General features: G+C 35.3%; 6 protein-coding genes across 8 annotated transcripts in view; 3 read left to right on the top strand and 3 right to left on the bottom strand.

Moving 5' to 3' along the window:
* LOC115703149 (protein EARLY FLOWERING 3) overlaps positions 1 to 2,532 on the top strand; it is a 4,883-nt gene extending 2,351 nt beyond the window's left edge. The window contains exons 3-4 of the mRNA XM_030630649.2: positions 1,010 to 1,061; positions 1,179 to 2,532. Of these exons, the coding sequence (XP_030486509.2) occupies positions 1,010 to 1,061; positions 1,179 to 2,219 (1,093 nt within the window). The 3' untranslated portion in view covers positions 2,220 to 2,532. The remainder of the gene's footprint in view (positions 1 to 1,009; positions 1,062 to 1,178) is intronic.
* A 1,575-nt stretch (positions 2,533 to 4,107) lies between these two features.
* Positions 4,108 to 5,849, bottom strand: LOC115715030 (protein neprosin-like). The gene is made up of 5 exons (XM_061106385.1): positions 5,641 to 5,849; positions 5,192 to 5,542; positions 4,902 to 5,114; positions 4,662 to 4,808; positions 4,108 to 4,590 (listed from the first exon to the last, which is right to left on the bottom strand). Exons 1-5 carry the CDS (start codon positions 5,815 to 5,817, stop codon positions 4,210 to 4,212), a joined length of 1,269 nt encoding a protein of 422 aa, XP_060962368.1. The 5' UTR covers positions 5,818 to 5,849; the 3' UTR covers positions 4,108 to 4,209.
* A 24,393-nt stretch (positions 5,850 to 30,242) lies between these two features.
* LOC115703145 (glycosyltransferase BC10) lies at positions 30,243 to 33,578 on the top strand. Its single transcript, XM_030630644.2, has 3 exons — positions 30,243 to 30,698; positions 30,908 to 31,542; positions 32,728 to 33,578. Exons 2-3 carry the CDS (start codon positions 31,006 to 31,008, stop codon positions 33,364 to 33,366), a joined length of 1,176 nt encoding a protein of 391 aa, XP_030486504.2. The 5' UTR covers positions 30,243 to 30,698; positions 30,908 to 31,005; the 3' UTR covers positions 33,367 to 33,578.
* A 6,895-nt stretch (positions 33,579 to 40,473) lies between these two features.
* LOC115703146 (uncharacterized) lies at positions 40,474 to 47,020 on the bottom strand. Of its 3 annotated transcripts, XM_030630646.2 has the most exons (9): positions 46,822 to 47,020; positions 46,662 to 46,706; positions 46,332 to 46,515; positions 46,131 to 46,207; positions 45,622 to 45,725; positions 44,942 to 45,341; positions 42,445 to 42,889; positions 41,058 to 41,135; positions 40,474 to 40,978 (listed from the first exon to the last, which is right to left on the bottom strand). In XM_030630646.2, the coding sequence occupies exons 5-9, from the start codon at positions 45,638 to 45,640 to the stop codon at positions 40,928 to 40,930; spliced, it is 993 nt and encodes a 330-aa protein (XP_030486506.2). In that variant the 5' UTR covers positions 45,641 to 45,725; positions 46,131 to 46,207; positions 46,332 to 46,515; positions 46,662 to 46,706; positions 46,822 to 47,020; the 3' UTR covers positions 40,474 to 40,927. The 3 variants fall into 3 exon arrangements, with proteins under 3 accessions (XP_030486506.2, XP_030486505.2, XP_030486507.2); XM_030630645.2 differs by lacking the exon at positions 46,662 to 46,706; XM_030630647.2 differs by lacking the exons at positions 45,622 to 45,725; positions 46,662 to 46,706.
* Positions 47,021 to 49,433: 2,413 nt separating this feature from the next.
* On the bottom strand, positions 49,434 to 52,695 carry LOC115703144 (vacuolar-processing enzyme). Its single transcript, XM_030630643.2, has 9 exons — positions 52,209 to 52,695; positions 51,721 to 51,885; positions 51,471 to 51,627; positions 51,071 to 51,156; positions 50,786 to 50,985; positions 50,601 to 50,649; positions 50,251 to 50,460; positions 49,944 to 50,150; positions 49,434 to 49,858 (listed from the first exon to the last, which is right to left on the bottom strand). Exons 1-9 carry the CDS (start codon positions 52,443 to 52,445, stop codon positions 49,676 to 49,678), a joined length of 1,494 nt encoding a protein of 497 aa, XP_030486503.2. The 5' UTR covers positions 52,446 to 52,695; the 3' UTR covers positions 49,434 to 49,675.
* An 11,479-nt stretch (positions 52,696 to 64,174) lies between these two features.
* Positions 64,175 to 67,357, top strand: LOC115707318 (uncharacterized). Its single transcript, XM_030635237.2, has 5 exons — positions 64,175 to 64,329; positions 64,718 to 64,979; positions 65,061 to 65,166; positions 66,284 to 66,427; positions 66,808 to 67,357. Exons 2-5 carry the CDS (start codon positions 64,732 to 64,734, stop codon positions 67,075 to 67,077), a joined length of 768 nt encoding a protein of 255 aa, XP_030491097.2. The 5' UTR covers positions 64,175 to 64,329; positions 64,718 to 64,731; the 3' UTR covers positions 67,078 to 67,357.
* Positions 67,358 to 71,688: the final 4,331 nt, after the last annotated feature.

The raw sequence follows: 71,688 nt of genomic DNA, 5'->3' as shown, positions 1-71,688 counted from the left end.
AGGAAAGTATCAAACGTCTTGTGACTAGCTTTAGCTTTTTCTATTATGTCAAGTTATATTTTAGATTGTTGTATTTTCTATGGAATTATAACTATTAAGGAGTACAAATTAACTGCTAATATCAAGATGGCTTGGAGGATGGTGAAACATTTACCTTGGGAATTCTGAGATCCGTTTTAAAGTTGAAGTTTTTTGTGCTGAAAGGCCCTCGATAACATTTTAACTGTGGATACTGAATCATCTTACAACAGGGAGACGTCAAGGCGACCCCGAGACAGTTTATCATCTCATTATTTTGCCCTATGGCATCTGGTTTTGGGTGTAATCCTGTCTCGGTTTGGTAGTGCTTGGTTTTCCCTTTGACTTCTGGAGGTTTCTTTTTTTTTTTCATGGAACTCAAGGGCCTGGAGCCGTGAGGAAAACAACTGGAGGAATGTAATTTTGGCGGGGTGGATATCTCAAACTACCAGTTTTGTTAATTAGTGGTGGCTTTGTGTCGAGGAAGATAGTCTCTCGTATAAATATCTGACTCTGCTCATTTGACATTGTTAACTTTGTGATGTATTTTCGTTTTTTAACTATTATAAGAAACGTATTCTTTTTGGGGTTGCTTGTTATGATTGAGTTCATCTGTGTTTGTTGCTATAATGTATATGCAGAATTCAAATAACAAGATCTGCCTTGCATTTCTCTTCTGACTTGGGTTTAATTTTATTTAGTTAATAGAATGAAAAGGCACATGTAATTGCTTTTATTTGCATCAAGATTTCCATTTTATGTGTTGCTTTGAATTGTTCCATATGTATTTTGGTCAAATAAGTGAGCAAATTAAGAAATCAGTTACTAGTGAGTACCTAGGCTAGGTGGGTTTGGCATAAGATAGATATCGAAAATGCAGTAGTCTATACTTGTGTTACCTTGTGTTGGTTTTAATCTTTGCCAATGTTCATTTGTGGTAACAACACTATGGAAATATGTTCTTGATTCAAACTCATGTTACTCTCTACAGTCAGCAAAGAGTATTTGCAGTTCAAGTATTTGAGTTGCATAGATTGATAAAGGTATGCCTCTCTATATAATTCTTCTATCGAAAGGTAGTATTATTGCAATTGCAGTTGCTGCACAAAGTCTTTTATATTGCTTAGAAATAACTTATCTTTTTATTTCCCAATTAATAGGTCCAACGGTTGATCGCTGGATCACCAAATCTCATGGTTGAAAATGGAGACATCTTAGAGAAATCGCCTTTAAAGGGCTGTTATCCAGCGAAGAAACTTCAACAAGAGTACGTTGTTGTAAAGCCGCTACCTGTTATTGCTTGTTCCAAAGATGATTCAGACAAGCCAAACCGAAAAAGGGAGTTCTCCGCAGAAAATGCAGTTGGGAAAGAATCATTTTTCTCTGTCGAAACAACTAGTCATTTTATGAACTACGGACCCTACTTAGGATATCCGCAGCCAGTGGCGAACATGACTGATAATGGAATGGGTCCTTGGGGTTTCCATCAATCAGCAGGCCCTCAGTGGTTGGTTCCCGTAATGTCTCCTTCCGAAGGCCTTGTATACAAGCCATATACTGGACCTGGAATGATGGGAGCAGGTTTTGGAGGGCACGGACCTCCTTTTGGCCCATGTCCTGTTCCAACCAATTTCGCAAACTCAGCCTACGGAATTCAACATCATCAAGGAGTCGGGGTTTTCCCCGGTAACTATCCAGTTGGTCATCCGTACTATCCCCCATATGGCATGCCAATCTCTAATTCAGGGAAGTCAGGTTCGGCAGTTGAAGAAGGGAGCCAGTTATCCGAACCTGGTTCGAACGGTGAAACTGGTCAGGTACCTAGAGCGGAAGTCCATTCAAACACCGAACAACAGGGGTCCTGTAATCTGCCAACCAAGAAAAATGTATCCATTCCCAAACCCAGAAACAGTAATGATTTTCAAGGAAGTACAGCTAGTAGTCCTAGAGGAGGAAGAGGTGGGAGAACACAAGAAAACGGGTCGAGTCACAATGCTCCTCGTCCGCCTCCTCCTATAGCTCCCGTCGTTCCAGAGGTTGCTTCTTTTCAGCCTCGTCTTCATCATCACCATCACCATGATACCAACCAGCCAATCCGAGTGATCAAAGTCGTGCCACACAACGCTCGGACGGCAACTGAATCAGCTGCTCGGATATTCCGATTTATACAACAAGAGAGAGAACAATTTGAATCAATCTAGATAGATAGACAGATGAGTTGTATCCTATTTGTTGTGTTTGTATTCACCTTCCCTATCTTTGTTTTTGACCTAGTTGTACTACTATAGCATAGCTGTAAAAGATGAGTAGTGTAATACTGTTAGTTGAGTGAGTGTAATATGATGAATACATGTATAAATTTGGTCTCTCTTACAAGTATCCTAAGCTTCTAGAGACATTGAGTTTTGGAATGAGAGAACTAAACTATTACTTTTACTTGGCTTGCTTCAAAGTTGATTTGAAACTTGCCAACCATTCTATTATTATTTCTTTAGATATTAATTTGTACAACAACAAGAACTTCTATGTCCTTGTGGTGGATTATTGAGTAACTCCATTGATTCCATTTTGCAACAGATAGTAAATATGAGTGGTAATTATGCAACAATAATAGAATAATTCTTTATCACTCATCAGATTCTTTGAAAAAGATTTGCTTGCTGAGAGTTGGAGTAAGAAAAGAAGTTCATTATCTCCATGATCAATTTAGGCCTAAGAATTTAGGAAATATTTGTATTCAAAGTTTGATGCCTTACACTTTATCCATCAAACTCTTATATAGCATCTCTATTAGGAAATTACTTTTAAAACTTTTTTATAAAAATATGTCACTTTTAGGTTTGGCCACTTTTTATGACATATTTTAGTGTTTGAATTATTTTATGATATTTTCTATACATATATGTGTAAACTTAATTTTTAAAGTACATATTTGATTTAAGATAAATTATTTCAAAAAAAAAAAAAATCAAAGTTATTTCTTCTCCTCCCATTTAAGTATCCTACATGTCTCACCCCCTCAACAATCTACCTGCTGACTTTTGTTCACCAGCGACCAACGGCTCAAACGGACCTTAGATATGAGATCTCCACCACCAAAACTTCAAAGAATCGAATGGATTCTGCCGCAATTAGAGATCTAGAAACTAATTTCTCAATAAACAAATCTTATATGAGTTTTGTTATTCGTAACTGGTTTCTTCATTAAAAAATTAGATTTGACTACATAAAAGTAATTGATTTCTTAATTCATTATCTTAAAAAAATTATTTTTAACTAGCTTCTTTTCTTCATCAAGAAATAGGAAACTGATGTTAATTATATAGAAGTAAAATTTATATAAGTTTTTAAGTTTTTTTTTATTCCTTTTTATCTATGATGATTTATTTTATATTTATTTTTTTTATAAAAAATATATTATATTTAGTGCAATTAAATTTACATGTCATATATATTAATATTTTTTTCTCATATTTTTATAAATAGCCTATTTCAATTGAGGGAATCTTCAACCATTTTTCATGTGGAATTTATATAGAAGCTAAACTAACTTTTACATGTTAGTCTTTTATATAAAATTGTTCATCTAATTCAATTTTCACATAATATTAAATAATTTATGTTATTAATATATATATATATTCATATCGGTTAAATATTAAATATACAATATTTTTTTTAAAAAAATTCTCAATCAATAAAATAAAGCAAATTATTTTGATATCTACAACAATAAATTAAAATAATAAAACAAATTTTTATACAAAAGAAAAAAATTATATGTAGAAAATAAATTGGATTAGTTTTAGATTATAATTTTTTGTATATATATTAAGTTTTAAAAAATATATGCAGAATGTATTTATTTTTTTTTTAAAATTATTGATTCGTTTAACTTTAAAATATTAAATATGTAAATTTGATTCAATGGTTATTTTTATATGTAAATTAATATGGAGTTTATAGTTTTTCAATTCAATTTGCACAAGTAATTAGATTAGATTAGATTATTTGTTTTAATATTGCAAATATATTTATATTTTATTTGTTATTATACAGTATCCACAATCACATTGGAGAGTATAGGCATTGAAGTTTAAGAATAAGAGGATATAGGTGGAGCCATGAGTTTCATTATGAAAGGGATTAAGTTGTTACACCATTCATACACATAGTCAATAAAGTAAGAAACTAAGGACAAAGTGGATTTTGGCCTGGGCCACCAAAATAAAAGGTGGGCTCAAGCCCATACTTAACCTCATTGAAGGCAGAGTAGCAGTATTCCTCATCGGCCCAAGTACCAACCCACTGAGGGTACTTGAATGACATTGAATAGTCCATAATCCTTACATTTTTGACATAAGAAGCAAAGCCATGGCCAGCAGAGGCTGCCTCACCACTCCCCATGGCAGTGGTCGTGTGAGGCTTTTTCCTTACGTTTGGGCTGTACACTTCCCCACCCCATTGAACCATTATTGCACTTTGTTTCAAATACCTGAACAGACTTCCTGGCCAATACCCTACTGCCACGTTCTGACCCAATTTAAGCCACCAATTCCCTGTGTTCTCATCCTAAGTATAAACATAATAATAATTAATCAATCATTAATACCAAATAATTGAATCTAAATTATATATATTACCTGTGTAATGGTAATTGGGAGTTCGTATTGGGGTCCTCTTTCTTTGGACCAAGGCTCAAGGGTTCCACCCAACACTACTTTTGGATTGGTTTGAATAAAACCTGAGCAAGTCAGGTCAAAGCAACCTGTTGATTCGTACTGATCCTTCTAATATTTATAATAATAATTAATAATTAATTAGCTACACCAATATATTTATATTGAAAATTAATGAGAGGGGTCGAGTTTAGTAGTAGTTACAGTCCAATATACGAAAAGTCGTGTGGCTTTATCACCATATAACTTTGGGTTTACGACCCACCCAGCTTCAATGCTTTCAAAGAGATCTGAAACCCCAGCTTTAAGCCATATTTGACCACTTGAGTATTCATCTTCTAAAACAAAAGGGTTCCAAAGATTCAAATTTGCTTGAGCCCCCATATAATTGTATCCAAGTGTCACCAGCATAGCCACCTGTTATATTATATATATAATTTAAAAAAATAACTTTTAAAGAATATCGCTAATTAATAGTATTCAAATTTACTTACAGAACGATTGACTATAGGTTCTTGATTGAAAGTGGTGTTGTTTGGGAAAACAACATTTGGTTTTGGTGTAGTGGTAGTGATGGAGTGATGATGATAAGGATTCTTTTGGCCAAAACGTTGGAGATTATTATTGTTTAATAATAAGTGTTTTCTTTGGATTCTTCGAATGGGAATGGTTCCTTGTGGGCAGAAACTTCCGTTTCTTTGCCATATTTGAGAAACAACGACACTTTTAAAAGTGTCGTTGTTTTGTTGTTCAGCCATCTGAATAGTATGGTTGACCAACGCTGAATGATCAAAAGCTGGTTGTTTGTATATGTCAATACAATCTATAATATCTCCATCACTACTCTGCAAAACAATAATAATATTATTTATATTATTGATTTTTCAACTCAACATGAAAAAATAATATTTATATATATAGTAATTGATTGATGCATGTATACCTTGATAGTCTTAAGAGGAGGTTTATTGAGAAGCTTCAACTTCAAATCAACTTCATCCTCATAATCCACATGACTATGAGTAGTGTTGAATGGTACTACTCTACCTGTGTTTGCATGTTCAACCAAATTCAATAATATTATTGCAAATGACAAAATCATTATAATATTCATCTTCATTTCTAAATTATCCAATTAAATTAATTATATATAAGAACCCACAACAAACATTACTTATATATATAGCTAAAGAGAAATTATTAAGATATATAAAAGGAATATTCTTTGTAATTAATATAATGAGCTGTGGCTGTAAAGGATGAATATGAATCATCCTAATTAACATATTAAACACTTATTGTTAACAACACTCAAATTTTAATTATTATGAATATGATTATGGAATCTTAAATTATAACAAATTAAATTTCTTCCTCTCTGTTATATATAATTAATTTATATCCAAAATTTTGTCAAAAAAATAAAAATAAAATTTATATCCAAAATAGGAAAAGTATTTTGAATAACGTACGGACACATGAAAATTACATATTAATACATAATAGTATTCTAGTCAAAGTCAAATAATTCTTATTTTGATCAGGTATTTATTATTTCAAATTAAAATATTATCATATACAATACAGCAAGAAGTTAATTTCTGTGAAATGTACAGTTTTCCTTTCCTAATTCAGAAATATTTGAACCTTAATTTTATGTAATTAAATATATATTATTTCCATTACATAAACATATGCACAGTACTACAGCTATACATGATGCATGCATATATATTCCTATAATAATTAGGTTTCATGGTTTGCACAATAATAATGACCTTAACATAGATATGTGAGAAGTTTCAGAGGCATACTATATGCTCAGTAGCTTTACTTCATAACCGATGCTAATGCTTCGACATTTATCGAATAGAATCAGATAGAACTGACGCTATATAAGAGTCGGTTTAAAATGATACTAAATGTGGGTGTCGTAGTAGTGGATTGACATAATTTACATATTGGATGAAAGTATAGTGTAATTATAGTATAGTTTTTCTAAATGAAAAAGTTTTCAGAAGTTATTATTTTCCTTAGAAAGTTGTTAACTCGCGGAAGCAGCACCTGGAAGGCTTTCTTGGAAAACTAGTCCTCTTCCGGAAAAGAGTTTCGAATGGCTAGCTGTTCCTCCTAATTAATGTAGTCTTGAATAGGCCACTCCAGCTTACTCTTTCCTATCCGGAAAGGCCTGTAGCGAGTGCCTTCAACCGTGACTCCAGAAGCCCTCTTACTTGTTCTCCGATACACTCTTACTTAGGCTGACATATGGAGACATCGCTCATAGGAGAATTGGTTAAGTTAGGTGTTGCCCCTGATTTTGCCCAATATACGTGGACCAACCGGATGGTGACACGTGGATGGAAAGAGTTTAGCATTTGAATAAAATAGCTAAGTCTTCCTAGAGCGCATGATTACCTTAGACATGCCTCCTAGAGAAGGCATGTAAATCTCGCATGCTCCCGGAGAGCAAGATGGCAACCAAGCATCTCTGGGAGGTGTCAGGTTTCATCTGAACAGTCATTTCACAATTAATGCCGCATGGGAGGAGGCGTATTGAAACTGCCATACGCAGTAAAGTCTGACGAGACAACCCCCAATCTGTACCTACAAGGCTATGATCAATAAAGTCTAGTGACGGCTACTCTGTGAGGAATCACATCAGTCAAAAGGGATTAAGGACTGTCCTCATAAAATCCCTATTGAACCTAGGGATTAGACCATGCATTACCTATGATAAATTCATTGGGAATGTGTGGCTTTACTGATAGTTACAGAAATGCATGTACCTTAATTCTAGGGATCACCCCACAAAAACACTATAAATACCCCCCAAAGCTCATTAAAGAGGGGTCGAGAATTCTGGGTTTCATAAGAACTAGAAAAGTAAAAACTCACAAAGAACATTCTCTGTATTAAATACTATCATAAATATACAGACTCGTGGACTAAGGCTCATTAACGCTCCAACCACGTAAAAATCTCTCTCTTAATTTCTTACAGCTCTCTAAATTATTATTATTTTATTAGTTGCCGAAAACCTCGGTCAACATTTTGGTGCTTTCATTGAGAGCTGAAGAAAGCGTCTGTAAGTAGACACTGCATTACAACAAAACAACAATGGTGGAGATTCGAAGCAAACGTTAACCTCGCCCTCTTCAAGATGCTCAAGATCCAAATGACGAGGACGTGGCCTCAAGAGCAACCGTGGGTTCCGAAGAAGAAGAAGGAATCCCTGATGACGACTACGAAGGAAACTTCGATGAGTACGCCTACGACGAAGGCAGCTACTCAGAAATGGTACTCTTAAGGCAAAAGGCTGTCGATCATGAAGCTGAAATCGCAGCCCAAAAAGAGCAAAATCAAAAGATGCAAGAGGTGATGCTGGCCATGAAAAAAGCTATGGAGGCAGCAGGAATCCATGTGCATCCTAAAGCCATCCCTACTAGACTTGGAAAGGAACCAGAGGAATCCTCGCCAAGTACCCAAAAGCAGAAATCTAGGGAACCAAGCCCTATAAGGTATCCCGCTGAAGGGAACCAAAAGAAAAACCCCACTTCCACACCCGGGAAAAAGAAAAAGGTGCAGGATCCGCGAAAGGTCCGCTCGGATTTCCCGAAAGGGAAAGGTCCGCAGAGGGGCAAACTCCAAAAAGGGAGTCTTGGCCCTCAAGATCAAGAGGACCGAAAAAGCGTTTCCGTGCACCAAGAGCCCTGAGGGAGAGGAAGAAGGGGACAGAAATGTCTTCCCATTGATCTGAGGAATCAGATTAACAGGAACCAAGGTGACCTCCGGGATCACCTTGAGCAAAAGAAATACGGACCCGCGATCTCCACGGGAACGTTAAACGAAGGAATCATGGCGGAACTCGCCATACTTCGAAAAGACATCGCCCGAGTCTCACAAAGACAGAAAGGCGACGACTCCGACTCAGACTGTGAGGACCGGGAGCCATGCGCCAAACATATCCTGGAAGCAGAGCTCCCTAAAAGCTTTAAGATGCCTGAAATGGCAGCTTATACCGGGAACTCTGACCCGAGTGATCACCTGTCACGATTCAACCGAGTCATGACGGTCATGAGAGTCAGCAATGACGTTAAGTGTTTGTGCTTCCCGCTTACTCTAAGCGGGTCCGCGGAAGAGTGGTTCAAGAAATTGGAGCCAGGATCCGTGGATTGCTGGAATAAGCTGCAAACTAGCTTCCGGAGACAGTTTGTCGCCGCGAGGAAAGTCAACCTGGAGGTCAGCGCCTTGACTTACATCAAGCAGTTGCCTACGAAGACGCTAAAGAATTTCATAAAGAGGTTCCGGGAAGAAGCCTCTAAAACCAAGAAAGTAGATGAGGGACAACAGCTTGCCCTTCTCCAAGCAGGCATCCGTACGGGACCCCATTCTGGAACGAGCTACAACAAGAAGGAGCTTCAAACCTCTAAGACTTCCAGAAGAGAGTCCAGAAATACATTAATCTTGAAGAGGCCCAAATAGTGGCCTATGGAGGATACTATCCCACAGGGGTAGCAGGATATGTGCTCGGAGCCCAGCTCTCAGGCACTGTACCAGCAGCAGCTCCACCGATGAGCGACATACAGTTTTCTGCCACTCCCGGATATAGCCAAGGCCACGCCCTGGTCCCCACATCGTCCCATTTTGGAAATCCCTCAGGGATAAAAGGATAGGCCCCCTCGCATTCCGCTCTGACAGCCAATCTAGCCGGTCCTTCCCAGGGCTCGAGGAGTAAAAGGTCCTCCAAAGGCAACACTTGGACGGAGGATAAACGACAAAAAAGGGGGTATACTCCCCAATATATCCAGTACACGGAGTTAACGGACTCCCAAGAATGTGTGTATTTTGCTACTAGGCAAAATACGCACTACTGGAGACCGCCTCCCCTGTACAAGGACAGCTCCCGGAGGGATCCCAATAAGAGATGCGAGTACCATAACGACATTGGGCACAACACCAATGAATGCAAAAATCTCAAGGACAAGATTGAAAACTTGATCCGATTGGGACACCTCTACAAGTGGATCAAAAACCGGTTGCCCCATCTCAACCCAGGTCAGGCGGCTGGAGCTTTGCCACAAGGAGCACCAAGGGGTGCAGCAGGAGTATTGGCTCCAGTTGTTCCCACGGAGAGGCCCAGCATATTCCCGGCGTGCCACCTAGACCCAACGGGAGAGTGGCTATGATTTGAGGAGGACCCCACATCGGAGGAACTACCCGCATGGAGCTGAAGCGGTACGCAGGGGCCGTGAAACATGATGAGGTTTGGGAAGTTACTCAACTCCCAGCTCAAAGGCCCCGGCTAATGGATCAACCCATTACATTCATGGAAGAAGACACTAAAATAGTGTGTTTTCCTCACCATGAACCGTTGGTCATAGAGACCCCCATTGCCAATAAGATCGTGGCCAAAGTCCTGATCGACAATGGGAGTTCCGTGAATCTGCTGTTCAAAGAGGCCTTCACTACAATAGGCCTAACGACCGAGACCTTTCACCAAGTGGTTCCCAACTCACAGGGTTCAATGGGACAACACTTATCCCTATGGGAAAAGTGAGGCTTCCTGTCACCTTGTGCCCGGACACACCCCAAAGCACCTTCAAGTACTGCACGTTTGTGGTGGTGGAGTGCCCAACAGCCTATAACGCAATCCTCGGCCGACCGGCCTTGGTGGACTTTGGTGCAGTCACGTCAATACGGCACTTATGCCTGAAATTCCCAATCCAGGAGGCTGGGATAGGGACTGTGAGGGGAAATCAAGGGGAGGCCAGACAGTGCTATAACGTTGCTGCCCACCTACCCGTGCTAATGGTCCGAGAAATCATTGAGCCAGAGATGGCTGAAGAAGATGAGTTGGATCCCCGTGTGGGATCCGAAAAAATTGTAGAACCAATGGAGGACGTCGAGGAAGTGTCAGTGTGGGACCTCGACTCCACCAAAGTACTCCAGCTAGGAAAGAGCCTAGAACCGGAAGAAAAAGAAAAAATAATAAAGACATTGAGGGGTGCCATAGACGTTTTCGCATGGTGCCAAGAAGACATGACCGACATAAGTCCCCACGTCATCACCCATGTCCTCAATGTCAATCTGGACATGCCGCCGGTCCAGCAGAAGCGACGTCCCCTCGACTCAGTGAAGCCCGAAGCCTTAGAGAAAGAGGTGGACAAACTATTAACGAGTGGCATGATTCGAGATGTCTACTACCTGGAATGTCTAGCCAATCCGGTCCTGGTGCCAAAGCCTAATGGGACCTAGCGAGTTTGTATAGACTTCACCGATCTAAACAAAGCTTGCCCAAAGGACTGTTTCTCTCTGCCCAGGATCGACCAGATGGTAGACGCCACCTCCGGATTCAAACTACTGTCCTTCATGGACGCATACGCCGGTTACAACCAAATAAAAATGCACGTAGCAGATCAAGAGTGCACTAGCTTCAAGACCGATAAGGGGGTATACTGCTACCTAGTCATGCCTTTCGAACTGAAAAATGCTGGCGCAACTTATCAAAGGATGGTTAACCGGATGTTCAAAGGCCTCCTGGGGCGGAATATGGAGGTATACGTGGAAGACATGCTAGTCAAGTTAAAGGCATGCACTAGCCACGTGGACGACTTAGAAGAATGTTTTGAAGTGGTCCGGAGATACGGAATGAAGCTCAACCTGAAGAAGTGCACTTTTGGGGTTAAGTCAGGAAAGTTCCTGGGCTTCATTGTCAGTCAGAGAGGGATTGAGGCAAATCCTAAAAAAATTCAAGCTCTCCTGAGCATGCCATCCCCAAAGAAACACAAAGATGTGTAGAGCCTAACTGGAAAGGTTGCTGCCCTGAGCCGTTTTATCTCCAGGTCCACAGAGAAGTGCAATCCCTTCTTCAACATCTTGAAGAAGTGTCAGAAATTTGAATGGGGTGACGAGTGCGAGGAGGCATTCAAAAAACTAAAAGAGCACATGGCTAAGCCTCCAATCCTGTCGAAGCCCGTTCTCGAAGAGGACCTGTTTCTATACTTGGCCGTCTCCGAGCACGCGGTTAGCGCAGCCTTAGTCCGGGTTGAGGAGAAAACCCAACATCCCGTGTACTATGTCAGCAAGCGCATGATAGGGGCGGAGACGCGATACCCAGTCATCGAAAAGCTAGTTTTTTGCCTCCTAATGGCCTCGAGAAAGTTGAGACCCTACTTCCAAGCTCACCCAATCAAGGTGTTGACCAACCACCCACTCCGGCAAGTCCTGCAAAAGCCAGAGGAGTCCGGAAGGCTCCTTAAATGGGCAATGGAGTTAAGTCAATTTGACTTGCACCACATTCCCCGCATTTCCATAAAGGGACAAGCGCTAGCAGACTTCATCACCGAGTGTAATGAAGCTGAAGCAACCGCGAATATACCGACACCATCGGTCCCGGCATGGAAGGTATTTGTAGACAGAGCCTCCAACAAGAATGGATCCGGGGCAGAGGTTGCAATGATATCTCCAAGTGGACTTCGAGGAGTCTACAGTGACTCCCAACTGGTAGTGAACCAGGTGTCAAGAGAGTATCAGATGCGCGGAGAAAGAATGGCCGCGTATGTAGCAATAGTCTGGGAACTACTATTGGAAATTATTTTACCAGGATCTTAGATCTACTCACAAGTATGTTGATTAACACCCTAAATATGAACTTCTAAAACGATTATAAATTAAACACATATAAAGTATGAGAAACCTTACATTGGGTGCAGCGGAATAATATGTCTCCTTCCGTTCAGATCTCTAACCCTTGTATCCTTTCTGTCGCAGAGTATTATCAAGATCTAAACATGGATCTCTTTCTCTCCTTCCTTTAGTGTTGAATCTCCTTCTTGTTGAAAGTCTTTCTTCACGATCTTCTTCACTATGATTGAGGTATCACTTGCTGCGTGTGGGCACTACTCTATCACTAAGAGGTTCGAAATTATTCAAGGAAGAAGAAGAGGGTGAAGGTGGCGGCTAGGTTTAGAGAGAGAAGGCTCAGGTTTTTCTCTGAAGGAAACAAGATGTGAAGTTGTTTATTTCCTGAAGCCTTCACTACCTATTTATAGCATACCACATAGGGTTAGGTTTGAATTATTTGGCATTAAAATAATGAAAATATCAGATGATAATTCCTATAAAAGTGGCCGGCCAAGGTTATATGGATTTGGGCCTCACTTTTGCAAATTTTGCAGTTTTATCAATTCTGCATCTCATTTTCTCAAAAATGTCAATTTTCAAATTCAACCATTTAAATGTCAATTATAACTATTAAATAACTATAAATAATTATTAAATAATATTGTCATTTATCATATTTATTAATTGAACCATACAAAGTATCTTAATTAACAAATATGCCCTAAAAACTCTTTCTTTACAATTTCGCCTTTAGTGAAAAATTCACAAATAGACATAGTCTAATTTGAGAATTATAATTGATTAATCAAAACCAATTAAATGAGTCTTACAAGTAATATTGTCTCAACTAGTGGGGGGACCATGGGTCTATATAACCGAGCTTCCAATAAGCAGATCAAAACTTTATAACTTAAATTCACTGACTTATTAATTCTTCGTTGAATCCACGCATAGAACTTAGAATTGCACTCTCATTATATAGAACACTATATATGTTCCACCATATAGACACGTCATTAGTTATCCATTGTTATAATCCTAATTTGATCAATGATCATCTATATGAATGATCTACACTGTAAAGGGATTAGATTACCGTATTACCCGACAATGTATTTTATCCTTAAAACACTTAACCCCGTATAAATGATATTTCAGCTATGTCAAATGCATACTCCACCATTTATTTTGGTTTGGTCAAGCTCGAAGGAAGTCATCCTTTACTTTCTATTCGCCAGATAGAAGCTATAGATTCCATATTTATGTTAGCGCTCTCACTCAATTGCACTACCGTGTTCCCAAAATGTACATATCACCCTGACCCAAAAGTAGGCTTAACTAACAAATCAAAGAACACGAATAACACTCTTGAGATTGAGCCTAATCATATCAGGATTAAGATCATTTGATCTAGGATCAACTAGGCGATATTGACTTGAATAGATATTACGGTAAGTTTAATAAATCTATGTCAAAGTTCAATATCGGTCCCTTCCGATACATACTCTATGCACCCAACCTGAGCTTTACTTTAACCAATGCTCTTCCGATACATAGCATTATACCAAATGCAAGTAAACTCTATTGTATATTATCATATCAGTAAAACCCTGTGTCTGATAAATCTAGGAATCTTTATTCACATAGTCATGTTTACTTTCCAATGTGTTGAAAACACAATAAACAGGATCAAGTATGTGAAAAGGGTTTCAGATGAATTTATAAATCAAATAGACAAGCAATTGATAAGATGAACCAAAACATACACAAATGAATGAAAAATACTTCTGTTTCTTTATTGATGTTGAATAAAATGGATTACATTGAATTGAAGTTTTATTTAGGGCATAAAACCCAACAAACTCCCACTTGCACTAATATAAAACTAATCAGTACATATAAGGGGTGTTCATAAAATAACCGATCCAATCTAATCCGCACGATCCAATCCAATCCAATCCGCAAAGTGCAGATATCCGCACTTGTGCGGATTGGATTGGATTGGAAAATTCAAAATCCGCACTTGTGCGGATTGGATGTTGATTGACATGTAAAAGTAACCAATCCAATCCAATCCACACATATTTATAACAAAATAAAAAAAATTATATATACAAATAACATTTTAATGTAAAGAAAATAGTAATTTAAAAATCTAATACATATAATACAATCATATTGCAAAACTTAATAGATAAAATGTATATTCTATTTTTATATATATATTTTAACATACAATTTAAAATAAAATTAAATATTTTTTTGTATATACAATTTTTTTCTTCCTTTGAATTTGTTATTTGTTATTTTATTTATTTAATGTGTTGTTGGAGACATAAAATAACTATAATTTGTCTTATTTTGTTGCTAGTTATGTAAATTTTTTTTTCATAAATATTAAATAATTTAATATTAAAAAGTAACCAATCCAAAGTAACCGATCCAATCCGCACTTTTGCGGATTGGATTGGATTTGAGCTATTGTGCGAATTGGATTGGATCTAAAAAATGAAATCCGCACTTAGTGTAGATTGGATGTTGTTTGACCAAAAAAGTGCGTATTGGATCGGATGAACATCCCTAGTACATATCAATTAATCCTAAATTCTGACAGTGCTTTTCAAATGCAGTTACTGCCAAGACTTTGGTGAATGGATCAGCTAAGTTGTCTTCTGTGTCCACTTTCTCAACCAGTACATTCCCTCTTGCCACATATTCTCTGATGATATGATACTTCCTTTCTATGTGTTTGCTTCTCTTGTGGCTTCGAGGTTCCTTACTGTTGGCTATTGCTCCATTATTATCACAAAGTAGGACCAGAGGCTTTTCCATTCCAGGCACGACACTGATACTGGTGAAGAACTTTCTTAGCCAGACAAGCTCTTTAGCAGCTTCTGCTGCAGCTATGTATTCTGCTTCCATCGTCGAGTCCGATATCGCAGTTTGTTTAGCACTTCTCCAAACCACTGCTCCACCCCCAAGAGTAAACACCATCCCAGATGTAGATTTACTGTCTTGAAGACATGCCTAGAAATCTGAATCGGTATAGCCTATGGGATTTAAAGCACCATCCTTGTAGACTAACACAAGATTCCTTGTACTCTTTAAGTATTTCAGAATATACTTAACTGCATTGCAATGTTCTTGTCCTGGATTTGACTGATACCTGCTCACGATTCTAACTGCATAGCAGATGTCAGGTCTAGTGCATAACATTACATACATTAGACTTCCAACTGCAGAAGCATAAGGAATTTTCGCCATGTCCTCTATCTCTTGAGGATCAGTAGGAGACTGTTCCTTAGATAGACGAATACCATATCTAGAAGGCATGTTCGCCCCATTGGTGTTGTTCATGGAGAATCTCTCTAAAACTTTGTCAATATAGGTTGTTTGAGAGAGAGCAAGAGATCTGTTTGTTGCGATATTTTGCACACGCAAGTGTACGTATCGTTTCAACTAGTAAAACTCACCGGGAGTGAGGTCGATCCCACAGGGAGTGTAGTTAAGTACGTTAAAATTAAACTTTTACTTCTATTTGGTTAAATAAAAGAATAGAAAAGAATGAAAAATAAGAAAACTAGTAAGAAGCAATGATTAAAGAAAATTGAAAGTTAATAAAAACTAGGGCTTCGATTTCAATTGTTTCTATTGAATATGGCCTAATATGATTATTTTCCTAATATTAATTTCTATGCAATAGCAGGTTTACTAAGGTAATTTATAGTCTTCTTAGATATATAAATCTCAATTACCTGCAAACTTTCTACTCTCGTGATAAATTTAACATGCAACAGGCATTAAACACAGAAACCCTATAAGCTATCTAAACCATATAGGTACTCTCGTCCTATATCGAAATTCAGTTCTATTTTACTATAACATATTTGACACTCACTTCTCAGATCTCGCATCAAACTCATAGACAGATAATTGGTGATCATGCAATTAAAAGTAATTAAGCACAAATAAAATAGAATACATGGAAATTAGGGGGAAAATAAATCATATTAAACCATAAACAATGTTAAACAATATCCATCTAACCCTAATTAAAGTGTTTAGCTACACATGTTCATTGAAGCACAATTACACATATTAACTTAAAGAAAAGAGATGAAAATAGAGAAGAGAAGAAGAGAAGAATACTGAAAACCCTGAGAAGTATGCCTCCAATATTGCAGTTGATCTCTCCACTCTGTATCTGAATTCTCTCTTTTTTTCTCTCTCTGAAATTGCTTGCTGAAATCAACTCTCTTAAGCTCTTTATATAGGCATTCAGGGCCTAAAAAGATGGAAAAACGCACATGTTAAATGCCTATTCGAACTAGGAAACCCCCAACACCCACGTGAGAGAAAAATACGATTTTTGTGCTGTTTAGGGAGGCGGGCCGCGGCATGCTAAAGCCATGCCGCGGCCCGTGTTGGAAGTGATTTTTCTGCTGTGTCGACTGATAGTATTTTAGTCATAACTCTCTCAATATTGCTCGGAATTGGACGATTCAAGATGTTCCTGAAAGATAAAAGAGAGATCTAGAACTTTATGCTTTGACTTTTTCCAAAATCTAATTAGAAAATAGTCGAATAGATCTTCCTCACTATGATTGAGGTATCACTTGCTGTGTGTGGGCACTACTCTATCACTAAGAGGTTCGAAATTATTCAAGGAAGAAGAAGAGGGTGAAGGTGGCGGCTAGGTTTAGAGAGAGAAGGCTCAGGTTTTTCTCTGAAGGAAACAAGATGTGAAGTTGTTTATTTCCTGAAGCCTTCACTACCTATTTATAGCATACCACATAGGGTTAGGTTTGAATTATTTGGCATTAAAATAATGAAAATATCAGATGATATTTCCTATAAAAGTGGCCGGCCAAGGGTATATGGATTTGGGCCTCACTTTTGCAAATTTTGCAGTTTTATCAATTCTGCATCTCATTTTCTCCAAAATGTTAATTTTTAAATTCAACCATTTAAATGCCAATTCTAACTATTTAGTAACTATAAATAATTATTAAATAATATTGTCATTTATCATATTTATTAATTGAACCATACAAAGTATCTTAATTAACAAATATGCCCTAAAAACTCTTTCTTTACAATTTCGCCCTTACTTAGTGAAAAATTCACAAATAGACATAGTCTAATTTGAGAATTATAATTGATTAATAAAAATCAATTAAATGAGTCTTACAAGTAATATTGTCTCAACTAGTGGGGGGACCATGGGTCTATATAACCGAGCTTCCAATAAGCAGATCAAGAATTTATAACTTAAATTCACTGACTTATTAATTCTTCGTTGAATCCACGCATAGAACTTAGAATTACTGTAACACCCGACAATGTATTTTATCCTTAAAACACTTAACCCCGTATAAATGATATTTCAGCTATGTGAAATGAGTACTCCACCATTTATTTTCGTTTAGTCAAGCTCGAAGGAAATCATCCTTTACTTTCTATTCGCCAGATAGAAGCTATAGATTCCATATTTATGTTAGCTCTCCCACTCAATTGCACGACCGTGTTCCCAAAATGTACGTATCACCCTGACCCAAAAGTAGGCTTAACTAACAAATCAAAGAACACGAATAACACTCTTGAGATTGAGCCTAATCATATCAGGATTAAGATCATTTGATCTAGGATCAACTAGGCGATATTGACTTGAATAGATATTACGGTAAGTTTAATAAATCTATGTCAAAGTTGAATATCGGTCCCTTCCAATACATACTCCATGCACCCAACCTGAGCTTTACTTTAACCAATGCTCTGGAAAGAACATAACATTATACCAAATGCAAGTAAACTCTGTTGTAGATTATCATATCAGTAAAACCCTGTGTCTGATAAATCTAGGAATCTTTATTCACATAGTCATGTTTACTTTTCAATGTGTTGACAACACAATAAACAGAATCAAGTATGTGAAAAGGGTTTCAGATGAATTTATAAATCAAATAGACAAGCAATTGATAAGATGAACCAAAACGTACACAAATGAATGAAAAATACTTCTGTTTCTTTATTGATGTTGAATAAAATGGATTACATTGAATTTGAGTTTTATTTAGGACATAAAACCCAACAACTACTCCACGAGTTCACGGACTGCAAAGTAGAAAGGATCCCCAAAGAAAAGAACGCTCACGCAGACTGTCTTGCTAAGTTAGCTTCAGACAGTGAGATTGAGAAACTGGGGGTGGTACCCGTGGAACGCTTGGCAGAGCCAAGCATCAAAGTAAAAGAGGCCATAACAACGGTTGGGCATGAACCCAGCTGGATGGTCCCCATCATTGAATACATAACAAAAGGTGAGTTGCCCCAAGAAAGGGCATTGTCCAGAAAGATTCAGTATCAGGCTCACCGTTATGTGATGATGGACAAAATTCTTTGCCAAAGAGGACTCAGCATGCCTTATTTAAGGTGTGTATCGAACCTGAAGCTAGGCAAATTATGCTAGAGGTCCATGAAGGGTTCTGTGGAGATCATACAGGAGGACAAAGAGTCTCAAAGAAAATATTGAGACAAGGGTACTTCTGGCCAACAATGAAAAAAGATTGCATAGACTACGTCCAAAAATGTGATTCGTGCCAAAAATTCGTGAACATACCGAGAGCTCCTCCCAATGAGATTACCCTAATGACTAGTCCCTGGCCCTTCGCGGTCTGAGGGATAGATCTTATTGGGTCCCTGCCAACAGGAAAGGGAGGAGTAAAGTATGCAATAGTAGCAGTAGACTACTTTACCAAATGGACGGAGGCTGAGCCAATGAAGACTATAACTGCTAAAAGAACACTAGACTTTTTTATTAAAAACATAGTGTGTCGATATGGCCTGCCTCACAAAATAGTCTCTGACAACGGAAAGCAATTTGATTGCGAAGAGTTCACTGACTTCTGCAACCAACACGGAGTCGTTAAAAGCTTCTTCGCGGTGGCAAGACCGCAAACAAACGGACAAGCAGAAGCAGTCAACAAAATCCTAAAGGTCACCCTAAAGAAAAAGCTGCTGGCCTGCAAAAACAACTGGCCTGAAGAATTGCCAAGAGTGTTATGGGCCTACCGGACGACCCCAAGAACTACGACCGGCCACTCGCCTTTCTCAATGGCGTACGGTTGTGAAGCAATGGTCCCGGTGGAAACGTTATTCCCATCCCACAGGAGAACGACTTATGATCCAGCTACAAACCAAGCTTTGTTACAGGAAGCGCTGGATCAGGTTGAAGAGCTTCGGGACAAGTCTCAAATACGAATGGAAGCTTATCAAAAGAAGGTGACTAAATATTTTAACTCCAAAGTTAAAAACAAAAATTCACTATTGGAGATATGGTCTTAAGAAGAGTCTTCCCAGCCACTCAAGAACCCGGAGTGGGGGTACTTGGGCCAAATTGGGAAGTGCCATATGAAATCGAGGATGAAATCGACTCCGAAAACTATAAGCTAAAAATGATGGATGGAACCATTGAGCCAAGGGCCTGGAACGCTGATCACCTCCGGAAGTATTACCAATAGTCCAAATAGGTTGACTTAGGCTTTGTTTAAAGAATTTGTACCGTCGAAATGTATGCAACATCTAAATTTTAAAATAAAACTGAGTGCCTTAAAAACAAAGTTTTCATGTCACTCAAGGGGGTACTAAGGCATAACGCACAGACAGATGTAAAACAGGCCCAAAATAAAAATAAAGTAAAAAAGAATATGCATCAATATGATCATATGTATATAAAATATCCTGACCCAAAGGGCAGGTCTAAAAGAAAAATATGCATCAAAAGGATCATTATATAAAATATCCTGGCCCTAAAGGCAGGTAAAAAAAAATATATATAATACAAAGGGCCCGGGAACAAGCCATAAGCAATTGTCTCCCCTTAATAAAACAGCTACATACTTAAGATTGTCTTGAATAAAAGAAAAATAGCTGTAAAAAAGAAAAAAAAAGAGATATAATCTTGGTAAAATGAGCTGGACTTAATCAGCCTAGTCAATACGAGGAGGAAGGCGAGGCCCCAGACGCGCCTCAAGCATGGCATCAAGTTTCTTCTTCTTCTCCCGAAATTTGGCAATAGCCTCCTCAGGCTTAGGATAGAAGTCGAGCTTGATGCTTTGGCCATTTGTCTGCCAGGCCATATAGACGTCGTCGTCGAAGCGCTTGACGCAGCGCTTGCAGGAGACAAGGGACAGGAGCTCATTTTTTTTAGCCTTCTTCAAGGCCTGGTCTCTAAAGTCCTTGAGCTCCTTCAACTCGACGGCCAGGTTGGCCTTGGACTGCAAGTCCGCCTGGTGCAACTCCTCTAGGGACTTCACCTTGGCAGCCATTTCGTCCATGGCCTCCTTAGCCTCCCGAAGCTCGCGCCTCGCCCTGGCGACGGCCTCACCCTCCGCCTTCAGCGCCTCCCGATGCCTCGCCTCCAACTCAGCCTCCCTCCGTTGGACCTCCTCTCGGAGCTTCGCCTTAGCAAGGGCCTCCCTTCGCTCAGCCTCTTCCTGGATCGTCCGCCTTTCGGCAGACAAGTCCCGCAGGATCCTCAGGGCCTCGTCTATGCCCCCGAATTTGGACATAACGAAGCCATGATTGACTATGGTCTTGGAAAGGCGGCTGGTCTCCGCAGTAATTTGAAAAGGGAGATAAGAGTGAGATCAAATGCCTTAGACAAAATATCGAGGAAAGAAATAACCACAAGTACTTACCGCATCCATGGCGTTGCTGATAGAGTTCAAGGAGGCACAAGCGGCGTACCGTTTGGGCGAGAATTGAGTCAGATGGGAGACATACTCGCTGGTCATCTCCGAGGCAAAAGCGGCCAAGGTGGGCCCAAGGAAATGGTTGAACCAGTCCGTCAGCGGATCCATGTTCAGATCCCACGGATTCCGGAAAGCCTCCTCGTTGAGAGTGTTTTGCTGCTCCTCTCGTAAGACCCTCTTCAAGGCCTCCACCTCAGCATGCCCCCGGCTGTACTCGTCAAGGGCGTAGTTGTATTTGGCTATCCGAAGATTCTGCCTCTCCTCGTCTCCAGGGATTGGAGTCAACACTATGCCGTGAGGCACTGTGTATTCCTCCGCCTCGGAGGGAATCCCAGAGTCATGGCTCAGGGCCAGAGTGTCCACCCTCCGGGGGCGCTTAGAAGGCTCCTCCTCCACTATCTTTCCCTTGCGCTTGCGCACAAGGGCGGCCTCTTGCTCTTCTTCACCTTCTTCAGCTTCCTCAAGAACCTCCTCCTTCTCGTCCACCAAGACAATAATGCTCGAAGGGGCACTGTAGGAAGACCTCCCGGGGGTGACCAACTGAGAAGAAGCAGGAGGTGGGGAAGCATCAGGACTATGGGCTCCAGCAAGAGTGGTCAAGATTTCGTCCATGGGTCTGGCTGCTGCAACAAGAAAGTAGGTCAAGTGTTAGAACATCCGTGAAAGCAACGTACACTTAACAAAAAAGCAATCAAGCTAGTCCTACCCTGACTCCATAATTTGGCCCTAACAAAGTCCCAGATCATAGCACTGGCTTCATCATCCCTGCGATAGCTATCCGAGGGATGGAACCAACTAGAAGACAAATAGGCTGAATGGTCCAAGGGAATGGGCACCGGAGGTCCAGAACCCATCCGAGATCGACCTAAATAATTGTTGGGTTTTATGCCCTAAATAAAACTCATTTCATATAATCAGATTTACTTATTAATAAAGATCAGAAATAACATTTTATGTTGCATGGTTCACATGATTTATTTCATGATTATAGGTATATAATGTATGAATTCTTTTTAAGTCCAGAACATATGAGTTGGTTAAAGATTATAGTGTTGTCAGCACAGTGGAATATAATCTTAATCATATGTTCAAAAGTTTATTCCCTGATTTGTCAGAACACTGGATTTAGACTGACATGGTATAATCAGCGATAGGTATTCTTACACCTTTGAAAAGTGTTATGTCCTTTCCAGGACATTGGCAAAGTTTACCAGTATCGGATGTATGGAGTATACATCGGAAGGGACCGATATTGAACTTTGATTAGATATGTTAAAACTTACCGTAATATCTATTCAATTCAATATCACCTGTTGATCCTAGATCAAATGATCGAAATCCTGATATGGTTAGGCTCAATCTCAAGAGTGTTATTCGTGTTCTTTGATTTGTTAAGTTAAGCCTACTTTTGGGTTAGGGTGATACTTACATTTTGGGAACACGGTAGTGCAATTGAGTGGGAGCGCTAACATAAATATGGAATCTATAGCTTCTATTTGGCAAATAGAAGTAAAGGATGATTTCCTTCGAGCTTAACCAAACGAAGATAAATGGTGGAGATCTCATTTCACTTAGGTGAAATATCATTTATACAGGGTTAAGTGTTTTAAGGATAAAATACATTGTAGGGTGTTACGGTAATTTAATCCCTTTACAGTGTAAATCATCTATATAGAGGATCATTGATCACATTAGGGTTATAACAATGGATAACTAATGACGTGTCTATATCGTGGAACATATAGAGCGTTTCTATATGACTGAGAGTGCAATTCCAAGTTCTAAGTGTGGATTCAATGAGGAATTAATAAGTTAGGGAATTTACTTGGTAAATTCGGTTCGACTTATTGGAAGCTCGGTTATATAGACCCATGGTCCCCATACTAGTTGAGACCATACTGCTTGTAAGACTCAGTTAATTGATTTTAATTAATCAATTATAATTCTAAAAGTTAGACTATGTCTACTTTATGAATTCTCACAGTTTAAGGGTGAAATTGTAAAGAAAAGGGTTTCTAGGTTTAATTATTAATTAAGAGACTTTGTATGTCTAATTAATAATTATTTTAAATGACAATATTATTTAATAATCTATTTTAGTTATTAAATAATTAGTTTTGGCATTTAAATGATTAGAATTGGAAAAATGGCATTTTTGGAGAAATTGAAATAAAATTGAGAAAACTGCAAAATCCAAGTGAGGCCCATATCACCCTATGGCCGGCACCTCTTTGTGTGTTTCCCAATTATTATTTTCAATTTTAATGCCATGTAATTGCTAATCAAAGCCTAGCAAAAATAGGAAAGTGGTTGATCACACTAAATAAGGCAGTTAATTGATTACAAAGTAATTAAGGAAACTATTTTATTTGGAAAGTTGTGCTCTCCCTTCTCCCTATATAAAGCAACCTTTGTTCTCTTCTCTTGTATGGAGCCATAAGCCACGAAATTAAGAGAGAAAAAGAGAGAAAAATTTCGAAATCCTTGTGAGATGAGTAGTGCCCACACACATCAAGTGGTATCTCAATCATAGTATGTAAGACTATGGAATTTCTGCATCAAAGAAGGAGAAAAGAAGATCCAGGTTCAGATCTTGGTGATGCTCTGCTACAGAAAGGAATCAAGGGCTAGAGATCTGAACGGAAGGAGTCATATTATTCCGCTGCACCCACTGTAAGGTTTTCTAACTTTATATGTGTTTATTTTCATTGTTTTAGAATTAATATTAGGTTGTTAATCCAACATACTTGTTAGTAAATCTAGATCCTGGTAAAATAATTTCCAACAATAATTGCCTAAGTGGGAAAAATAATACTCCCTTGGCATCATTTCCCCACCGAGTGGAAGGCATCCTAAACCTATTGAGACGTTCATCGAACCCTATAGGCCTAAGGCTGGTATACTCACGAACGGAAGGAACATAATGTATCGTTAAAGGGGACTTACCGGAACCCGAAGTGCTGGCATCAGGAGCCCCCGTATTCGGTACTGGGACCACAGGCTTTGGTCTGGGGGTCCTTCGCTTTAGCGGAGCCCCAATACGAAGGGCCCTTTCGGCAGTCACCTGGGCCTTAATGTAAGCCAGCTCTTGTTCCCTCTTGAAGAGGTACTTCTGGTACTTATCTTCCGCCGTGGCGATGATGCCGTCCCGGAATACCTTCTCTGCGGCCGGAGTCCTCACATTCGGGCAAATGACTTTGGAAAGATTATAGTCATCCACCGACTGATGTCCCAGGATCAGCTTGGCCTTCCGACAGTGCTCCGTCGTAACCAACTCCCCGACATCAAGGGCCTTCTTGTCGTAAGTGGCGAAGGTCTTAGCCCGTTGAAGAAAAATTTGAGTAGGTTTGGTCCGCATGTAAGGGGGGATCCTAACCCACTCCGTGAGAAGCTCTGGATGATCCACGACCTGAAAACTGGAGGAGAAGAAGAAGCGGTGACGGTATTCCTTCACGTGCTTCTGATAATTGAAAGGGACCGGGCCCTCATTCAAAGGATGGGCCCGGAGACCGTAAAAGTCGTCCTTAAGTTTATCTCCCTTTTTAGGGATAGAAACGAGTTCATAAAAATATAAAATCTCTGCCGGACTGGGCGAGCCCCAGCTCCGGGCAGAGTAAAAAATAAACAAGTCTGAAAGTTGGCAATAAGCTTGAGGAATAAGTGGTATGGCGCAAGGCCGACAAATACAAGAAAGTTAATAAAATAATCTTGAAGAGGAAGCATGGCCCCGACCATCAGGTGTGTCTGGCTCCAGGCTCCGAAGCCCCCGTAGTTATGGTTGAGCGTCTCCTCATCCCGGGGCGGCCGGTGGTAGGTCCCGGAGGTTGTAGGCTTGATACCTGCCACCACCACGATCTGTTCCAGCTAGTGAGGGCAGGTCAGGGTGGAGCGAAGCTCAGCCGCTTCCCAACCATTGGCACGGGACTTGTGCCCTTCTTGGGCCACATGACCCTTCATGACTTCCTCCATTGTGGCCAAGCGTTTCTCTTCCTTCTTCGAAGATTTAGAACCGGACGCAGACATTTTGGTTCTAAAAAAGATTGAAAAAATCCAGCAGTCAGGCCCCAAACCAAACCCTAATTCAAAAAAGGGAATGGGGGTCCCCTAACCGCTGGAAAGAGGCCCCCTCCGGACACTTGCCAAAAAAAAAAAAAGCCTCAAAAGGTTTTCCTTGACAAGAGTCGGGTGCAAGAATCCCACAGATAGTGACATTACGAATAAGCAAAGAGAAAAAAAAAAAAGAAGGGTAAAAATCGAGAAGACGAAGTCTACTCTAAACCCTTGAGTGTCATTATGCGCGACAAAGATAGGTCCTCGACAAAAACAAGATGAAAAAAAGTAATTCAAACGCAAAAAAGGAGGAATCTAACGCGTTATACAGAAACTCAAAACAGAAATTCCTAGAAACTCAACATTCAACCAGAAAAGCAGATGAACAGTAAAGCATGCCATGTAAACAAACAATGAACTAGAGTACAAGAGGCGAAGAACTTACATAAAGCTTGGGAACTGGGTGTTGGTGTTGATCGCTGGTAAAAAGTTGATTGGCAACGACGAAGGAAAATGAGTAAGAAATCTATGGTGTTTAAAGGTTTCTTTTCTCTTTGGAAAACTTGAGAAAATTTGGTGAAATGCTGAAAGTAACCAAATGAAGTAAGAAGGTTGGCTTTTATAGGCCAGAACATGCGTGAGACAGCTGTGATCAGCCACCATCGAACGGCTGGGAAGGCAATCGATTCGAATTCCCCGGATCCAACGGTTGATTTGAATCATCATCAAGGTGGTGGAAATGCTTGAGTACCCGTCTGACACCCATTAATGCGTCGTATCAATAAATGGACAAGGAACGAATCGACGCCTGCAAAAGTGAATAACTGCAGTAATGATGGTCATTAAATACACCATCACGCGCCCAAAGCACGTGCCAAGAAACCGAGGAGGCAACCAGAGGCATCTAAGCAAGCCTTGTTCACTTCACAATTAAACAAGGCTTGGGGGTAAATGTTGCCCCTGATTTCGTCCAATATACGTGGACCAACCGAATGGTGACACGTGGATGGAAAGGGTTTAGCATTTGAATAAAATAGCCAAGTCTTCCTAAAGCGCAGGATTACCTTAGACATGCCTCCCGGAGAAGGAATGTAAATCTCGTATGCTCCCGGAGAGCAAGATGGCAACCAAGCATCTCCGGGAGGTGTCAGGTTTCATCTGAACAGTCATCTCGCAATTAATGCCGCATGGGAGGAGGCGTATTGAAACTGCCATACGCAGTAAAGTCTGACGACACAACCCCCAATCTGTACCTACTAGGCTATGATCAATAAAGTCTAGTGACGGCTACTCTGTGAGGAATCACATCAGTCAAAAGGGATTAAGGACTGCCCTCATAAAATCCCTACTGAACCTAAGGATTAGACCATGCATTACCTATGATAAATTTATTGGGAATGTGTGGCTTTACTGATAGTTACAGAAATGCATGTACCTTAATTCTAGGGATCACCTCACAAAAATACTATAAATACCCCCCAAAGCTCATTAAAGAGGGGTCGAGAATTCTGGGTTTCATAAGAACTAGAAAAGTAAAAACTCACCAAGAACATTCTCTGTATTAAATACTATCATAAATATACAGACTCGTGGACTAAGGCTCATTAACGCCCCAACCACGTAAAAATGTCTCTCTTAATTTCTTACAGTTCTCTAAATTATTATTATTTTATTGGTTGCCGAAAACCTCGGTCAACATTAAGTATTGCCTTACTAACTTAACAGCCTTGTTTCTTGTAGCCACCAACTTTAGGATCTTATTCCTAAGCCTATAAATACTACCAACTCTTATAATTTCATACATACGACGATCAGAGAGAGAGAGAGAGAGAGTTTGGATTTTGTAAAAAGCATCTTCTGTTGATGAAGAAGATTCTTGGATAAGAGTGTGAAAGCTGAAACACTTTGAGAGAACTCTTTAGAGAATCGATCTCAACTGTATTGTACCTGTTCTTGTTCAATCAATAAAGAGGTTTTAGTGGTTTTTCAAAATTGAATTAGAGCCTTAGGTCACATCATGAACCAGTATATATCTCTTGGTGTTGATTTTTATTGTTTTACTACCTTAATTGTATTTTGGTTTTTCTTACTCTGTTCATCTTTATTTTTCCTCCAATTATTGTTTGTGATTTATTAATTTTGTCATTGCTAATTATTTAATTGTTTAAAGTCTAGTAGTATGATTCTATACTTTTAGTTGTAATTTTTCCACAATAATAATTAGAGTTTTTGTTCTTAGTGTTTGCTATGTTTTAGAACTTATCACATGTATGTTGAAAAATTAGAATAAATTTCTATATATATACTTGAAATAGAATATAAATTGTTAGAGTAAATCTGCTATTACAATAACAATAAGTAGAAGAATAATAAGAATTGTGTTGATGGGAAGAATATATGATTTAAATTAGCTTTGTTATTTTTATAAATAATTTCAAAATTACGTATATACTTAAAAGATTCTCTTAAAAAAGGTTTGGCCCTTTGAAAGTTATTTTGTTGTTGTAGGTGGTGTCATTTGTGTGGTAAGAATTTTTGGAGTGAAAATCGATGATTCATTTAAGAAAGGCTAAGGTATAAAACCCCTATAACTGACATATGATCTCTAGAATGGTCAAAATGACTAAAGGAGTAAAAAAAAGATTTACACCATGTAATCTCTTTTTCTTTAGAAAAATAAACTAATAAGCTTGGAATGTTCAAGTTAATAAGTTAGTTAAAGGTCCACTAGCCACGGGATATCTAACATAATCTGAATAGACTGAATATGATATTTTAAATATGAGTGAGCTACTAAGCTCATTAAAAAAAATGTTACTTAAGTAGTTAAGTGGAACTAACACATTTTAGCAACTGGTTACAAAATATACTATATATGCTCTAAAAAGTAAAAACAACAACTAGTAACCGATAACCAAAAATTATAGCACAGAAAGTTTTGTTAGATCGGCCTTAACCCTGATGAACCACATAAAGGAAGGTTGGGTTGGGTTCAATCATAACATATTATTACACAACAGGTGGATGAGTCTTTTTATCCAAAAAAAAAAAGAGAAACGCTAAAGGGCACTAGTGGTGTCTAGTACCCTCCTATGTGTCAATATTGTTATTGGTCCAACTTAGTATCAGGTCTCATGTAATTTAATATAATAGATTTTAGAAATATCGCTACTCAATCGCAACGCAACATATCGATAAGGTACTAGGCACTACTGATGCCTAATGGCAATGCTCAAACAAAAATAAGAAAAATTCACTCTATATAATATTTTTACATTACTTTTTGAGCACAATTTAATTTGATTTATGGTTTAGTAGGTGGGGAAGTGCATGCACCACTAATAATTGGCATTACTATCTCTCATTTGCTTTAGTAAGCATAAATGATCTTTATGAATTTGGAGGTATTAAAGTTGTTGTGAATCTGTAATAAGTTTTTATTTTTAGATTTGCCTATTTGTTGAAATAAAGTATTTTTCAGTCTTTGTTATTCATGATGATGATGATGAATTGTGTTTGGTGTAGCTTTGAGGATTTAATTGTTATGGTTGTAGAACTCAAAATTTTGATTATCCATTTTAACTTTAAGGACTCATCAATAGTTAAACAAAATGAAATATTTGTGTGTATATATACATGGCTGTTCATCGTCCAATCTGTACTTTTTTGGTCAAACAACATCCAATCCGCACTAAGTGTGGATTTCATTTTTTGGATCCAATCCAATCCACACAATAGCTTAAATCCAATCCAATTCAATCCGCAAAAGTGCGGATTGGATCGGTTACTTTGGATTGGTTACTTTTTAATATTAAATTATTTAATAATTTTTTTTTTCACATAACTAGCAACAAAATAAAACAAATTATAGTTATTTTATGTCTCTAACAACACATTAAATAAATAAAATAACAAATTTAAAGGAAGAAAAAAATTGTATGTATAAAAAAAATATTAATTTTATTTTAAATTGTATGTAAAAAAAAAATATATAAGAACAGAATATACATTTTATCTATTAAATTTTGCAATATAATTGTATTATATGTATTAGACTTTTAAATTACTATTTTCTTTATATTAAAATATTATTTGTATATATAATTTTTTAATTTTGTTATAAATATGTGTGAATTAGATTGGATCGGTTACTGTTACATGTCAATCAACATCCAATTCGCACAAGTGCAGATTTTGAATTTTCCAATCTAATCCAATCCGCACTTTGCGGATATCCGCACTTTGCGGATTTGATTGGATTGGATCGTGCGAATTGGATTGGATCAGCTATTTTATAAACACCCCTATATATATATGTGTGCACTAACTATGTAGTTCATATGGATATAGGTTGGTTTTGTTTTTTGAAATAATTAATTGGAAATTTGGAATGAGAAATAATAATTAGGTAGTGATGAGAAATTAAGTAGGTTTAGGCCTCACTTTTGGGTACAAGCAAAGCAAAGCAAATAATGAAGCATAGCATTAGCCATTATAAGGTGGGTGGGGTGAGACTGAGATTGATGGCTTTGGTTTAGATTTTTTTGTTGATAATTTAGAATAGAGGACGTCTTTTTTGGTGTTGAAATATAATTATAAAGTAGAACTAGTAGTAGAGGATAGGATAAGATAGGAACACTAGACTAGAACAATAGAACTAGTTGTAGTTGTAGTAGTACTTGTAGGACAAGTATACCTAACTAAGAAAACAATATTGAAATTGCTAAAAGTGTTTAATAATTTTCTCAGTATCATATTACTATTGATGTAATTAAGTATCGAGTATTATAATATTTTTTTATAAATTATCACTAATTAATCGTAAAATGTCACTTATAACACATCACACTATTTCTCTCTAATTCACCCTTTGAATATTCATATTGGATATTAAGATAGGATACCCTTATTCATTTAATTGCCTTTTATTTATTAAAAAGTTGAAAATATTATTATAATTAGTATCATTTTTCTTCATTTCACATCATTTTTCTATATTCATACATATTTTCTCGAAATGAATGAAACGAAATGAATGAAACCACTAGTATATAATATTATATTGAATTTATTATTAAAAATCTAACCAAATATTTTCTTGTTTAAAAACAAATCTACACGAGTAAATAAATGATATAAAACCATATATAATAACAGTACAGTACATGATAATCTATTTCTTAAAGTTGTGTCTGAGTGTGATCGTGTGTAATTCAAGCAAAAATCATTTGCTATTTCGTAATGTAAATTGTAACTATTATTAAATTAAATAAAGATTCATGTTTGACTACAAATAATCAGTTTCTTTTATATTTATATTTATATATATATATATAGTGAAGAAACCGACGGAGACAAAGAATCCCAACCTCTCTCTCTACAGTCTCTAATGGCGGTGAAAGAAATACATTCTTTCTCCTCATCAGATCTCATAACCAATTCAATTATTACCATAAACTACTATGACTATCAGTAGAATAGTACAAACAACTACTCTTCTCTCTTCTTCTTCTTCACCAACTAACCAAATCTTTACTCCCTAAATCTAATCCAACTTAAACTCTTTCTTCCATTTTTGGTATGTATATATATATATGTTCATATCTATGTTCATCGAATTGAATCTTCCTTTCCCTTCCCTTGTTTTTAATACTTTCTCACCTTTTCTCTCTTGCTTTGCCTGTTACCTGTTTGATCTTTTGTTTTCGAATTTTTCTTTCTTTTTTTTTCCATGGGCTACTTCAGATCTATCTTGTTATCTAATCCATATGGGGTTTGTTTTTGCAGGTCTAAAGACTCAATCTTTAACATTCATTCATAATATAAGATTTGAATTTTGCTGATAAACAAATTCCCAGAAATAAAGTTTTAATTTTTACAAGAAGATGCAACAAAGGGCTATGCCTATGGAAGAGGGCAAGGACCCTGGAGCTGGAGCTGGAGCTGGTGGTATAAGGACAAGTCAATACAAGGCAATGCCCCTAAGATTGCTTCAGTTGTTTGTATTGTTTCTAGCTTTTTCTATTACTTTTGCTGTAATTAGCATATACACTATTCGCCATTTTGGAATATATTATAGTGTAATGGATACAGTTAAGTCAAGTTTCCAACCTTGTTTAGAGGAACCAAACGGATTGGAACAATGGATTAAGCCTCCTTCTAATTTGATACATACTATGAGTGATAAAGAGCTGTTGTGGAGGGCTTCTTTTACATCTAGAATAAAACAATATCCTTTCAAAAGGGTTCCAAAGATTGCTTTTATGTTCTTGACTAAGGGACCAATGCCACTTGCACCTCTTTGGGAAAAGTTCCTTAAAGGACATGAAGGATTGTATTCAGTTTATGTTCATTCACTCCCATCATTTCACTCTGATTTCCCTCCTTCATCAGTGTTTTTTGGGAGGCATATTCCCAGCCAGGTACTTGCTCCTCTCCTCTCAATCTCATCTGTTTTAATAATAAGCTTTGCTGATTACAAGTTACTTGATTCTTTGAGTTTGAATTTTCAATATATATACTGTTTGTGCTTTCATGTCTTTTTTTGGGGTCTTCTGCTATGCTATAATAAACATTCACATATGTGTAATAAGGCCTTGATATTAATCTCAAATAGTACAATTGATTAGCATTTTAGAGGCTGAGTTGTCGAGTTTTTTAGTGGCTGTGAATTTTGTTTAAGTGTATCTAATACTTAGATTTTGGTGAATTTAGTGTGGATTATTTAGAGTAAATATTACTCAGGGGTTTACCAAGTTTCTCGAATTGTGCACAAGTGTGTATCAAATGATTTTCGATTATAATGTTTCTAAGGGCCTAATGTCAGCCCTGCTTATAGTTATAGCTAGAAGATCATAGTTTTCTGTACACCAAAATCTTGCTTAATTTGCCATTGTTAAGCTATATCTGTATTTTTCACATCTTTTCTGTAAGTCAATGGCTGCAAATTTGCAAATGCCCATAACTGTTGGATGGGATTGGGGGACAAGGTTTTCGAATTGTAAGTGTTGTTGTTTGTACGTCGTAAAGACATAATTTGGAAGCTCTTCATCCTATGTATGGTTGTCCCAATTATGTTTTGTGTTTGCCTATCAAGGAAGTGGTAGAGTGAGGTGATTTTGTTCTGTATCTTTCTTCTAATCCTCTAGTATTCATGTTGTGATCTAAACAATCAAAACAAAACAGTACAGGCCAATAACATTGTAGCTTACACAACTCCACAGGTTCAGAAGGTATACAAAACAGATCTTGTTTTCTCTCTAAACCTCTCACACAAGCTCTCTCTCTCTCTCTAGGTGAATTGATTTGCATTGCATTGAGAGAGAATTATAGAACTAAGTTTATATATTGGGTATGGTTAAGAATGGTAGGCTGAGGTAGTTGAAAGTAACAAACTTAACTACCATGATCCTAACAGCTTTAACTGTAAAAACAATGAGTTGACCTGGTCATTGAGACAAGTGGCTGAACCACAATCACCACAATTCATTACTTAAATCCACAAATAGTTCTCTACTAATGAAGTACAGTTAAGAGGCACACACTGATAATGGCCCTTAGGCACAAAATTATTAGTCTCTCAGAGTTTACTTGTTTTCCAACAACAGGTCTCAGAGTGGGGAAGGATGAGCATGTGTGATGCAGAAAGAAGACTTATCGCCAATGCATTGCTCGATATCTCCAACGAGCGGTTCATTCTGCTTTCTGAATCATGCATTCCTATCTACAACTTCAGCCTCATATACCACTACATAACCAAATCCAAATACAGTTTCACTGGGGCATTTGACGATCCAGGGCCATTTGGTAGAGGACGATACAACGAAAACATGGCACCTGAGGTGAACATCACACAGTGGCGTAAAGGGTCTCAGTGGTTCGAAGTAAATCGAAAGCTAGCCATAAGCATAGTCCAAGACACGACATTTTACCCGAAATTCGAGAAGTTCTGTAGACCGGCATGCTATGTTGACGAGCACTATTTCCCGACGATGCTGAGCATAGAAGCAAGCAATCAATTAGCAAATAGAAGCATCACTTGGGTGGACTGGTCGAGGGGTGGAGCTCACCCGGCTACCTTTGGAAGATCAGACATAACAGATGAGTTTTTCAAAAGACTTGCTGGGAAACAGCATTGCACATACAATAACAAGAACTCCACAATGTGTTTTCTGTTTGCAAGAAAGTTTGCTCCAAGTGCTTTGGAGCCTTTGTTGCATATGTCCACTAAGTATTTGGGATATTGAAGAGAGAGAGAGAGAATGAATATACAGAGAGAGTTATGTTAACCACATTTGTTGTACTATTAGTTTGAGTACTATGTTTTGGCTTCCAATATTACTTGATGTACAGACACTACAGAGAAGCAGCTGCTGATGAGTTTAGAAGATTATAGGCCATCCATTATTATTTTTGTATCATCTTGTGATTATAATGAATAATTCTTTTGCTCATCCAATCCAATCTTAAATATACACACATATACTCAATTTTACTACTTATTTATAATTGGTTGTTTTTGCCAGATTATCTAACTAAAAAGTTGTGGATGGGTTATATATATCTTTATATATTAAAAGTGTCTATCTAACGGCAATTCTTGGTTTAACAGAATATACTTAAAAATAAAAGAATATTCTGTTAAATTTAACGATTAGGTTTGATCTCCCGTTAACAAATAAACCCAATAATTAAACCCAAAAAATTAAACAATCTTTTAAATATTAATAATCTCTTTTTAAATTAAAAAAAGAAATATTTGCACCAACAACTATTATTATTAAATTATTTAAGAATTTACCCTTACCTATTTTAATACTCACAATTTAGGCATTTCTTTTTGATAGGTATACCAATGTATATTTATTGCTTCTCTCTCCTAAACTTTGCCTACATGCTAGCTTTTTTTTTTTCTTCTTTTTCTAGACAGTAGCTTTTTTTTTTTTTTTTTTTTTAAATAAAAATCTTATTTTTTCAAAATAACAGTAAACTAGGTTGATCAAATTTTTTTTTTTTACATTCTATTCTTTTTTTTTATTATTTTACATTCTTTTTTGTTTTTTAATCTAATTAGTAGTTTTAGAAAAAAATAATTATATGTATCAACGTGAATTGTATTTATGAAATTTTCTTAGACCATTTTATTGTTTTAAATACCGCTACACGCCTACTAAAATTAAAAATTAACCATATGTTTTTCTTTTACATTTTATTGACTCTCCTAGTTGATATGCAATCAGATTTTTTTTTAAAAAAAAAATTATGTGAATAAACGACACAAATTGTTATTATTCTCACTTTCTTTATTTTTTTTTATTTCTAAAGTTTTTTCAGCCACGCAATTTATTATTTAGACACAAAAATTACACTATTATAATCTATTTTTTAAAGTGATCATTTTGACATGTTGGAAGCATATATTTTTCTGCTACAAAAAAAAAATGACTAAAATTAAAAGTTAGACTAAGGTTTCTTAAACAACAAAATAACACACTATAATTTAAAATCTAAACAAGAAATTATAAGTCTCCTCCAATATTTATCTTTTTACTTTTTTTTTCCTTTTTTGTTTACTTCTTCTTTTTCTGACATTATTATCTTCTTCATTTATTTATTAATTCGTTTTTTTGAAAAGATCTTCTTCATTTATTATTATTTTTTTATTATTCTTTTTCTCTAAATTTATTATTTCTCTTAGTTTTTTTTATTTTTCCTCTAACATTTAGATATCTCTCTTACATTTTAGTATGTGTTAAAAGAAACTTTTTTGCTCCTTTTTTATATTTTGTAACAAAAAGTAATAAAATTTAAAATTTAATAAACGTTAACATATCAAGTAACATCATAACTTAACTTAAAGTCTTTTGTTATTTTGTATTTAAAAGTTAAAATATAGTATACTAATAATAAATTTATTTAATAAAAAGAATTTAATATGTTAATAAAAAAAACTTATAAAGTTACCAAATAGTATCTAAAACATAATAGAATTAGTTACAATATGAAAATTATTATATATATTAATTTTAAAGTTGTCTGATCAAAATAAGCAACCAAATGTGTATGAGAAAAAAATTATCTTGAATTAATTTTTTTCTAATAAAAAGTAACTAATTGATATATTATTTACATCAAAAGCAACCAAAAGGTTGCTTTTTTTAAAATTTGCAAAACACTAAAATTTCTGGAAGCGAGATTTTTTTATTTTTTTCAATTTTCGGTAATTATTTTATATTTCGGTATTTATGCTGACGTGGCAATCGGTATTTGTACAAATAATTTTCTTAAAGGTATTTTTATAAATAAAATCAATTTTAGGTATAATATTGAAAAGACCCCTTAAAAAAATCATCTTAGCCACATATCTCTCTAACAAACCTATCTTGGGAGAATATTAATATTTTTTTTATTTATTTTTTAAAAAAGAAAAATATTTATATATTAAAATTAACCTCACGTTATCTAATGTTTTCTCTGAATAAGCATAGGAAGCAGAAATACCACTTCTATCTTTGTGTGATTGCAGATATACCACTTCTGTCATTGACCCACTTTTTAGCTTTATAAATAGAGATGTTCATATAATATTAACACTTTGCAGAATATTTATAGATATAAACTTACATTACATGCTATGTTAAAAAAAGAACTAAATAGAATAATCTACTACTCCAATAATAAATTTATTTATAATTTTATAATTACACTAATATTATTTTTAATATATTATTAAATAATATTTCAAATATAAATATTTAATTTTTTCAAACAAAAAATTTGTAATCTTTAAAAATAAAATACATTCAAAATCTTAAAAAGACTAAAATCTTAAATAAAACTAGCAATACGTGGCTCGGCACGTACATTCACCTAGGGTGTAAATGTATTTATTATATTTTCTCCTTAGAATCACAAACACGATTTGAAAGGGCTAAAAAAAGTTCTTGAAAGGACATTTAACTTGAGTTTTGATATTGCGCAATAGTGGTTTTCAAACGGTTTTTATAGGTGTTCTTATTAGATTAGTTAGCGATATTTTTTAAAAATTATTTTTTAAAGTTATATGAAGTCTTTATACTTAATTACACTTTAGAGCACTAAAAAAGGTACTAGGCACCAAGAAATAATAATTCTCTAATCTAAGTGAAACGCTCTATATTAACAATTTAACTTTATATCATACAAAGTTATATTAGTACACCAAAAACATCCTTCAACATACAATCTATGTTTGTTTGTATGTATATATAAGATATTTGAACTTTTGTCTTCCCATACAAATACAATCTCACAGACCTAACTATTTCAGCTAGCATATATTGTTTATATTTATTTGAGCATATATTTGTAAAATAATGGAGTATATTATTCACCATTAAATATTTTTTTGTGTTATAACTGAAATTTAGAATTCAACTTTTCAACCTATATAATTTTGTTGCTAAAAATTAAACAAATACAATAAATTAAATATCTTCCTCCTTTAGTGTTAGAAATAAAATAAAAAATCTATGGACATGTCGATTAGTTTAGATTATATTTTGAAATAAAATATAAGTTTGATGAATAACAACATGAGAATATGAAATTAAGATGTGAAAATGAAACCACCAATTACGGCAACTCCTAACACAAAATTCAGCTCAGTTGTCACAATCACTCATCAAAATTGCAATAAAAATATCTCACAGCCCTATTTTCGTAAATTCATCACCCAATAATATCTCACTTTCTCTTTTTTAAGAAGAAAGAATGTTCTGGAAACTAAAATATTTGAATTAATTAATTTCAAAATCATAATGAAATGAAAACCATTTCTACCATACACGTGTCATATTCCCTGCAATACTATACCATTTCTGTCATCTCCATTAAGTATTACGTGTCAATCTATGATTGGTCCGACCTGAGCTTCACATGTTCATACACTCATATTCTCATGCGGCTCCCACACCAAAAATCACGCAATATTTTGTTTTCCCCTCAAAACTTTTTATTTTAAAAAATTAAATTAATGGCTCCTTAAGTTGTTAGCGAATACATTCCTCTAAGAGCGCGTGTAACAAATAGAATAATCTGGAAGCCTAGCAAAACAGTATTGCGTGAGAAAAACGCGCCACAGGAATTGGTTAAAACGGCGTCGTATGTCGACAATGATTTCCACAGGTTTCAAAAAGACCACGTGTTGACTCGTGAGAGAGCGAGCGGTCACTTGCGCGTGGACTGTTGTTCCTTCCTTCCTTTCCTCATATTACTGAAAATAATAACAAATTCACAAGTGGGACCCACAAAACGAACCAGCTGTTACGCCAGCCTGTACATTAGGGCAGCTGCCCGTTCTGCCCCAAACCTTTACTCTCTCTCCACCTATATATAACACACTCTCACCACATTCATCTAAAATCGTCTGCGCAATTTTCATATCTTTTTGCTCCAAAAGAAAAAATCTCTGAAAACCCTAAATCGAAAGAAGCTTAAGCTAAGCATTCTCCAATGGCAGCCTCAACAAACTCATCCTTGATTGTTCTCGTGGCAGTGATCATCACTGTCCTCTCCGTCATCGGAGCCGCTCATGCAGCTGACGCACCGGCACCCAGCCCTGCCTCTCCTGCTTCGGCGATCTCACCCTCATTTCTCGCTGCTCTGGTCGCTCTCTTCTTCGGATTCGCACTTAGGGCTTGAAGATGTTTTTAAATTCGTTCGATGAGTTGGTATGGATGGCGGCGGTGGTGGTGTAGAGCGGTTTGGGTTCGTATTAGTTCGGCTTTCGTTTAGTTTTTTTTTTTTCTTTAATTCGATTTTAGAGATTTTTATGGTATAATGTTTGGTAGATTGTGATGGATGTTATGGTTTTTGTGGTTCAGAGTGAACATTACTAGTATTACTAGATATGTGAGTTGTGGATCTCTGATCTCTTTCTATTCTATGGTTTGAAAATCATTAGTAAATATTATATGTTTTTTTTGTTACGTTTCATTTCTCAAATTCTTCCTCTAATGTGAATCGTGAATTTTCCGTTCGATTAAGCAATTCAGTTGGGCTAAAATGAACAACACGAATGATTAATGAAATTATGACATATTGTGATTGTTTAGTGGAATTTGACTAAGATAGTTTCTAATAATGCATTCTTCAATAGTATCACTAATTGGCATTGTATACAAATCAAACAAATTAATTTGTATACCAATCTCTACAAACTCAACTAATAAATTTTAGAATTAAATAAAATATAATATTGAATGGTAAGAAAGATATTTGGGAATTTGATAATGAGTGGCAAGGTGGAACTTATTCTGTCTTGTAGTGCGCCATGGCATCTACATTACATTTATATTTAATTATAATATATAATAAATTGGTGGCAGCACCAAATTCAATTTCTAGTAATGTATTCAAATAAAGACCAATATAGTATAGTTGTCAATGATATTGTGATGTGATGATGGACATTCCACCAGCATAAGAGGCTCGTGTTTCTTTGCTATAATTCATAATAGAAACACAAACAGTTGGCTCAGTAATTGACCCCTCCAGCTCCACATGCTTAGTTGGTTGTTCCTTCCTTTTCATTTATTTATTTATAGAATATAATATATAAATGTCAATTACAATTTCAAGTATTCTAATTAAGGGACTCATCTACATCTATTCTTCATTACATCGATTACCCAATAACAAAGCCTACTTATAATGATGTGGCTAGGAGGCATCATATTATATGATATTAATAATTCATCAATTTTGTGGGTGGGGTGGAGTGACTGGTTTACTTGCTTTGGAGTTAAAGTCCTTGTCTTTTTCTCACAAATACATGTTTATTCATCAATGTACTTTGCCATCTTTGACAAGAAATTAACTTCATAAATATATGTAATTCGGTAATTTGCTCTCAACATGTTGATTCAACCACGCAATTATTAGTATAATTATCCTCCTTAACCTCTCCCTCTCTCTCTATTCAAAGTTGTCATTATTATTGTTAATATTTTAAGGTTAATTATGTTGTTCATTCAAGGGGTTAACACCAACCATTGGTCAAAAAGAATATGCAAAAAGAAAAAAACTTATTGTAAGACAGAAAAACAAAAACAGGAAACACTTTTCTAATCAGTATTTTGTTTTTAAAATTAAAAATTAAAAATATTTTCTAAAATTATATTTTATAAAATTGTTTTTACTTTTTAACTTTTTAATTAAGAATTTAAATTTTAAAAACAAAAAAAAAATATTACTTTTAAAATTATAGAGTTTTTTTTAATTAATATTTGGACTCTGATTCCAAATTTAGACCTTGGGAACCGAACCGGATCTAAACCCAGACTTAGACCCGCCCCCGGTCTGACCCGGTCTCAAACTCGACTTAAATAAAATCAACAAATGAAAATAAAATTTACAAAACACATTTTTGTTTTCTGTTTTTAAAATTAAAAAATAAAAATGGTTATAGAACATATTTTTATTTTCCAAAAATAAAAATTTAAAAACAAAAATTTTACTTTTATTTTTGTGATTAAAAATTTTAAAAACAAAAGTGTTATCAAACACTACCTTAATGATTAATTTGCGGCTAAACAGACTGCATTTATTCATCCACTTTGATATGTTAAGTGCGAAGATGAACTTTGATATTTTTAATTAATTGGTTCATATATTATGCGCTCTCTTACTATTTAATGATAATCTAGTCTCTCTAACTCAAATTTATCTCACATTTTTCTTTTTCTTAATTTTTTTAATAGTGTGAATATATCTCAAAACTAATTAATAATAAGAAAAATAACTCATTCATTCCTACTCTCAAATTGGCATGGATGGCAGTGTAATGGTGGTGTATAATGTTTGGTAGATACATATGGATCTCTAGCTTTTATTAATTTTATGGTTTGAATATCATTAGTAAATATTTTAATTTCTTTTTTTATTCACTATACGTAATTTTGTTACCTTTAATTTCTCAAATTCTTTCCCTAAGGTAAAATCGTGAATTTTGCTTTCGATTTAAGCAATTCAGCTGGGCTAGGCTAATATAAATGAAAAACATCAATCAAAATTATTAAAAAGATGATTAATGACCTTGTGACATGTGTGTTTAGTGAGATTGGATTAAGATTAAGCAAGGTTCACACAATTGTGGTTGTTTAGTACTGCCATTGATATAATTATTGTATTCATTCATTCATTCACATATGTAATTTGCTCTGAACATGTTGATCCAACCACACAATTATTAGTAGGACTATCCTCCTTAACCTCTCTATCTCTCTATTCAAAGTTGTCATTATTATTGTTAATAATTTAATTAACCTTGTCGTTCATTCATAAGAAAGAAATGCATTACAACACAAAAACAATAATAATAATAATGCAATTGCATAGATAGAAATCAATTTAGCCTGGCTTCAATACATGGTTGAACCTTCGGATAAGCTTTGTATTATATAACAGCCATTCAAATTTTCTCTCCTTTTCATTTTCTTTTTATAAAAAGAGAAATGGACCCAAACATACAAACAAATAAAATAAAAGCAAAAAATTAATAATAATAATAATAAGAGACTATATTCCTATTTGTACTGTAATAGAGAAAAGAAAAATTGTGGAAAATGAAAATTATATATATTTATACCAGTGGAAGTTTGAGAGATACACATATATATTTATATATATATGGTTGAAAAGGCTGAATGAAATGAACCGAACACAACCGCTGAAAACAGTGATTAGAGAGAGTCCATTTCCTTTTCTTTTTTAGCCTTTTTCTTTAATTTGTGGAGTTAGAATAGAATAGAATAGAATAGGCTTTCTTTACTCAGACTCTGACTCCATGTTTCCCATTGCCTTTAATCCTCTTGGTCTCTGCAACATCATCACATTCATCATATTCATATAATTCATATTATTACATAATTCAAATCAGAAATGAAATGAAATGTACCTTTTTTATGATCTTCTTCTCCCGGACCTCGTATCTTTCTAGGGTCAAGTCACATAGCCATGCTCCTGGACTAACCAACTGTAAAAACAACAATAACAACAACCATCATTACTCAAAAACAATCTTCTTCTTTCTTCTTCTAATATAAGCAAAACTATAATAAATAAATCTCATAAATTCTTTTTGTGGTCCAACAATCATGCAATATCAATACAATATATAAAAAAAAAGATTTTACAGAAATATTGAATTTTGAACAAAAATTTACAATTTTACTGTGAAACACATATTTTTACAAAAAACAATTACAATACAACTGTGAAATAACAGTAAAAACTTAACACAGTACACAGTATATAACTTACACAGTATTTTTTTTTTAAAAAAATTATCCCACAGCAAAAAAAAAAGTAAAAAAAGTTAAAATTTCACCCTAAAAAAGACATATTAAGCATAGGCATGGGGGCACATTTACTTGAGATTCCAAAGAAGAAAAAAGGGGCCCATATCAGAAATCAATTAAGGACACATGTGGCCCACCCACATTGTCAATTCCATTCCATATAAATATTCGCTTCTTCTCGCGTGAAAAAAAGGAAAATTACAAAGGGAGAGGGACACAAATTCATATTACTTATATTCATTTAAGACTTTTAAAATTTTGAAATTTTGCCAATAATTTATAATATAAAAAACGTATTCACACGTTTATATGAATTAAATCATACAAACAAAAAATAGACTAAAAAAAGACTGTATTGTAAATTTTTTTAATATTATTAATATGTTTTTTAGGTTGACGTACTAATATTATTAATATTAAATATATTTCAAAAAAACTATTAAATTATTAGTTTATATGGAATAAAAAGAAAAAACAAATAATAAATAAAATGTTAGATACATGATATGAAGATGGAGGCGTGAGTGAGCCCCACAACACCATGTTCTACTATTCTATACATATATGAACGGTTGAAACATAAATATCAACTCTTTTAATTCAAACAAATACACATAATTAAAACTTTTTATTTAATTAGGTCCCACTCCCACCACTATAAAACTCAATTTTTAATCATGTTAGGTTATCTTATTAGGTACGCCAAAACTGACACGTGTATGTTTAGCTTCCTAAGTGCTCTATTTACATTTTTATTTTATTTTTAAGGTATTCTTTTTACCAATTTCAATTTTACAATAATTAAAAAAAACATCATTGATGAAACCACACACAATGAAATGACATTTTTAATAAATGAAAACACAGGAATAATATGGAAGAAAATGGTTAGTTACTACTTTTTATTAACTTTTTGAGATTTGGTTTATTTTTATTTTTTTCTGGGAATTTTCTCAGAAAAAAAGAAAGAGAAAGAGGGCTTACATTGAGTGTGCGTTGTATGAATTTAGATCTTTTCTTGGGTCTTTGAGGAAGTTTAGAACCCTTGAAAGCAAAGAAATCTTCTTCTTTCTCCTTATTCGTTAAAGCAATCACAAACTTCGGAGGCCAAAGAGCAGCCGCCGCCAGTTCGCCGCTTCCCGACGACGAACCACCACCACCACCACCACCCTTCTTGCTATCGTGCGCCGTCTCCGAAGAAGCTCCAGACTTATTGTTGATGTTGCTGTTATGATGATGATGGTGATTGTTACTGTTCTCGTTGTTATGATGGTGATGGTGATGGTGGTGGTTGTTGTTGTTGGTGGTGATGGTGGTGATGGTGGTGGCCCCTCCTTTCTTATCGTGCGCACCCCTATCCGGTGAAGTAATTCCCCTAACAACACCACCGTTGCTATGGCCTCTCATGGCAGTTGCGCTCTCTGAGTTTCTGAGCTCAAAACAAAAAAACATATAACAAAATCAACAAAGGGATTCATTCAATCAATCCCCAAATTTAATTTTTCAATTTTCAAACAAAAATTAACAATTTTTTTTTTAGAAAAAAAAAAGAAATAAATAAATGTAAAATTGGGTTGGGTTAATTTTATTTATTCTGAAATGACGGAATTAACCTTTGGGATATAATATGAATTGAAGTGGATGGGGTAAGTGAATGAAACAAGTTATTTAGAAGAGAAAAGTATGGACAGGTTTTTCGTGGAAAATGGGGGAAAGACTCACTACTATTCTCTCTCTCTCTCTTTCTCTTTTGGCTTTCTCTGAGGGACCTTTTGCTTTTCAAGAGATGGGAGTTGTTTGTTAATACCAATATTTACTATTATTATTATTGTGATCTTTTGCTTTATTTTTCTTTAATTAAAAAGGTAGATATTTTAGAGAGAGAAAAAAGAAGGGCTAAGATTGTGAATAACGTGCACAACTGGGTGTTTAGGGTGGCTATGAACCGATAGATTAAAGAGTGTACCTTTTTGAAGATTAAGAGAGAGAGAGAGAGAAAAGAAGAGCATGTGATGATGGTTTTGGAATCAACGGTTCAAATAGACAGAGGGGTTTGTAAACAAAAAGAGTGTTGTTTTGGGTTGATGGACACGTGGAACCCAGAGTTTGCCCCATTACATGTTTACAAGTGTTGTTTACCACTCACTACTACTAATACTTATTATAATGAATGAATGGATCAGATGCAAGTGAGCTGTGATCAAGTGCTTTTCCTCTATTACACGTCACATTTATGTATATATATATAATTACACAAACAAACTCTCTCTCTCTATCTCCTTCCTAGTGGACTCTACTTTTTTATTTGACTTATTATTAAAGACAACAAACAAAACAAAAACATGGAAGCTTTATCATTAAACAACTAAAGAGATAGAGAGAAATAAAACAAACATCAAATTCAAATTTCAATCTTTATGAAAAGAGAAAAGGTAAAATGGCACTACTACTAGTACTACCACAGCACCTAATTCATAATACAAGAAACTAAACTCTACCTAGTTCTACACGCTAGTTACAAATTCATTCACTCATTCTTATATAAAAAAGAAACCTAATTTTCCCAAAGCCCAACTCAGCTTACCAGGAGGGCCTGAGCCTGAGCCTGAGCCTGAGGTCTCACTTTGAGCCAAACCAAATCAAATATATCTGCACCCACCTCACCTCACCTGATCAAGTGCAAGTAATAAGCTTTCGGCCCAAAAGCAACCACTATTTTGTTTTTTCCAAATCCAAAACCAAAACTCTCTTCTTATCATCAAATCAAATTAAAAATAGTCAACAAACTATGGCAATGGAGAGTGGCATCTAGACAGGCCCAAAACAAAGGAAGGAACAAATAAAAGTCCAACTACGTACGCAACCTTATCTATCTCTGCTCTGAAACATCAACAAACATGCTTATGCTTATCCTATCCACTTGTTTTTTTTTTCTTACCTCAACCAAATGTCAATCACATACATTTTCAATTTTAAACATACTTAGGTTAGGTTAGGTTAAGCAACCACTGTTTTTCTACAAATAGAATCTAAAGTCGTTACAATCCTTCTCACACAATTATTAATTTTTTATTTATTTAAACCTACTCAAATAGTCAAATATCTCAAAACTTAAGATATTTTCCAAATTCACCCCACAACCCCAAAGCACCAAATGTTTCATTTCATAGTTTTACATTCATCAAATTTTATGCCTACTTTTGTTTTTTTTTTTTTAATTCAATAATACCCACTAGTTTCAACAAATCATTATTTTCTTCCCTTATTACCAAAATTACTAAAAAAAAAAGACACTGTAACATTTTATTACACACGTGCTAAAATAAAAACACAGATCTCTATGTTAAAATCCAATTCAATCTTAAAATTTACAAGATTAAGAATAACTTTGGACCCCACAAAAACCCATTTTGTAAAATGACAAAAATACCCCTCAATTTTCTTCTACAAAGGAAACAAATAAAAAAGAAAGGATTTTTACCTAAGAATCCGGTGAGTAGTAGGCGGCGAAGATGGCCTGTGACGGAGATTTAAATAGGCAGAGGAGTCCTTATCGGCTCTGACAACCCTACGATCCACTCTTACGGTGGTCCGATTAACCGGAGCGGTGGCTGTGGTGGTGTTGGTGGTGGTAGAGTCGTCTTTGACCTGGACCTTCATACACCTGAGTCTTTTCCGATTTCCCCACTGTAATACGAAATCTGAGGCTGAAGTTGTTGTTTGGGATCTGAGAGTATTATCTGAACTCGCTCTCAATAGAACCGATCCATCTTCTCCGATTCTTTCTCTATCTCTAATAATATTATTATTATTAATATTATTATTATTATGAGAATGGTTGTGGTGTCTAGTGGAGTCTTTGTCCATTTGCTTTTGTACACCTGTACCAACCAACAAACCAACCAAACAAATACCCAATTTTTATTATTTAACCAATAATTTCTCCCACTAACCCACCAAAAAAATACAAAAACAAAAACAAGTTGACCCAAAACTCAATTTCGAATTTGGATTTCGGATTTCGGATTTCGGATGTATATGTATGATGATGAAGATGACGAAAAGTGAAGATTTTGTGGATCGGATGGATGAAAACGATAAAGGGTAAGTTGTGAATGATGTTTGGGTGGTGAGAAAATGTTGTGAAGAAGAAGTAAGTACCCAGAACTACGATTCTCATCTATTTTCCAAGCAAGACGCTTATTATCCACACCGCCAAATTCTGATCAAACTAATTATAGCTTTGCTCGAACTGTACTTGAATTCTGGAGACAACAAGAAAAAAAAAACACAAACATGGATTGAACATTCAGTACTTTTGTTTTCTTTCTTTGCTTAATTTTCTCGGAAACTAACTAACATATTTCATCTACAATCAACCCCCCACCCAAAAACAAAAAACAAAACAGAAAGAGAAACAAATGGTAACATATTACAGTAAAAGAAAATTCTGAAGAGAAAAAGGCATCGGCTTTCGTTGCAGGAAAACGAGAACAACGAATCAAAGGGTGGGGAAACGAAAAGGGGTGAAATGAAGAAGTGGGAAAAGATTAGATTGGAACCTAAAAGTAGAAGAAAGGATCAATAGACAATAACCCCATTCCACAGAGACAAAGAAAGAGAGGAGCTGAGAATAAGAATACAGTAAGAAGAAGAAGCCATGGCATTACCTGAAATTCCAGATGATATTGTAAATTTTATGTATCCGAAAAAGACCGAAACCAAAATCCAGTTAAGAAGATTATTTCTGTAGAAAAAGAAGAAACCAAATCAAAGAGTTAGAGCTTTCCATTTCTGTAACAAAGCATAGAAAAAGAGAAGAGCGAAATCCCATTTTCTCTGATCTATGACTCAGAGCATGGATTTCTTACCTCTGTTACTCAGATTTGGGCGCCGCCGCCGCTACCTTCATCCTCAATTCAGACAACAACTTCTCCGAAGAGCTCGAGAAGATTGTCCCAATTCGGAGACCGAATCACTTGGGTCCAGAACGATGATTAACACTTGTTCAGATTCCTTCAAAGAAAAAAGCTTTCAAATCTCTTGAAAATGTACCTGTGAAATGGAAATTAAACAAAGGCATAAGTTAATACAGGGCGCAAAATCTATGAAAGGAAGAAAAGAACGACGCTTTAACTCAAGTTTTCTCAATACTGAAGAGAATCAACAACAATATTCACAAAAACAAACAGTTCAATTACCATTAACAAAAATGGTGTCAGAAACTACTATTTTTTGAATTGTTTCTGTGTGAGAAAAAAAACCCAGAAATTAAACCGAATGAGATTATCAAATTATGGATTATTTTTTATTAAAAAGAGATGAGAAATCCAGCTATGGTCTCCAAAATTAAGAACCTACGAGACTAAGTTTTGTCCCTGGAAAGCCTCAGATCCTCGACATTTGACAGTTAGTCCTGTTTGGCTCGTCTGAAAACAAGATAGAAAGTAGAAGAAAATGGAAAAATGGAAAATTTTCACAGAAGAAAAGAAAAGCACAGAGAAAGCTTCTTCTTCTTCTTCGTCTTCTTCTTCTTCTGATTAGAACAACGAAATGCTCTCTCACCCTTTCAAACCTTATATTATATACCACCCTTCATAAAACGCCGTTACATTATAACCGTCTAACTCCCTGCAATCCTGACCCTCCATTCTTCATCCAACGCTTCTGATCTCATCTCTCTCTGTTTCTCCCGTTACGTCTCTTACTTTTGACGACGTTAATCGTACTAAACGGAATATTTTACGTCGTTATGTTATGTTATGTTATGGGCCTCCTTCCTTCCATTACATTCCATCCATCCATCCACAGCTTTTGTAATAATTAATTTAAATTAAATTAAATTTTGCTTGTGTGAAATGAAATTGATCTAAAATAGTTTTTTTATTATTATTATTTTGAATAATAATTGTTGTAAACCGGGGGGGAAAGAGTGGAAATAGTGAAGTGAACTATGGTTAATTAATTGACCGGGGTCATTGGTTACTTAATAGGCGCTACCTCACATCAATGAATCTTCACCATCCATATTTTGTCCATGTGGATTTGATTGTTTCTATGTTTGTTTTAAATTAAATAAATTATTACATGTTACAATAATTAGTGCATATATATCACTAAACATGTAAATGAACATTTTCAACTCAATAACGGACCAATACCACATAATATACAAATATGTACACATGTGTAGGTTTTTGAACCCCCAATCTTGGTAAAAAATGCCAAGAGCTCCAAGAGTTATAGGTAATTTTATTGTTTGTTCTTGAATTACCAATATTTATATAAAAAAAAAATTACATTATTTAGGAGCCTTTAAAAAACCAATCTAGGGTTTCATCTCCATGGTTAGGGCAATGCCTCTATCTCTTCACGTGATGGTGCTCTAGTTGCGAGACTTTACAAGATGCGGGTTCAAGGGAAGTACGGCAATTGTTGAGCGGAGTTATTTATTTATTTTTGTTCTTAGCAATCGCGGAAAACTTTGATTCGTGCTTCACCGACCTAGATGGATTGAGCTCAATACTTTTTTTCGTTGGAGTGTGCTTAGTTGTTGTAAAGATTTGTGCTTGTTTTCTTTTTACGCTAGCAGTGAATAGTTAATTTTCGCTGTGTATTTACTTAATATATGGCATGTGGTCTATTGTCTTTTAGTTCAGTCATTATACTTGTATTTTAGTTCGCTTTGTTTGAATAATGGTGTTTATTATTCTTGTTTTATCAAAATTTTGTTTTAACCAAGTTAACAGTATCTCGTAAGATATTATATTATTTTTGAATTTTTTTAAATTATGACTACTTTTTGTTTTAAATTTTTAGATTTGAAGTTTATTTTTGTCAACATTATTGGAAGATTGTAAAACTAGTGGAACCTTGGAGAAGTTGCATGTGTCATGTAGTAAGGCTAACCAATTTAAATTCAATCTACTTCAAAAGAAAAAGCTTTTGCCATATTCAAACATTATTTTATAATATTCTTTAAAATGAAATTAATAATAAAATTTCCTCAGCAATGTATCCATCCACATTATATAAATTGACTTAATTATCCTGTTAAAGGCAAGGCACCACTGTTGTTCCCACAAGTATATTTTCTTGTGAAGTTGATGTCTTAAGCTATTTTAAGAAAAGCAATTAGAAAATAATATGTAAATATATATGAGTATTGATCTTATAATTATCATATTTTTTTTTATTATAATATGAAGATAAAATTATTGAATCAAATCTCACATTCCAAATGTGAGCAATATTATGTATTGAAACAAAGCCAAAAGACATGTAATAATTATTATTACTAGAAGTAGAATTTAATTTACATTAAGCATAATTAGGTGTATATGATTGACAACACAACACATGTTTGAAATTATGATAGAAAAAGAAGTGAATCACTGAATTGTAGGACTGAAAGTTATGACGTGGATGTGATGACGTGGCATGGGAAAGTACCAATACCTATACCTATACCAATACCATACTGCAAAGACATTGCCTCTGCTCTCATCACTTTTTTTATTTCATTTTTTAAATAATAAAATAAAATTGGATGTGGGGTGCCCCACAGTAAGAACGCCTTGAGCTCCACTCCACTGAATTTGAATGCTTCACCTAACAAAGTTACTCTTTTCTTTAGAATTAGATATTTGCCAAATATATTGGTTTAGTTATCATCCTATTCCACACAAAACAAAACAAAATTCAATTATTATTATTATTATTACTTAATCGGAATCTAATCATTCATTCATGCATTCTAATCACCCCCTCTCCTCTTTCCTCCTCAATATATAAATTCAATTAATATTAAAAGCATATGATTCTCTTCTTCATAAATCAAGGAACCCTTATTATTATTCTAATTCTAAACATACCACTACTACTCTACTAACTTTCCTCACACCTGCAACACGTGTCAACACCCCATTGCCTCATCCAATCCAACTCTCTCTTCTCTTCCTTACACACAAACAAAATGCAACAAATTCATTCCAATTCACTTTTACTATACAATTCTAAACAAAAACATACGTAGAGTTTAGTTTAGTTTAGTACAATATTAGTTCATGCATTATTAGCATAAGACAAGTATAGATTGCTTGAATGTGATCTGTACATACAATAAAAGCAATCAATCAGCTATGTTTCAACAAATCACCATTCATTCATATATTTCTTTCTTCTCTCTTTCCTTCCTATGCTTCTTCTTCTTCACTTAAGCACTGAATCCCTTCTGCAGAGAACTCCAATGGGTTGAAGGCATGTTTACGCAAGCTTCTGCAGAAGCCTCGGCCATCTTCTTCTCGTTCACTCCAGCATTACACATGTTTGCAAAGGACCTCATGTGTTTCATGCCGTATTGGGACAGAGATCCACAGTGTGTCTCAAATGTCCTCACCTGCATTGCACATAACAAGGTCAGACTAGTATAACATCGGTTATGAAGAGTGAATGAATATAATGATATTGGTTGGAAGTAGTACCAGTGTCTTGAGACATTTCCAATCATCAACAAGTGGAAGTCCAGAAGAGCGAACGGCGTTGAGAACCTCTGGACCATTCTTAATTCCAAACAAGAGCTTTCCAACAAGTTTCACACTCTCATCTAAATGCATTCTGTGTGACATTGCTTCAAGAAACTCCTTCTGGGCTTTGATTTTCCTTGGTGAGCCTTCAGGAGCCTTTCGAAACTGCAAAAGGTAGAACAACAAGAAGAAACCGAGTCAAAGGGGAAAGAGAATATAGCATAAGCAGACACAAAATGTGTAGACAAGGAGTTTAGGATGTAACCTTATCCCAGAAATGGACGAGATCAGCATCACGCTGGTTAACGGCTTTTGTAGGTGGCCTCAAAGAGTTCTCGTCCACAAAAGTAAAATTGTCATTTGCAGGATTTGTACCAATATAGTTGAAGAGACTGTTTTCGCTAAGCCCAACATCCCCATATTGCATCACATGAGACCCATAAGCAGAATTATCACTGGATGTCCTCTTCTTAACCTGAAAATAGTAATGCCAACCAAACACAATTACTTCATTTTTGCATCATGAATGATACTGAAAATACTACATTTTAGCATATAGATATCAAAAGCAATACTACATTTATTCGGATAGCAAGCTTAGGAAGGAGTTCTCACCAATTCATATTGCTGATGCAAAGTTTCTGTCCGCATATTGTGTACATCACTGTCCATAATATCAAGATTGTTAATACAGCTTTTGAAAAATGGCATCTTCCACTTCTGGTATTACCAAATCTATCTACCAATATGATAACAATCCAATGAAAAAACAAAATAACAAATGCAAATGCTTAAAATACCTGTCTTCCATCCAAGCAACACTGTACAAATCGCCCAAACAGGTTTCGTATTCTGGTGGGGGACTGGGATCCTCTCCAGGGCAGTAAGTACCCCAACTGCTTTCATCTGCATTCGAAGCAGTGGTTGCATAGATATTCAAACCCTCAGGGAGAAGACCTTCGAAGATACTTCCAGATTCACAAGCTTCAAGGTAAAACACCTGCAAATTTTAAATTAGTCCCAACCCAGCTACCATAGAATCAAAAAGCATCAGAGCATGCATCAAATAAGAATTAGTAACTTACCAAGCTTTTGTAGGTCCCTAAAGCATGCTTCTTTTTTAAAACTTCATTCAGTTCATCAGCATAAAGGTAAGGAACGGTAGGCATTCCTATTAAAGAGAATATAAACAAATAAGATAAGAGAATTTTTTTCATGATGCAGTAAAGCTGATTGTACTAAATCAAGAATAAATATCCACATTCATACTTCAAACTTCCAAGGATACTAGATACAGTTTAACAAGGTTGAACTCGACAGCAACTCGATCTTTCAAATATCATGCTAATTAACAAATTTCAGGAAGGATGAAGAACAAAAGAGACAAACAATATCATCACTTAGATCTACAACCAACTATGTAAATCATGTGGAAACAGGATCTAACAAAAAGAAGTTGAATTCATAGAATAGAGAACTACTAACCAAGAACACCAGGACCACCATGATCAGAGTAGTAGACAAAGATATGATCATTGGGACCACTATCTACAACCTTCCCACTACCCCCTTTAATGGCAGTTTTATTTCCGAGAATGGCAGCGAAAAAGTTCCCAACAGTGACATCTTCACCAGTATAATCCTGTCAACACAAAATCAGCCATGTCAAGGATACAGCACAATACAATACAACAAAACAAACCGTTTATTTTTAAAAGGAAGGCAGAAAAACTACCTTTGGAACACCTTTATAGACATCACCCCCATGTGGGTGGTTAATAATGACTCCAGGCCTTGGGTTCTCTTCATTGGAAGCTATATCATCATACATAAACACAACAATGTTCTCATCCTTTAAACCACCTTTCTTCAAGAGTTGGTAAGCATGACATATGTCAGCCTGAAACCAAAAACCCACATCACAAAATTTATGCTTTTATTAATTTAAGAATTCAATTATGAACAAATTTTATGGGATGATGACACAATATTTAAAGACAACATAACTAACACAGTGAAACCAAAACCATAAATTTTTCACAACAATCAATTCAAGCTTAGTTTAAAAGCAAAATCAAGCTCTAGAATGTTTAAATAAACAAACCAAAAAGCCTAGAAAAACACATAAACAGATTTAATAATTCTTATTTTATTTTTTCTAAAGCTAATAAGAGAAAGACCCAATCATGAGGTAGGAAGAGTAAAAGGTGAAACTTTTAAGACCTGATGCCTGTAATTCCAATACCCATCTGAACCAGCAATCAGAACAGCCCATCTGGTCCCGACGGAATCAGCATCGTCGGCAGCAGAATTAGCAGGTCGGAAAAATCTGGAAGCTTGAGAGGGCAATCGGAGAACATCTCCGACTAGTTCCCGGCTACCGGAGGCGATTACAGATAGAGCAAGAAGAGATAGGAGGAGGGTGACGGTGACGGTGACGGTGACGGTGCCGGTGGCCATGGCGTTTCCCGGCGAAGAGAGATATTTTGATTGATCAGATAAAGTTTTGGGTTTGGAGTTTGGAGTTTGGAATTTGATCAAAATAAATAAAGGGACGTAAGTGGGCCCCACCCATCGTTGATTGGTGTTTTTTGCGAATGAATCACAGCCATCCACGTCATCATGACCATGATTGATTTGAATCCCCCGAAGCTTCCCATTCCTTATTTATTTTCATGATTAATATTTTGTTATTTTTTATCGTTCCACTCCCAATTTTATTTGATTGGGTGATTCTACAATATACTCTCTTAAAAGGAGACTTGTTTCGGCATCCAGAATAATTTTTTAGTCTAATTTTTTTTTATATTCTTGTACGTAATAGCTATTTAAGATAACTTACAAAATTTTGAAAAATTCAGAATAATTTACAATATAGAAAACAATGTTCAAACCGTCTATTTTACACGCGTATAAAATAAAATAGTCACGCGTGCAACACACTGTTTGAACGTATTTTTCGACGTGTTAAACTTTTCCAAATTTTTTAAAATTTTTCATGATGTCTTAAATAACTATAACGTACGTGACCATGAGAAAAAAATTTGACTAAAAAATTATTTCGGTGCTAAAATAGATAACGGTGCATCAATGCATTGTAGAATTTTCCTATTTTATTTATCTATTTAATAAAGAAAATGCTAAAGTACTCTAATACACTGGAGTGTAATATTATTATTAGGGATATTGGCGGCTAAACCACTTGAACTTTACGGTTTGTAACACTTAACCACAAAAACTGAATTTTTGGCGGCTAAACTACCTAAACCCTGGTTCCGTTTTGCTCTGCACACCTCCGTCCAAAAATCACAGTTAAGTGTCATGGTGGACTGTCCACGTGTACACACTTGTACACGTGGCAAGTTTTTAGTGGTCTACGTAATATTAATTTTAAAAAATAATTATAAATATTTAAAAAAAAAATCAAAAATCAAAAATATTTTTTTTACTTTTTTTTTTCTTTTTCCTTTTCTTTTGTTTTTTTTCTTTTTTTTTTCTTCTTCTTTCTTCTTCAGAACCCTCTCGCTTCTAACGCTTCCACCTAGCTTTCCCTTATATGCAAACCCCAACCCCACTCCAGTGCTTCCCGGGCCGGAACTCTCCTCCGATCTCGATCTGTCCTCCGATGAAGGCGACGACGATGATGCTGAATTGAAACTCTCCATCCTCTTCAGCTCCAAAGCTTCCTTCCTTCTCTTGTAACGAAACCACGCCGCTTGTACGAAGAAAGCCGCCCATGTTCGCCATTGAGGGGAGTGAAACCTGAACGTTTGTCGTATCTGTTTGCTGTGCAGTCGCCAAAATTTAGCCGCCACGAATTTTAGATCCCGGAGATTAGAGTAAAGGCCTCGACTTGCGCAATGGCTTTGACCGTACGTGTTGACGACGGTAGCACCACACCAGGTCAAGGATCAAGCGCCCAAGTTAGTAGCTCCTCGCCGCAGAACTCGCCGGGACCGATCCGGCAAGAGTTGAAGAACCCAGTACGGCCACCGTTTGTGGTTCATGAATCCAAATGGCCTCGGATAATGAAGAGCATTGCGTTGACACGAATCCACCGTCTAAAGAGGTTAGGGGTTGAATTGCAGTTGACACGAAGAAGAAAGAAGAAGAAAAAAAAAAAAGAAAAGAAAGAAAAGGAAAAAGAAAAAAGAAAAAAGAAAAAAAAAAGTAAAAAAAATATTTTTATTTTTTTTCTGATTTTTTAATTTTTTTTAATATTTATAATTATTTTTTAAAAATTAATATTTCGTGGACCACTAAAAACTTGCCACGTGTACAAAGTGTGTACACGTGGACAGTCCACCGTGGCACTTAACGTGATTTTTCGGACGGAGGTGTGCAGAGAAAAACGGAACCAGGGTTTAGGTAGTTTAGCCGCCAAAAATTCGGTTTTTGTGGTTAAGTGTTACAAACCGTAAAATTCAAGTGGTTTAGCCGTCAATCTCCCTTATTATTAAGTATAGTTTGATATTGGGTTTTTTCTCGATTATGCATTGTGTAATATATAAACGCTTAAATTAAAAAAAAAAATATGGGATTTTTTTATTTTACTTTAATAAATATTATAAAAATTGTTAATTAGACCATTATTTTATATTGTTACTGTAAAATAGGGTCGGTAAAATAGGTCGGATACGATAACACGACTCGAAACCTATACCAGAGTTAGCAAGTTTGGGTTTAGATTTGCCTTAAATGGGTTTGGGTGGTATTTGCGTTGACTCGTCTAATCCGTTAGTAAACGAGTCGTATTTGGTTGACACAATTTATACGAAACTAATCTGTTAATAACCTATTTAAAGTTATTTTAGTGTTTTAACAGGTCATAAACATATTATATGTTTAAACAAAATATGTTTATAAATGAGTTACACAGGTCGTATTCGAATTAAGCATATACATGTTATACATGGGTCTCGACACGATACGATTACGACCCGCGAATACAAATTGACACTCCTATTGCTAAAGGGCACTCATAGTGCCTTGTATATTTGTGAGGTGTAATATTACTTTTGGTACAATTTAATATTATATCTTACTTATTATACTTTAATAAATATTATAAAAAATTGTTAATTATAAAATATTATTTCATAATAGTATTAGGTATATTATTATCCTATAACAATACTCATTTAATAATGAAAAATTGGGTTGGGGTCAAAGTATTAATATGTGAGTATTTTATAAAACATTAATTAAGTAATGAACACATACAAATTAGAATACATAATGAATAACATTCACAAATGGGTGCACTAATATACTTTTTTTTTGTTTTTGTATTTTTTTATATAACATTGTATAACGTGTTTATTTAAATTTTATGTAAATTTGTGACAAATTTGATGTCTTAAAAATAAAATTTAAATAATTTATTTCACATGTGTATAGTATTTTATTTTATACGCATGTCAATAAATAATTTGAATAATACTTTTTTTCATGGTAAATTATCAAAAATAGCATAAGATCATAAAAAATAATAATAATAAAGTAGTGCATTAATATATATATATTTTTTTTTGACGTAGTAATTAAAATTACTCATGAATTTACGATATAGACACTCGCAACTAACGTAGGAATTTCCTTAAACTTAGATAACTCATCATCTAACCGAAGGGTATACTTTGTCAAACCATAGACTGTTAAAAATAACGAGCAATATGGGACAAAACTGCTCCCATAAATTTAGACAATAAAGTTATAACCTCCTCAAACAGCACACCTAAAGATATAGTAGATTTGTGATATGATTAATGGGTATGATTAATGGAAACCATTAAAAAAATTACAAAAATCCAGTGCATCAATATACTTATTTTTAAGATATGGACATATTTTTCTCATATTCCCTTTTGTTTATAATAAGGGTAAATGGCGGCAAAACCCCCAAAACTTTCATTTTGGTTTCACTTAACCCTCACAACCCAAATTTCTGCGGGTAAACCCCCAAAACCACTATTCTGTTAGCAATTTAACACTTCCGTTCAAATTTAGCTGTTAAGTGTCAGGTTTCATTTTCCACGTGGACACAATATACACGTGGCACAATTTAATTGGCCCACGTAAATAATTATATTAAAAAAATTAAAAAAATAAAATAAAATTAATTTAAAATTAAAAAAAAATTATAAATAAAAAAATAATTTTTTTTTCCTTTCTTTCTTTTTTTTCTTTTCTTTCTTTTTCTTTTCCTCTACGATACTCTCTCTCTACGATACTCTCTCTCTCTCTTCTCCGTGGGAAGCATCTAGCCGGTTCCCCAAGCATCTAGTCTCCCTGCGGCAAAGCCGACCGTAGCAAACACGGTTCCTTTGTAGACGAAGGTTCCTAGCTGGTTCCCCAAGCTGTAAGCGCCCGGTTCGAACATGTGGCTACTTGGGCAATCGACGAAAATGGCAGGGAGACTAGACGAGGAAGATCCCAGGGTTGGAGCTAGCCATTTCCTCCAGCGAATGAAATCTCAAGCTTTTAGGCGATTCAATTGAAGAAGAAGAAGAAGAATGGGAAGAAGAGAGAGAAAGTCGATACAAAGAGAAAGGATCTGGGATTTTTTGGATCTGAGATTTTTTGTTTCAATCTGGGTTTGTTACTTTGTTTGGATTTGAGATGCATGTATTTGTTTGTTTGAGTTTATGTGATGGGTTTGTTTAATTTTCTTTTAGGTATTTCAGATCTGGGTTTGGAGCTTCAGATTTGGGTTTAGATGCTTCACACGGAGAAGAGAGAGAGAGAGTATCGTACAGGAAAAGAAAAAGAAAGAAAAGAAAAAAAAAAAGAAAGAAAAGAAAGAAAAAGAAAGAAAGGAAAAAAAAAAAAGAAAAAAAAAAATTTTTTATTTATAATTTTTTTTAATTTTAACTTAATTTTATTTTATTTTTTTAATTTTTTTAATATAATTATTTACGTGGGCCAATTAAATTGTGCCACGTGTATATTGTGTCCACGTGGACAATGAAACCTGGCACTTAACAGCTAAATTTGAACGGAAGTGTTAAATTGCTAACAGAATAGTGGTTTTGGGGGTTTACCCGCAAAAATTTGGGTTGTGGGGGTTAAGTGAAACCAAAATGAAAATTTTGGGGATTTTGCCGCCATTTACCCTTATAATAAAGAATAAATACTTAAATTGTGATGAAAAATGAGAGTGGAAAGATAGAAGTGTGGGGTCCAAGAAGAATATTCAATTGTGGGGGACACTTCAATTAATTATTAATTAAATAAAATAGAAGGTTAAGTGGGTAAGCTATCTTCTCTCTCTCTCTTGCAAGAAATGCACACTCAAATTCATGCCCACACCACTTTGTTGCCCATTTCAATGGAAAAATAATTTAAATTAAAAATCCAATACTATTAACTATTTTTATATAAAAATTATTTTTAGATAAGTTGTTAAGTGCTATAAAATCTACTAAAGTATTTATCATCCAAAAAAAATTATGATTAGTTATTAGTTGAGTGTATAAATAAATAAAATTAACATTTTAGCCACAATTATTCCTTATAATTTCTAACATAAATAATCTTCTTTATTGCAAAAAAGAAAAAACAATAACAACAAACAATTGTACTAATGTTTGTATTGTATGAAATATAATTTAAAGGTCAACCAAGGTGTTATGCATGTTTATAATTTAATAAATTATTCAATTGAGTCTATTATTATTATTATTATTATTATTATTATTATTATAACAATTGAGTCTTTTTTTTAAAAAAAAAAAAATACAATTCAGTCTATATTATTAATTATAACTAATGCGTGTAAATTAAGTCTTCATCCAAACTTCTAGTCAAAAACAATACTAAGGGCATATATAATTAGAAAATTATTGTGTAATTAGAATTTAGAATTAAGTGTACTTTAGAGTAATTATAAAGTTTGACGTGTTTGTTAAACTATATAATTATATTATATAATTAAAAATAACTGTGATATCTTAATTATATTTTCTAATTTTCATAGCGTTACACCATGTAATTACAATATATTATCATTTTAAATAATTATGTTATTAAAAAACATGTTATTACTGATTACTAACTCATTTGCTAAATATCCTATTGTAATCTTATTGTGTAGTATTACTCATATAATAAGTACATCCCATCCTATTATTATTTATTTACAATTGTTTCATCATTAAATCATATTCCAATATGGGGTACTTATATATATAGGACAAAATGTCCCAATTCAATTCCATGCTCAACTATCAACTATATTTAATAAAAAATATCAACTTACAAAATATCTTATCTTTTCCAATCACAATACATTGGGTCACAAATTAAATATTCATTAAAAAAATCACAATCATTAAGAATAAAATAAATGGTATGTATCATTTTTAGGCAACCTTACACAATAAATACTAGACAATGTGTGAAAGATTCTTTTAGAAGAAAATCTCAATCACCTCCCTCAAGAGCAAAGTGTTCTAAAGAATGAGGAATGGGGGCAACATCATATATTGATCAACAGTGTTGTTTGAGGCATGACACTATTATTTTGAATACAATTTACATATTGCAAGTCTAACATAAGTTGCTAGTGGCAATAGATAAATAAAGCTTAACAAGAGTATGAGAAGTTTTGAACAATAAAAAAGACTAGCAACATTAAAAAGAGCAAAATTATAATCAATATCAAGAAAAATTAAGTAAAAAATTGTCCAACAAACTTGTATAATTAAGATTAATTACACATATAATTTAAGTGTGTTATATTAGAATTTATAAAACACTCAAAAAAATATATATAACTGATCTAAACGTATTCCTAAAAGTGTTTTAATGTAAAAAAAACTCTAAATCATAAATTTATAAAATCTTTGTTAAATTAAAGAAAAAGAAAATGATAAAAGATGAGTAGAAACACTAACTTAAAGCTATTGTTGAAGAATGATAATATGTTAAATGTTTATATAACTTATTTCAGTATTATGTCATTACGTATGATACATATATTATATAATGAGTTTTAGGTATTTATAATTTGGCCCCTTAATAAATTATAAATTAACTTATGGTATCTACACATTATTTTCATGATAATTTAATACTTTTTTGATACCCATAACATAATTAGTCATTTAATTTTGTATCATAATAATTTTTTAATCCATATAGTTATTATTTATGATAAAAAAATATTTTATTTATTAAAGTGTCTAATAAATATATTTTTCAATTACTTAAGTTATGATTTGATTCTTAAACCTTACACACCCAACCCCCAATAATTCTTTATTGACACTTGAGCTAGTTTCAAATGATAAAATAAAAGGGCTTTTTCATTTTTACACTTTAAAATTTTACATAGAAATCCCTATTATAACTAGCGCTGCAACCTAAATTGCAACAAAAAATTGTATAGAAACCCCTATTGTAACTAGTGCTGCGACCACTTTAAAAACTCAAACCGTAAATTTGAAAAAAAAAATTAAAAAAAATAATATATAGAATAATTCCCCTAAAATAAAAATAAGTTGAAAAATACAATTTCTAAGTGGGTGGAATCAAAAATTAATACTAGATTATATCTAATTTATCTATTAATAAAATTTCTATTTACTTGTTATCAAAAAAAATTCTATTTACTTTTTTTAAAAAAAATAAAATAAATAATACCATTAAATTTGTTTGGTGAGGTAAAGTACACGTAACATTACTATTGTTTCATGTAATTAGGATTAGATTCAATGAATCTAGAAAACATAAAAAACAAAAATAAATGGTTTGCTATGGAGAGAGAAATGGAGAAGACAAATAATAGAATAAATAAGATTAATCCTATGACCTTCTTAGAGTTTTGTCCATTTAACTTTTTTCAATTGCAAAATTTTTCCTTAAATTATAAAAATCATTACAAATTTTTTCATGGAGTTGTATTTTGATCTTTTATTTAAATAATTTATTGATAAAACACTAATATAATGTTAATTTAAATTATTTAAGAGTCTAAACAAAAAATAAATACATAATTAACAGTTTAATAATAAATTATGAAAGTTTGTATATACATATTTACAGGGCCGGCCTAAGTATTGGGCAGCTTGGGCCATTGCACAAGGCCCTTATTTTTTAGGGGTAAGTTGAAAAATACTACTTTATTAATCAATTAATTAAATTTACCTCTAATTTTATATTTAATTGAAACATACCTCTTTTTATATGTATTGTACCCAAAATACCCCGACATAAGAGAGTCACATGGAGAGTATCTTGAAGTGAAAGGGACAAAATTGGTACAATGTTTAAAAAAAGAGGTAAAAATGATAGACTTTAGAAAAGAGGGTAAAAATAAAAGAGGACAATATAAAAAGGGTATAGAGTGTAATTTCCTCATTTTTTAAGGCCCATTTTTTTTTTTTTTAAAAAAAAGAAAAGGCCTATATTTTTCTTTTTTTTCCTATTATATATACATAAATAAAAAATTTATAATTAAAAATTTATGAACGAATCTTAAAAAAAGCTAGTAATAGAATTGTAGTTTTAATGTACACGGTTTTTTTTAAAGAACCTAATTTTAAAATTTTGCACAAGGCCCCCAACAAAATGCTTGGGCCGGCCCTGCATATTTAGAGCTATTATTTATGAGGAAATTACACTTAGTATGGGATTTTAAAAGTTCTTATGATAAATATGGCACATTTAAGTTTGGCCAATTTATATGGTATTTTTTTGTTTTTAGGTTTTTGTATGGTATTTGATATGCCATATATATGTAATTAGGTTTCTAAATCCCATATTTACTGTTTTTATTTGTTTAGGAAGTTTTATTTGTCATTGATGCCGGAAAAGTCACCGGAGTTTGCTGCCGGTGCCGGAAAAGTCACCGGAGTAGCGGTCGGTGCCGGAAAAGTCGTCGGAGTTGCTGCCGGCGCCGGAAAATTCGTCAGAATTGGCATTTTCGCCGGAAAAATCACTGAAAAATCACCAAGAAACCGGTTTCTTGAAGTCTAAGAAACTGGTTTCTTGGTGATTTTTCCGTTGACAATGCCAATTCTGACGACTTTTCTGACGCTAGCAGCTACTCCGGCGACTTTTCCGGCACCGACAGTAAACTTCAGAAAAGTCATTAGAATTGGCATAGTCGCCAGAAAAATTACCAAGAAACTGGTTTCTGGTTTCTTGATGAAGAAACCAGTTTTTTGGTAATTTTTTCGGTAATTTTTCTGACGACAATGGCCTGACGAATTTTCTAGCGTTGGTAGCAACTCTGACGACTAATACACCGACAGCTACTCCGGTGACTTTTTCAACATCGACAAGAACTCTAGGAAATTCGTCAAAATTGTCATTGTCACCGGAAAAATTATCGGGCTAATCACCAAGAAACTGGTTTTTTTTCGGTTTCTTGATGAAGAAACCAGTTTCTTGGTAATTTTTTTATATTTTTTTTCTCTATTTGGTTGATTGATGAAACTGGTTTCAATTATTTTCAGTGTATATCATTTTTGTTTTGTTTTCATAATCTTTATTATTGTTGTGTAACAAAATTAGTTCCTTGATGAAGAAACCACTTTCTTGGTGAAGAAACCGCTTTCGATGAAAAAACCACTTTCTTGGTGATTTTTCTAATGATTTTCTTTGGCGACAATGCCGGTTCGACGACTTTTTTTACGCCGGCAATAACTCTGGCGATTTTTCCAACACCAGGAACTACTCCGGCAACTTTTTCGGCACCGACATCAAACTCCAGAATAGTCGTCGGACTTGGCATTGTCACTGGTAAAATTACCGAAAAATCACCAAGAAACCGGTTTCTAACATCAAAGAAACCGGTTTCTTGGTGATTTTTCCAGCGACAATGCTAATTTTGACGACTTTTTCGGCGCCGGCAGCAACTCCGGTGACTTTTTCGGCACCGGCGGTTACTCCGACGACTTTTCCGGTGCCGACAGTAAACTCCGGTGACTTTTCCAGCACGAGTGACAACTTCGGCAATCACTATAGTTTTATTTGTTTTATTTTTTTTAAAAAAATAAATATGAAGGGAATTTTAATATTTTTTATGGTAATTTAATTAAGTTTTTATTTTTTATGAATTTTAAATTCAGATTTCTTTTTAATGTTTTGTATGGTTTTTTTTATATTTTTAGTTTGATTGGTTAGATAATGCCATATTTAGTGGTATTTACTTTTTATGCCATATTTATCATAACCTTAATAATTTTTCCCATATTTTTGAAAATAGCCCATTATTTATATGTTTAATGACAATACTAAATTTTAGTTAGCTTAAAGTTATTAAATAAGCCATTGTACTACAATTATACTTGTAACTCATAGCCACATAAGCAATTTGTAATAAAAAATGAGAATAATGTAACTGAAATAAGATAATTATGACAATTTGCATAGTTTGGGAGGATTTTTGCAAATGAAAAAAATTTAGGAGACAAAACTTTATTTAATCTTTTTTTTTTTTTTGATAAGGAAAAATCTTATTTATTCCAAATAATGTATATAATCGTGTATGTAGAAGTGTTGTTAATACAGGTCGGATATTCTTTGACACGTCAGGAAATTAGTACGAGCCCGGGAGGCATAAATACGATTAAATATGAGTTTGGACACAATACTGCACGATACTATACAAATTGGCATGACACCGAACGAAAAAATATGTGTTTAAACATGACACGAAACGACAAGTACGAAAGATACAACATGCAATAAGCCCTAAAAGTATGACAAATTGATAACTCTTGAATAAGAGTTATCTTTTGAGCTTTTAGACTTAATTTCTTTGTAAATTTTAAGTCACGTGTGTGGTTTTTTTAAATCTTTTGACATTTTTATTGGTGTTTATAAATTGTACTTAGTCAAATTAAGTTTAGCAGATAATTAATTGGAAAAAAAAATAATCTAATGTGAAGTACTTTTTTTGAAGGTGAAAAAATGAAAAATTGGAAAAGCTTAGATTTGAAAGTTATTGCTATGGTTTGTGGTGCGATTATATGTTACGATTGTTATTGTCATGGTTGGTCGTTTGGTTATTTCCTTCATTGAATAATGTGGTTGTTATCACCTAATTTTTATTGAAAGATCTTTGATTTATGGTCATTAATAGATGTAATTTGTCACATGTTCACTTTGATTGGAGATTTAGCATTTTTTGTACTTTTTAATGCTTCAACATTGGCAGTTTATTAGTATTTTAGTTGAATGTGCTATTAGGATTTTTATTCCTATTAGTATAAACAACATAGTTTGTCTATCTTGTTGATTATGCTTTATATTATATTATCATATAATGGATTATTGTCTTCTAATAAAAATTTCTATTTTTCTCTCTCTAAAAAAACTCAATCATCCAGTATAACTATATACTAGAGTAAGAATATTTCCAATTATGCTCTTTAAACACACTCCCCAACTTAAAAAATGAGTACCAATCATACAAAAAATGACTCCCTATAAGAGAGAATGAAGGAAGCTCCCTACTTTTCTTGCTAAACTTTTTTTTAATGTTTTTATAATTTTATTAAATAAATTTATATAATAAATTCAAAATATAAAATACTATTAAAATAATCAAATCTTAACTTAAGTGTTGAGCATATGATTGGAACAATAATAATTATTTTTTATTTATTTTTTTTTTTTTTTTGCTAAAAACCAAAACTTTATTAAACCAAAACAAAGAGTTTAGGGAACACATGGGGACTTACCTCCCAGAAACACAACGGACCATTGCAAGGGTGAGACAAACCCTACCTTGCAAAGGCATGTGTAGCCTTATTGAAAATCCAAAAAACCCAACTAACAACACTATCTCCCAACTGAAGAGAATGAAATTGACTATCTATTTTAGTTTTTTGGCTAAAAAATGGAGAGTACCCTTCGAGTTGGAGACACTTTAATAAAATTGTTCATTTTAATTTTGTGCACCAAATGAGTTTGGACATTGAAATTATCATAAGAAAATTCGCAACATATTAGCATGAAAAAATATAAATTTGAACACGACACAATACTAACTTAAATAAAGAGAGCAATAATAAAAAATAATGATTCTCAAATTTTAGTTAAAATTTAGCTAAAATACATTAAAAAGGGATTTGTATTAATTAGAATTGTATTTTTTCTTTTAAAAAAAGAATTTAATAATTACGTAAGTATTAGGTCATATAATTTTAAAATAATAAAATACTTTAGAAAACTACATAAGCAAGCAAATAAAATAAAAGTCATTGATAAACCTAAAAGCCCTAAATAAAAAGTAGATTTCATACAGAAGAAGAAGAAGAAGATTACAGAGTCAGACCACACACTCTTCTCTCTCTTTCCTTCGCAACTCCAACTCATCCTTCCAACCAAGGTATTATTATCATCTCAGTCTTCTTTTGCTTTCTTCCTATATTGATACTATTCTATTCTATTGTTTTGTTTACCTTTAATTGTTGAGTTCCAATGTAGTTTAATTTCCTTGTGTATTGCTTTCTTGCTCTTTTTCTCTCTAAATTAGAATCTTTTCCTGCGTTTAGAAGAATTTTTGTGATGCCCAGTTAGTTGTTTGAGAACTAAATTGTTTGTGGAGTATTGATTTTTGGTTATGTAGTTTAGGTGTTTGATTAAATGTTTCAGTGAAATTTATTGTTGGTGAGAAAAATATATGAATGATTATGGTATTTAAGCAATACTCACACACAAAACAAACCCTTAAAAGCTTAAATCCTACGACCCAAATTTTGTGTCAATACTTGCAGTTTCAATCCAACAAATGGAAGGAGTTGAAAGCATATTAGATACCTTACACGAAGAAGATGATATCTTTGAAGATGATGTTGAAATGGTTGATGTGGAAGAAGGAGAACTTGTTGAACAAAATTCACACAATCATTTGGATCAAAGTCAAACCAATGAAACCAACCAAGATTCTCAGAGTAAAACGCGCAGGCGAAGGGCTAACAAGAAGAAGAATAAGCGAAAGAGGGCAGGTGGAGCTCCTAATGTCACAGATATAAACAGGTAAACAAGGTTTGGGATTTACTTATCAAACAGTTACTCAATTCGGAAAATGTTGTGAAAATAAGTCTCTGTCTTTTGCAGATTTGTGTTAGATACATGTAGGCGTTTGAAAGAGAAGAAATCGTACATGGTTTATACGGCAGTTGGATGTCTTGGGGTCTCCGCATTATGCGATCTCATCAAAGAGGTATGGAGTTCTTCTTCATGCATTGTGTTTTAAATTCATATCGGATACCAATAGTGTTTAAGGTTTATTTCAGCAACTTGTCTTTATCATGTTTCGCAGTCCTATCTGTAGACTATGCTCAATTGATGTAAAAATATAGCATATTGTTTTTCATAGAAAATCTATAAAAAAATGGTTGTCTTTAGTGGGATTTTATATACCTTGCATTGCTATTCACAGAACTCTCTTGAAACTGGTAATCTATCTCTTTGTCTTCTTTCTTCATGCTCTGTCAAAGACTCTTTCTTGTTGCTGTATCAATCTTCTTACCCGTTAGACGGATTATGAACTTGGAACTGCATTGCCCTTTAAGGTTTATCTGACCTCCCTAGCCTTCTGTCTACTCCTTAATCTCTTTATTTCCCCATTTGGTTTAGATATTCATGGTATAGTTAGCCCTTCTAAGTGAAGGTGAGAAACTGGTTGTTCTTGATTTTGAACCAGCAGGGGAGCTCAAAATATTTATCCACTCTAGTAGCCACAACGATTCTTAATTTCTGATGCTCAACAATGTTTCCCATCACTTGCAGATTTCTATTGTAGATGTAAAAGCTATTTTGCTCCTTCAAGTCCTGTGCTATGTGCTTTGATGTTCCCTGGCCGAATCTTCATCGTTTGCTTTTTCTGTATGTTGCTAACATTTTATGCGGGTAATTTTATTAGCCAATTAAATAAACTTAATTTTAATTTTTAAACATGCATGGTTAACAACGAGTGTTGGTTCTCTTTAGGATGCCAGTGTCCACATTTTGACTGTGAAAACTCGTACTGATCTAGTTCTCACGAGACAATAATAAATAGGTAGAGAAAAGGCAGACATAGGAAAACTTTTCAGTTCAAGAATTGTATTCGGTCGAAAATTTGGATGCCCATGATTTTGTGTTATGACAAGGATGGTTAGCAGAAGCATTTCTGATTGTATGTCTCTTTAATTAATTAGATTGTAGAGATATAAGGGGAATGTTTTCATGAAAGCATCTTGTTTGTGTTGTCAATCAGAAGAACGGGTTACTTGTTTATCTCCCACTCTTAAAGTAGTTGGAATAATCTTTTTGATATGTATAAGAAAATATTGTAGGTGGAAGCAGTCCAGGCTTGTGGAGGTCAGATGACTTCTGATGGCAGACGATATCGAACAGGTGGTGGCATATTATGGAGCATCCTTAAAACGCGAGAACCAAAAGCCTACAAAGAGATAATGAACAAAGCGAAAGAGTTTGAGGTGCGTTAAATCTGAAATAGTGAACTAATATTCATATTCATATTAGGACGACATACATATTCATATTAAAGAATGTAAAATTAATGCTTGATTACTTGTATTATCTTTATGCGATTGGCATTTCTTGTTTAAGAAACATAATCATTTTAAAATTGAACCTTACTACCACATTCGGAGCACACTTGGGAATATTCCATGTGAAACATTCTAGTATCGCGATCAAGCGAAAGGTTTCCACATTCTTTAGTATTTGACTCAGTCATCCAAATCTAAATTAGAATCCAAATTTTTGCTCACATACCATATTTCTTGAAAGTGGCAGCCTTTTTTGTCTTGTTTTCATTTACTAGTTCTTAACAAGATTCTTTGTCCTTCTGCAGAAGCAATTCAAGCAACCAAAACCAAATATAAGACAAGAAACAGAGGAAGGGAAAGGTAGCTCGTCTCAAAGCATTCCCGATGTCTCCTTGAACAAGACAACATCCGAAATAAATATTTCGGATGGTTCGCCAGTCATGGTGGAAGTGAAGAATCGAAGTGAGCCCGCAAATGATGAGAAGAAAACAGTGTCTGTCCATGAGAGGTTAAGGATGCCGGTTTCTTATGATGATGATCTACTTGGTGGCGACCTTAAAAATGATTCAACTTGATTCCTGGTATATTTTATTTGTCTTTCAAAATGCCCTATGGCGTCGGTTTCGATTAAGATGGGGGTTCAGAATAGAGAGAATTGATTCCTTATTGGTTTTTCTGGAGGGAACAATTAGAATACAGAGTTCTCTGAGTAAAAAATTAACTGTTGTTGAGTGAGAAAGGTGTTACTAAAGTTTTGATGTATTTTTTTTTTCCATACATTCATGAATATTAAATCATTGTGTGGTTGAGCAGAACAGTACCATTGCTAATGATAGAGAATATTTAAGAAGTAGATTAATCAGGCTGCATGTCTTATTGGATGCTGTCTTGGTAAATTTTGAACATTTTTCAACTTTTTAAATAATAATGCAGCAATACCATAAGTTTGATCAAATTAGGAATTATACCCACTATAAATCTCTCTCAAGTACTAATCAATAATACTTGTATCTATTAATTTGTTTTTCTTTATCTTCCATATCCCCAATATAATATTATCCTCATTTAAAGATAAGTTGAAAAATATTTATTTTTTGTATTTATTAATCAAAATATTTTTATATTATATATTAATATATATCCACTTTTTTGAGTGGGTTGCTCAATATACACGCACTCTCTACTTAAGTCTAGCATATAATTTACTTTAACCTAAGGGGTCTAATGGAGATATTTATAATAAAAGTTGTTGCTCCAGAATTCGCCCAAAATACGTGGGCCAGTCGAGAGGGGACACGTGGATCAGATAACTTGTAAACATTTGCTAAGTCTTTGTGCGCCACAAGGAAGCGCTGTTAGCATGGGTCCCGGAGGAGGCACCCGGAGTACAAGGTACTCCAGGAAGCTAGTATAGCGTGAAGGCTCTCCGGGATATGTCAGGTCTCTCCCGAGCAATCAAGTCGCATTTAATGCTGCATGGGAGGAAGCGTGTTGGGACTGTAACACGCAATAAAGTCTGACGGCACAACCCCCAAACAAGCGGCGCTACAAGAATGATCATTTAAGTCTAGCGACGGCTACTCTGCGAAGAGTCACGTCAATCACAAGGCAAAAAGGACATTCTTCATAAAAGCCCTACAGCACCTAGGGATTTGACCATGCATCACCCATGGTATATTCATTGGAAATGCCCAACTTTATGGATACTTACAGATACATGTGTAAGAACAATTCTAGGGATTACCCCACCAAAACACTATAAATACCCCCTCAAAGCTCATTTAATGGGGGTCGAGAATCTTGGTTTGCAAAAGAGCAAGAAGAGAAAATACTCACCAAGAACATTCTCTGTATTTAAGAGAGAGACATTCTCTCAAGTGTGGAATCTGTATTAAATACCTCCATTAATAACAGAGACTCGTGGACTAAGGCTCATTAACGCCCCAACCACGTAAAAAACCTTCATCTCACTTTCTTACAGCTCTTTATTATAATCATATTTTAATAGTTGCCGAAAATCTCGGTCAACATTTTGGTGCTTTCATTGAGAGCTGAGGAAAGCTGCTACATAACAAGCATTTGACTTCACAACAATGGTGGAGACAAGAAGTACACGTCATCCTCGCCCTCTAGAAGACGCTCAAGATCCCAATGAGAAAGATGTAGCCTCAAGAGCAGCAGAGGAGTCCGAGGAAGAAGAAGAAGAAATAGTTCCCGACGAGAACTATGAGGAAAACCTTGACAAGTATGCCTATGACGGAGGAAGCTACTCGGAGTTGGTGCTCCTTAGACAAAAAGCTATCGATCATGAAACTGAGATCGAAGCTCAGAAAGTGCAAAATCAAAAAATGCAGGAAGTGATGCTAGCCATGCAGAAAGCCATGGAGGCAGCTGGTATTCACGTGCATCCCAAGGCGATGGCCGCTGGGCTCGACGGGGAGCCAGCGACGTCTTCGCCTAATTCCCAGCAGCAAAGACCTAGGGAACCTAGCCCTATAAGGCACCCTGCTGAGGAAAACCAAACAAAAAACCCTACTTCTACCCCTGGGCGAAAGAAAAAGGTGCAGGATCCGCGAAGGGTCCGCTCAGATTTCCCTAAAGGGAAAGGTCCGCAGAGGGCAAGCCCCAAAGAGGGAGTCTTGGCCCTCGGGATCGAGGGGACCGGAAAAGCGTTTCCGTGCACCAGAACCGGGGGTAGAGGAAGAAGAGGACAGAGATGTCCTCCCATTGATCCGAGAAATCAAATCAATGGGAATCAAGGTGACCTCCGGATCACCTTGACCAAAAAAGATACAGGCCCGTAGTCTCCTCGGGCACTGTAAACGAAGGGATTATGGCGGAACTTGCCATACTTCGAAAAGATATTGCTCGAGTCTCCCGGAGGCAGAAGGGAGACGACTCCGACTCGAACAGTGAGGACCGGGAGCCTTGTGCCAAACATATCCTGGAGGCGGAGCTCCCTAAAAACTTCAAGATGCCCGAAATGACGGCCTATACTGGGAACTCCGACCCCAGTGATCACTTGTCACGGTTCAACCGTGTCATGACAGTCATGCGGGTCAGCAATGACGCCAAATGCTTGTGCTTCCCCCTCACTCTGAGCGGATCAGCAGAGGAATGGTTCAAAAAACTGGAACCAGGATCGGTGGGTTGCTGGAACAAACTCCAAACCAACTTCCGGAGACAATTTGTCGCCGCCAGGAAGGTTAACTTGGAGGTTAGTGCCTTGACCAACATCAAGCAACTGCCCACCGAGACCTTGAAGAATTACATCAAGAGGTTCCGAGAGGAAGCCTCGAAGACCAAGAAGGTCGACGACGGACAACAGCTTGCGCTTCTCCAAGCAGGAATCCGCACTGGGACTCCCTTCTGGAACGAGTTGCAGCAAGAAGGCGCTGCTAGCCTTCAGGACTTCCAGAAGCGAGTCCAAAAATATATTAACCTTGAAGAAGCCCAGATCGTGGCTTACGGAGGCTACTATCCCACCGGGATAGCAGGATACATGCCAGGAGTGTCGCCCTCGGGTACTGTCCCGACCGCAACTCCACCAGTAAGTGGCATACAGTTCTCCGCTACTCCCGGATACAGCCAGGGTCAAGCTTTGGAACCGGCATCTTCCCATTACGCAACCCGTCCGGGTGAATGGACGAACTCCTTCACAGTCGCCCCGACCGCTAGCTTAACAGTGCCCTACCCGGGGTCGAGGAGCAAAAGGTCCTCCAAGGGCGGCACCCGAACGGAGAGAAGCGCCAAAAGAAGGGGTACACACCCCATTATACTCAAGACACGTAGCTCACGGACTCTCAGAACGTGTATATTTTGCCACTAGGCAAAATACGCACTACCGAGACCCTGCCCGTTGTACAAAGATAGCTCCCGGAGAGATCCGAGTAAAAGATGCGAGTACCACAACGACATTGGTCATAGCACCAACGAGTGTAAAAATCTCAAAGACGAGATTGAAAATTTGATCCGTTTGGGCCACCTCTATGAGTGGATCAAAAATAGGTTGCCCCACCTTAATCCAGGGCAGGTGGCCGGGGTATGCCTCCGGAACGCCTGGGGGTACAGCAGAGTATTGCCTCCACCGCTCCCGCAGTGACACCCAGCATATCCCTGGGCTACCGCCCTGGCCTAATGGACGGGTAGCCATGATCTCCGGAGGTCCCCATATCGGAGGAAACACTCGCAAGGAGCGAAAAAGATATGCCGAGGCCGCAAGACACAGTGAGGTGTGGGAGGTTACTCAACTCCCGGCTCAAAGGCCTCGGCTAATGGACCAGCCCATAACGTTCACGGAAGAAGACGCCAAGACGGTGCGTTTTCCTCACCACGACCCGCTGGTCATAGAGACCCCCATCGCAAATAAGGTGGTGGCTGTGGTCCCGATTGACAATGGGAGTTCCGTGAACTTGCTCTTCAAAGAAGCCTTCACCGCGATAGGGTTGATCGACCGGACCTCTCGCCTAGTGGATCACAGCTCACGGGGTTTAACGGGACGACGCTAATCCCGATGGGAAAAGTCGAGCTCCCAGTTACCCTATGCCCGGATACCCCCCAGAGCACATTTAAGTATTGCACCTTTGTGGTGGTAGACTGTCCAACAGCCTACAACGCAATCCTAGGCCGACCGGCCCTCGTTGACTTTGGTGCGATTACTTCAATCCGACATCTATGCCTGAAATTCCCTACCCAGGAAGTCGGAGTCGGAACAGTGAGGGGAAATCAGGGAGAGGCTAGGCAATGTTACAATGTTGCCACCCACTTACCAGTACTCATGGTCCGGGGGCCCCCTGAGAAAGAGAAGGCTAAAGAGGATGAGTTGGATCCTCGCATAGGGTCCGAACGGGTCGTGGAACCAATGGAGGACGTCGAAGAAATACCAAGGTGCGACGACGACTCCACCAAAGTACTCCTGGATAGGGAAGAGCTCGGATCCGAGGAAAAAGATAAAATAATAAAAACACTGAAGGGCGCCATCGACATCTTTGCATGGCGCCAAGAAGACATGACCGGCATCAGCCCTCATGTCATCACCCATGTACTCAATGTCAACCCGGACATGCCCCCTATACAGCAAAAGAGACGCCCGCTCGACTCGGTGAAAGCCGAGGCCTTAGAGAAAGAGGTGGACAAACTCTTGTCCAATGGCATGATCCGCGACGTGTATTATCCGGAATGACTGG

Source organism: Cannabis sativa, chromosome X (genome assembly GCF_029168945.1).
Source record: "Cannabis sativa cultivar Pink pepper isolate KNU-18-1 chromosome X, ASM2916894v1, whole genome shotgun sequence".
Classification (NCBI taxonomy): domain Eukaryota; kingdom Viridiplantae; phylum Streptophyta; class Magnoliopsida; order Rosales; family Cannabaceae; genus Cannabis; species Cannabis sativa.
Note: the sequence above shows the minus strand (reverse complement) of the source record. Positions and strands in the feature narration are given on the sequence as shown.

Coding starts and splice junctions, on each gene's coding strand:
- LOC115715030 (XM_061106385.1), bottom strand. CDS start 5,817: ATGAAGATGAATATTATAATGATTTTGTCATTTGCAATAATATTATTG. Junction 4,809..4,901: donor GACTTTTCGTATATTGGACT/GTAACTACTACT, acceptor TATAAATATTAG/AAGGATCAGTACGAATCAAC. Junction 4,591..4,661: donor TCCCAATTACCATTACACAG/GTAATATATATA, acceptor GTTTATACTTAG/GATGAGAACACAGGGAATTG.
- LOC115703145 (XM_030630644.2), top strand. CDS start 31,006: ATGCAACAAAGGGCTATGCCTATGGAAGAGGGCAAGGACCCTGGAGCT. Junction 31,543..32,727: donor GGAGGCATATTCCCAGCCAG/GTACTTGCTCCT, acceptor TTCCAACAACAG/GTCTCAGAGTGGGGAAGGAT.
- LOC115703146 (XM_030630646.2), bottom strand. Junction 42,890..44,941: donor ACTACTCACCGGATTCTTAG/GTAAAAATCCTT, acceptor TTTTGAGCTCAG/AAACTCAGAGAGCGCAACTG. Junction 40,979..41,057: donor AGAAGAAGATCATAAAAAAG/GTACATTTCATT, acceptor ATGATGTTGCAG/AGACCAAGAGGATTAAAGGC.
- LOC115703144 (XM_030630643.2), bottom strand. CDS start 52,445: ATGGCCACCGGCACCGTCACCGTCACCGTCACCGTCACCCTCCTCCTA. Junction 51,157..51,470: donor TGGTGGTCCTGGTGTTCTTG/GTTAGTAGTTCT, acceptor TCTCTTTAATAG/GAATGCCTACCGTTCCTTAC. Junction 50,650..50,785: donor GTTGCTTGGATGGAAGACAG/GTATTTTAAGCA, acceptor TATTATGGACAG/TGATGTACACAATATGCGGA.
- LOC115707318 (XM_030635237.2), top strand. CDS start 64,732: ATGGAAGGAGTTGAAAGCATATTAGATACCTTACACGAAGAAGATGAT. Junction 64,980..65,060: donor AATGTCACAGATATAAACAG/GTAAACAAGGTT, acceptor TGTCTTTTGCAG/ATTTGTGTTAGATACATGTA. Junction 65,167..66,283: donor TATGCGATCTCATCAAAGAG/GTATGGAGTTCT, acceptor AAAATATTGTAG/GTGGAAGCAGTCCAGGCTTG.